The 64,312-nt window shown below is 34.2% G+C and overlaps 1 protein-coding gene across 5 annotated transcripts; it reads left to right on the forward strand.

Annotated features, from left to right (window-relative positions):
* Nucleotides 1-5,942: 5,942 nt before the first annotated feature.
* Nucleotides 5,943-37,789, forward strand: LOC132714717 (probable serine/threonine-protein kinase roco8). Of its 5 annotated transcripts, none has more exons than XM_060697628.1 (13): nt 5,943-6,359; nt 9,319-9,453; nt 16,296-16,354; nt 18,265-18,469; nt 20,179-20,294; nt 23,922-24,176; nt 27,192-27,313; nt 27,910-28,073; nt 29,233-29,345; nt 30,371-30,926; nt 34,414-34,554; nt 37,278-37,363; nt 37,667-37,789. In XM_060697628.1, exons 1-13 carry the CDS (start codon nt 6,095-6,097, stop codon nt 37,748-37,750), a joined length of 2,301 nt encoding a protein of 766 aa, XP_060553611.1. In that variant the 5' UTR covers nt 5,943-6,094; the 3' UTR covers nt 37,751-37,789. The 5 variants fall into 5 exon arrangements, with proteins under 5 accessions (XP_060553611.1, XP_060553612.1, XP_060553614.1 ...); XM_060697629.1 differs by having other exon boundaries at nt 23,925-24,176; XM_060697631.1 differs by having other exon boundaries at nt 20,179-20,285.
* Nucleotides 37,790-64,312: the final 26,523 nt, after the last annotated feature.

The following is a 64,312-nucleotide window of genomic DNA, read 5'->3' on the forward strand; positions in this document are numbered from 1 at the left end:
TTAGTAACTCTGTTATAAATTCTTGTTTTTTATTGGAGTTTAGCGTCTCTAGGGTCAAAGAGTTAGGGGTCTCTAGGCTCAACGCCAAGGTTACTGGTGTAAAAAAAATAAATATTGAAACATTTTAGCTCATACAAACTTATTTTAAGCTGATGTCTTTAATGTTTAATAAAAAAATGCCAAAGGAAGCCCTCCTTCTTTTGGTAAAGTAAGGGGTCTTTTGGGTCAAGGTCAAAGTCACAAAGTCACAAATGTCAAAAATAGATTTTTTCATTTTTACAGGTATTAACGTTATTCTATTGACAGATGTCATTTATATTTTATAGATCGCCTCCATGGTCCAGGGGTTAGAGTCAATAACTTCTAATCCAGTTACCTCTCTGGCGTGGGTTCGATGCCCGGGAGATGCTTTGGTAGTTTAGTACGGAGGAAGGTAGTTTAGTACTGGTGTAACTCTCCAGGAAAGATGGTTAGGAAACTACCCACCTATATGACTGAAATACTGTTGGGAAAAGGCGTAAAATGAAACAAACAAACAATATTTGATAGGAACATAAAATTGAGGTCCTCTTCTTTGGATAAAGTTTGGGGTCAGCAGGATCAAGGTCACCAGTGCTAAAAATAGAGTTTTTACATTTTTGATCATACAGCCTTGATTAATTGAAAGATGTATTTCATACTTGGTAGAAAAGTAACTTGCATGGTATTCTTACTTTTGATTGAGATAGCGATCAGTGGGTCAAGGTCACTTGTACTAAAATAAGATTTTTACACCTTTGCCCATACAGCCTTTATTTATCAACAGAATTATTTCATATTTGGTAGGAAGATAACTTGCATGGTATTCATCCTTTGGATTGAATAAGGGGTCAGTTGGGTCAAGGTTACCAGTGCTAAAAATAGATTTTTACACTTTTACCCATATGGGCATTATTATACCCCCAAAAAGGAGGGGGGTATATAGGAGTCACCTGGTGGTCGGTCGGTCGGTCGGTCCAGCTCTTGTTGCATTTTCCTTGTCCCTAGCATAACTTGAAGACTAATGGTTGGAATTCAATATAATTTCATACAATGGTCAAGCACATTGAGAGGAAGTACAGTGCACAAGAACCATAACTCCATCTTTACTAATTACAGAGTTATTGCCCTTTGTTAGCTCGACTTTTCTATGAAAAGGGGAGCTATCCTACTCGCCCCGGCGTCGGCGTCGGCGTTAGCGTTGGCGTCACACCTTGGTTAAGTTTTTCGTACCACCCCACTTTATTTCAGAAGTATTACAAGTATGGCTTTGAAACTTACCATACTTGTTCACCATCATAACCTCCATCTACAGACAAGAGTACATAACTCTGTCAAGGTTTTTGACAGAATTATGGCCCTTTTTTGACTTAGAACGTGTATTGAGCTTGGTTAAGTTTTTTGTACCACCTCACTTTATTTCAAAACCATTGGAGGTATTGCTTTGAAACTGACCATACTTGTTTACCATCACGACCTTCATCAACAGACAAGAGGACATAACTCTGTCAAGGTTTTTGACAGAATTATGCCCCTTTTTGACTTAGAAAATACATTGAATATGGGTAAAATCCACTTATTGCCTTAAACCCTTTGAGATATTGCTTTGAAACTTTTAATGCTATTTCACATCATTACCCCATCTGTACGCAAGAGAAGGTAACTCTGTCAAGGATTTGTTTTAAAAATTAAGGCCTTTTATCGACTTAGAATCTTGGTTAAGTTTTTAGTACCAGTCCACTTTTTGACTGAACTGTTTGAGATATTAATTTGAAAGTTGGAATACTTGTTTACAATCATGATTCCCAAACATGTCCAGGAGAAGGTAATTCTGTCAAAGATTTTATTTCAATTATGGCCCTTAACTGTCAATGTTTTGTATTATAGGCAAGCACTAAAAAACTTAAAAAATCTAAAAAAATTCATTCCTATCCACTTGTTCACTTTACCATAAATTATGTCATATAAACATTGCTGTAATATTCAAGGGTATCAAACAACTAGTTCACTTTAAAAATACAGAGATTCTTGTATTGCCTTTTACTGCAAAAACTTTTTTTATTGGCAAGCAATAAAAAAGTCGAGCGCGCTGTCTTACGGACAGCTCTTGTTACTTTTCCTTGTCTGGAGCATAACTTGAAAACTACTGGTTGAAACTCCAAACAACTTCATACAATTGTCAAGCATAATAAGGGGAAGTGCATTGCCCAATAACCAGAACTCTATCTAAAGTAATTACAGAGTTATTGCCCTTTGTTATTTTTCCATTGCTGTCTTTTGTCCGGACTATAACTTGAAGACTTATGGTTGGAATTAAATATAACTTCATACATTGGTGAAGCACATTGAGAGGAAGTGCAGTGTATGAGAAACATAACTCCATCTTGACTTACAATAGAGTTATTGCCCTTTGTTACTTTTCCTTGTCTGGAGCATAACTTGAAAACTACTGGTTGGAATTCTATACAACTCAATGCAGTTGTCAAGCACATTAAGAGGAAATGCAGTGCACAAGAATTATAATTCCATTTTGACAAATTACAGAGTTATTGCCCTTTGATATTTTTCCTTGTCCGGAGCATTACTTAAAACATACTGGTTGGAATTTAAAAGAACGTCATACAATGGTCAAACACAATAAGAGAAAGTGCAGTGCACAAGAACCATAACTCCATTTTGACTAATTACAGAGTTACTGCCCTTTGTTACTTTTCCTTGTCCAGAGCATAACTTGAAAACTACTGGTTGGAATTCAAAACAACTTCATACAATGGTCAAGCACAAGAACTATAACTCTGTCCAGAGTAATTATAGAGTTATTGCCCTTTGTTACTTTTCCATTGCTTTTTGTCTTGTCCAGAGCATAACTTGAAAACTACTGATTGGAATTCAAAACTATTTCATACAATGGTCAAGTATATTGAGAGGAAGTGCAGTGCACAGACACCATAACTCTTTTTTGACTAATTTAAAAGTTTTTGCCCTTTGTTACTTTTTATTGTCCAGTACATAACTTGAAAATTAATGGTTGGAATTCAATGAAACTTCATATAATGGTCAAGCGCAATGAGAGGAAGTGCAGTAACCATAACTCAATCTTCATTATTTATAGAGTAATTGCCCTTTGTTCCTTTTCTTTGTCTTTCTGGACTTATTACAGAGTAATCCAATAAAACTTCATCAATGGCCAACCACATTGAAAGGAAATGCAACATACAAGAACCACAACTATCTTTAATAGCCCACAACCATAACTCTATTTCAATTCTTTACAAGGTATTCTGTTACTAGTAACAGGGGGAGGTATTAATCACATTTACTGATTGTTCTAGTTTATTGATAGATGTATTTCATATTTGGTAGGAAGATAACTTGCATGATATCCTTCCTTTTGATTAAGGTTAGTGTCAACAGGACAAGGTCAAGTGTGCCAATGTTATATTTTTTGACTTCAGCCTTTTTTGACTGATGTTTTCATATTTGAAAGGATGATAACTTGAACCATATGGATTGAGTTAAATGTCCGTTACATCAAGGTCACAAGTGCTGAAAATAGATTTTACACTTTTTTGTGCCCCAACTTTAGTGGCGGGCATTTAGATTTACCCTTGTCTGTCCGTCCTTCCGTCTGTCCGTTCTCTTGTGTGTCGCACCTAACTCAAAAAATATTTGACCTAGAGTCATGAAACTTTACAGGAATGTTGATCAGCATGTGAAGTTGTGCACCTGGATATTTTCGTCTGGATATTTTTAGTATTTTCAGAGTTATTGCCCTTGACTTAGTAAAATTTTGCAATTTTTAACTTGTGGCACATGTAACTCAAAAAGTGTGTGACCTAGAGTCATGAAACTTTACAGGAATGTTTCTCAGCATGTGTAGTTGTGCACCTGGATATTTTTCTCTGGATTTATTTAGTATTTTTAGAGTTATTGGCCTTGACCTAGTAAAATTTTGCAATTTTAGTTAGTAAAAGATTTTTAGTTTTCAAAAAATATTTGACCTAGAGTCATAAGATTGTTAGAACAGTGGCGTGTTGGGGGCACCCGTGTCCTATGGACACATTTCTAGTTTCATTAAGCCTTTGTTTGTGTTACCAATGTCTTATATTTACAAGGAACATACCTAAGGTGGTCCTTTAGGTTTGGATGGAGTTTGGTGTCACTGGGTTCATGGTAAAGTCTTGTATCTATATCTATTTGATTAAGTTGATTATTATGCCACCGCAGCATCTGCGATGCGGTGGCATATAGCGATTCACCTGTGTGTGTGTGTGTGTTTTTCTGTTTGTGTGTGTGTTATTTAGATTATTTAGTGAATTTATAAAATCTTCTTGTGAAAAACCACTAGGGCTTCCAAAGTTATTCAAAGTCTTTCATTCCATGTAGAAATCTGGTTGCCATGGCAACCAAAAGGAATTATTAGAATAAAATAAAAAAATCTTCTTGTAAAGACCCAAAAGCCCCAGAGCTAAGATATTTTGCATAAGGCATTGTCTGGTAGACCTCTACTAAGATTGTTCAAATTATAGCCCTGGGGTCAAAATCTGCCCCGCCCCAGGGTCATTGATTTCCACTATAATTATGTACATTTAGTAAAAACTTAAAATACCTTCTTGTTAAGACCCAAAAGGCTTAGAGCTTAGATATTTTGCATAAGGCATTGTCTGGTAGACCTCTACCCAGATTGTTCAAATTATAGCCCTTGGGTCAAAATCGGCCCCACCCCGGGGGTCATTGGTTTTTCTATATGTATATAGTAAAAACTAATAGTAAAAACTTAAAAAAAAATTCTTCTAGCAATTGACAAATGCTAGAGGTAAGATATTTTGCATGAAACATTGTGTAGTGAACCTCTAGCAAGATTGTTCAAATTATAGCCCTGGGTTCAAAATCGCCCCCGCCCCGAGGGTCATTGATTTTCAATATATACATATAGTAAAAAATCAAAAAATCTTATTGTCTGAAGGTACAAGGCTTAGAGCTTTAATATTTGTTAAAGGGTATAATCTATAGGTACTCTACCAAAGTTTTTAAAATTTTGCCTCTAGTGTCAAAATTAGCCACGCCTCGGGGGGGGGGGGGCATAGGCTTTCCTTATATGTATATAGTAAAAACTTGAAAAATCATCTTCTCTAAATTGACAAAGGCTAGAGGTTTGATATTTTGCATGAAACATTGTGTAGTGAACCTCTAGCAAGATTGTACAAATTATAGCCCTGGGGTCAAAATTGGCCCCACCCCCAGGGGTCATTGATTTTCACTATGTACATATAGTAAAAAAATAAAAAATCCTCTTGTCTGAAGGTACAAGGCTTAGAGCTTTGATATTTGATATATAATATCATCTATGTAGGTCCTCTGCCAAAGTTGTTCAAATTTTTCCCCTGGTGTTAAAATTGGCCCTGTCCAGGGGCAGAAAGCTACAGCTTAGATATTTGACTTAAAATCTTGTTTGGTGGACCAGTATCGAGATTGTTTTGAATTAAACCCTTGGGTCAAAATTTTGCCTTGCCCAAGGGGACAGTGACCTACTTTCTTGTCCTTTGATGTACAGCAATGAAATTTTAACCATGTGCACAGTTTAGTTGTTTAGCATTTTTCTCAAATGCAATCTTGTTTTTCAATTTTGTCACAAGTCATAACAATGAATTGGCAACTTAAAGATTTCACAATTACAAAACGCCATGACTCTATCAAGTTATAGGCCAGTATTTACAATTTTTTGGCAAGAATCTGAGCCAGGGCGCACTTGTGTTAAAATTTCACATTTATCTATTTAGATCTTACTGTCATAAGAATTTCAGAGTTAATATTTCAAAATAAATGTACATGTATTATGTTTTTATTGCTTATTTATCAATGAAAAATACACCACAAGCTCTTTAGCCAATTACAAACAGGCAAACATTTCTGACCCAAACATTAAATACATGTTTCTCAAAAGGTGGATGAGAGAACACAAATGTAAACAGGGATACTCTGATTGGCTAATGATAATCTAATTATTAATTTTTGAATATCTTTATAAATTGCCTGTCTCTTAGATAGTGAAGATATTAATTCTTATTATTCAGACATGATACTCCCACCTGAAATCCAACAAATGGATCAGACTTCTATACAGTTATACAAGCAATTATTGGATGAGGGTTATGAAGTTGTTTACAACATTCGTGTAGTAGTTGTTGGACATAAAGGTGCTGGCAAGACAACGTTAACGAAGCGTCTGTTTAATAGAGATGTTGTTATCGGTAAGGAAGAAAGCACAAATGGTATTGAGGTACATGTGGACAGATGTAAAGTTTTGCTAGAGAAAGGACAATGGATAATATCTGAAAGTGGTAAGTTTAAGCTTTCTGTGTTGATGAAATACATTTGCTTATGAACTTTTATTAAGGTCATGTTTCATGGAGGATGTCTCATTTACAAAATTAATGTTTAATGAAATTTAAGGTAGAATTATTCTACTTATTTCTTAAGAATTTTTTTTTTATAATACTCAGTATTTTTGAACAGTTAAGATACATGCATTTTAATATAGGCCACTTATATATGTACTCATGACATGCTCAAAGATGTTTAATTTTGGATGATTCATTCCTAAAAATTGTGTTGACAAATGAATCATTCATATGTAAATAATTAGTGTTGACATATGAATATTTCATGTGCAAAGTAAAGTTGGTTGGGTAGATAGTGCATATGCTGGTGCCTCACAATCAGAATCAATCATGTCTGCAATGAGTACTTCCTTTGTTAGCATTTCTGAATAGGAATCTTTATTTTCATTTTTGGCTCAACTTTTTTGTGAGGAAAAAATAGAGGTATTGTCACGTCATGAAGGCGTTGCCTTTCTCGAAACTTTTACATTGATCATAGCTTTTTCAAGTTCTTAGCATATTGTCTTCATACTTGGCCAAAACAATCATTGGGACCTTCAAGTAGACCAAACCCAACTTGATCTACATTCATAAATAACTTTGAGTTTCAAGGTCAAATGTGTAAATTTTGCATAATTTTGCTGGTTTTTGTTTCAGTTCTACGGAATAGTGGCAACATATAGGGATCACTTCTCATTCGTCTGTCTGTCCATCACTAAACTTGTCCGGACTTCTCCTCATCCACTATAGGTGCAATTTCATCCAAACTTTACAGGAATGATCAGTATCAAGTCTAGTTGTGCATATCATTAGCATTTTCCAGTTTAATGATTATTATCAGACTTCTCCTATTTCACTATTCCACTGAAGCAATTTCAATGAAACCTTACAGAATTGAACTGTAGCTCAAGTACTTGTGCATATTACATAGGTTTTCTGGTTGAATTTTGGTTCAGTGATTTTTGTCAGAGTTATGGTCCTTTGATTATTTTTAGCTCACCTGTCAAAAAGTTACAAGGTGAGTTGTTGTGACACTGTGTTGTCTTTGGTCCGTCGTTGTCAGTCCGTCAGTCTGTGCGTTAACTTTTTGTGTCGCCTTGAAAAAGGCGACATATAGGGATTACTTTTGTCGGCGTTGGCGTTGTTGTCGGTGTTGGTGTCCCCTTAAGCTTGTCCGGAGCATAAGTCAGTCTTTATAAGTCGGATCGACTTCAAACTTGGTATGCATGCTTCTTATAATGACCCAGAGTGCAGTGCGCAAGAACCGGTACTCTGCACTTCTTAATTTTTGAGTTATTGCCCATTGCTAAATTTCATACATTATTTTTGTCCGGGCCATTTCTCCTAATGTATAAAAGCTATGGACTTGGAACTTCATAGGTTGATAGATCTCATTAAGAAGAAGTGCAGTGCACAAGAACCTGTACTCTGCATTTCTTATTTTTTGAGTTATTGCCCTTTGTTAATTTTCATACTTTATTTTTGTCCAGGCCATTTCTTGTAAAGTATAAATGCCATGGACATGAAACTTCATAGGATGATAGATCTCATTAAGAAGAAGTGCAGTGCACAAGAACCTGTACTTATCGGCACTCCTTATTTTTTGAGTTATTGTCCTTTGTTAATTTTCATACTTTATTTTTGTCCAGGCAATTTCTCCTAAAGTATAAAAGCTATGGACATGAAACTTTATAGGATGATAGATCTTATTAAGAAGAAGTGCAATGCACAAGAACTGGTTATGCATTTCTTATTTTTGAGTTATTGCCCTTTGTTAATTTTCATACTTTATTTTGTCCAGGCCAAATTTCCATACTTTATTTTTGTCCAGGCCATTTCTCATAAATTATAGAAGCTATAGACTTGAAACTTCATATGATGATAGATCTTATTGATAAGAAGTGCAGTGCACAGAAACTGCTGCTCTGCACTTATTATTTTGTTGAGTTATTGCCCTTTGTTAATTTTCATATTACATTTTTGTCCTGGCCATTTCTCCTAAACTATATTGTTCACAAGGCGTCACTTCCGACTCGCGGAGTTCTAGCAAATTTAAATGACTTCTCCTCCAATACCACTTGGCCAAATTTAATGAAACTTGGCAGGCATGTTTGTTGCATGAATCTACCAAAGATGTTAAAGAATTAAATACCTTGAAGAACTCTAGTTGCCATGGCAACCAAAAGAGTTTATTCTAACAAATCTTAAAAAAACTTCTTGTCAAAATCCACAAAACATGGAGCCTTGATATTTGATATGTAACATGATCTAGTGGTCCTCTACAAAGATTGTTCAAATTATGCCCCTATGGTCAAAAGGGGCCCGCAATGGGGGTTACTCGATTTGTAAAAAAAAAGGTTTTAAAAACTTTCTTGTTAAAAACCACATGGCCTACAACTTTGATATTTGGTATGTAACATCATCTGGTGGTCCTCTACAAAGATTGTTCAAATTATGCCTCTTGGATCAAAAGGGTCCTTCCCAGGGGACTTATCGATTTTATTTGCTTACCATGCACATAGTGCAGGTGAGCTATTAGGATTGCCCATCATTTTCGTCCGTCTTCTGTCGTCCGTTAACAATTTATTCAAACGACATCTTCCATGATACCACCAGACCAATTTTAATGAAACTTATCAGGAATACTCTTTATATGAAGCTTTATCAAGTTTGTTAAAAGAATGCCATTCCATGTAAAACCTGGGTTGCTATAGCAACTAATGGAAAGCACTTAAAAATTCTCATACTTCAAAACGGGAAAGGCTAGGGCTTAGATATTTCTCACATGACATTGGCTTGTTGGTTTCTATAAAGCCTATTCGAATTATGGTCTAGAGTTGAAAATTGGTCTCTGATTTGGGATAAAATATAATAATTAAAGTCAAAAATCCCACCAGCCCAGCTCTTTTTCTTCTTTCAGATAAGAAACCCACAAATGCAAGTAATCGTTTAGTAAAACTTTTAAAAAAACCTGAAACCTTTACTGGATCTGATTTGCGGAAAATGGAAGTAAACAATGATACCGTTGAAGAGGACTCATTTGAAAAAGGTGGAGGTATTAATTTTAGTATGATTTAGCATATCTTATAAAATAATTCATTACAGTACTTTTAAATAGAACATTAGGTTATCAACATATTAAAAGATATAAATATGGAGTAATAAACTGAATGATATATTTTGAATTTGCCGATCCCTGTTTGAATCCTGATAGTACTGGTAAACTGCTTGACAGCCTACCTAGGAGCAATGTGGTGGCTAAACTGTGCTTTGTCAGGTTATGATTTTTAGCTGGACTATACAAAGTATATGGAGAGCTGTCATACTCCTTCCCTGCGTTGGCGTCCATATTTCAGATTAAAGTTTTGGTGCAGTAAAATATTTTTTCACTATTACTTTTTCATTTCTTAAGGTATTAACTTCAAACATCAAATATATGTTCCTTATCATCAACCACATCTTATGTGACAAGGACGGTTCATAACTCTACTTTTAGATTTATCTCCCCTTGAACTTACAATTTTCATTAAAATATGTTATTTTTCACTGTTACTTATTAATTTCTAAAGGGATCAACTTCAAACTTCAAATATATGTTCTTTATAACAAGTACATCTTATGTGACAAAGTTAATAACTCTAGCACCAATTTATATTTATCTCCCCTTAAACTTAGAATTTGCCTTAAAAAAACTATTTTTACTATTACTTCTTTATGTTTTCTTAAAGGATCAACTTCATACTTCAAATATGTGTTCCCGATCATCAACCACATCTTATGTGAGAAGGTTCATAACTCTTGCACCAATATTTTAAGATTCATCTCCGCTTGAACTTAGAATTTTTCTTATAATATGTTATTTTTCACTGTTACTTATTTATTATGCCACCGCAGCATCTGCGATGCGGTGGCATATAGCAATTCACCTGTGTGTTTGTGTGTGTGTGTGTGTGTGTGTTCTATAGATTATATAGTGAACTTAAACAATCTTCTTGTCAAAAACCACCAGCCCAATTTCAACCAAACTTAGCAGGATTGATCCTTGGGTGAAGGGCTTCCAAACTTGTTCAAAGAATTTCATTCCATGCAGAAATCTGGTTTTCATGGCAACCAAAAAAGGAATTATAAGAATAAATTAAAAAAATCTTCTTGTAAAGACCCAAAAGGCCTAGAGCTTAAATATTTTGCATAATGCATTGTCTGGTAGACCTCTACCAAGATTGTTCAAATTATAGCCCTGGGGTCAGAATTAGCCCCGCCCGGGGGTCATTGATTTTTACTATATGTACATATAGTAAAAACTTAAAATACCTTCTTGTAAAGACCCAAAATGCCTAGAGCTTAGATATTTTGCATAAGGCTTTGTCTGGTAGACCTCTACCAAGATTGTTCAAATTATAGGCCTGTGGTCAAAATCAGGCCCGCCCCGGGGGTCATTGATTTTCACTATATGTACATATAGTAAAAACTTAAAATACCTTCTTGTAAAGACCCAAAAGGCCTAGAGCTTAGATATTTTGCATAAGGCATTGTCTGGCAGACCTCTACCAAGATGGTTCAAAATTATAGCCCGGCCCTGGGGTCAAAATCGGCCCCACCCCGGGTCATATTGATTTTCAACTATATGTACATATAGTAAAAACTTAAAATACCTTCATTGTCTAAAGATATACAATTAGAGGTTTGATAATTTGGTATGTGTTTATTATTCTATAGGTACCTCTACCAAAGTCCCATATCAAAATGCATAAGGCATAATTTTGCCTCTAGTGTCAAAAATCAGCTCTGCCCGGGGGTCATAGGTTTTCCTAAAATGTATATAGTAAAACCTTTCTAAAAAAATTTCTTCTAGCAATTGACAAATGCTAGAGGTTAGATATTTTGCATGAAACATTTTGTAGTGAACCTCTAGCAACTTTGTTCAAATATAGCCCTGGGTCAAAATTGGCCCCGCCCTGGGGGTAATTGATTTTCAATAATATACATATAGTAAAAAATCAAAAATATTATTGTCTGAGGTACAAGGCTTAAAGCTTTAATATTTGTTATATGATATCATCTATAGGTACTCCACCAAAATTGTTCAAATTTTGTCTCTAGTGTCAAAATTAGCCATGCCCTAGGGGCATGGTTTTCCTTATAATAATATAGTAAAAACTAAAAAGGTCATCTTCTCCAAATTTACAAAAGCTAGAGTTAAGATATTTTGCATGAAACATTGTGTAGTGAACCTCTCTAGCAAGATTGTACAAATTATAACCCTGGGGTCAAAATTGGCCCCACCCCCGGGGGTCATTGATTTTCATTAAATACATATAGTTAAAAATTAAAAAATCTTCTTGTGTGAAGGTACAAGGCTTAGAGCTTTGATATTTGGTATATAATATCATCTATGGGTCCTCTACTGAAGTTGTTTTAATTATGCCGCCTAGTGTTAAAATTGCCCTGCCCCAGAGACGATAGTTTTTCTTAATTGTATAAAGTAAAAACTTGAAAAATCTTCTTTTCTGAATTGACAAAGGCTAGAGGTTAAATATTTGGCATGAGACTTTGCGAAGTGAACCGCTACCAAGATTGTTCAAATTATAGCCCTGGGGTCAAAATTTGTTCCGCCCTGGGCGTTATTGATTTTCATTATGTACATATAGTAAAAAAATATTTTTGTCTGAAGGTACAAGGCAAAGAGCTTTTTTTGTTTGCTATATCATGTCATCTATAGGTCCTCTACCAAAGTTGTTCAAATTTTTGCCCTGGTGTCAAAATTGGCCCTGCCGGGGGGCAGTGATTCTCATTATGATGTACATATTAAAAACTGAAAATAAAACAAATGTTTTCTGAATTGGAGAAAGCTACAGCTTAGATATTTGACTTGAAATGTTGTTTGGTGGACCTGTATCAAGATTGTTTTGAATTAAACCCTTTGGTCAAAATTTTGCCTTGCCCAAGGGGACATTGACCTACTTTCTTGTCATTTGATGTACAGCAATGAAATTTTGACCATGTGCACAGTTTTAGTTGTAAAATTGAACTTTGATATCAGGTGACCTTGATTTTGATGATGTGACCTACTTTCTTGTACTTTTATGTACAGCTATGAAATTTGAACCATGTGAACAGATTGAGATGTAAAGTGAACTTTGATATCAGCTGACCTAAGTTTTGACAAAGTTTCTTTCTGTGTTGTCCTTTGATGTAGTCATGAAATTTATGCTGTGTGAAATATGACCTTCACCACCAAATTCACTTTCTTTTATTTGAATAACAATATATTTAACCACTTATCTGATAATAAGAATTAAATAGGTCAGGGCTCTATGCATTATGACAATCTTCAGTTGTATAGAAACAAAAAAAAATATGTTTCTACACTACTATTTAGTGTTGTATTAATGCGGTGGCATAGCATTTTTCACAAATACAATCTTGTTTCTTAAGGGATCAACTTCATACTTTAAATATATGTTCCTTATTATTAACCACATGTTATGGGACAAGGTTCAAAACTCTAGCACCAATATTTCAAGAATTATCTCCCCATAAACATAGATTTTCTTTACTTGAAAAGGTTATTTTTTAGTATAACTTCTTTTGTTTTAAAGGTACATGTATCTACCTCAATCTTCAAATACTTATTCCTTATCATCAATTACATCTTATTTGACAAGGTTCATAACTCTTGAAGCAATATTTTCAGATTTATTTCTCTTTGAACTTAGGATTTTCTTTAAGACTTCTTATAACATGTATAACTTCTTTACTTTTTAGCTCACTTTGTGACAGGGTGAGCTTTTGTGATCGCTTTTCGTCTGGCGTCCGGCGTCCGTAAACTTTTACTTTAAATGACATCTCCTCATAAACCACTAAGCCAGTTTCATCCAAACTTCACAGGACTGTTCCTTTGGTGGTCACTTTTGAAAATTGTTCAAAGAATTTAATTTCATGCAGAACTCTGGTTGCCATGGCAACCGAAAGAAAAAACTTTAAATATCTTCTTCTAAAAAACCTAAAGAGCTAGAGCTTAGATATTTGGCATGAAACATCTTCTAGTGAGTGTCTACCAAGTTTGTTCAAATAAAAGCCCTGGGGTCAAAATTGGCCCCGCCCCAGGGGGTCATTGATTTTTCCCTTTATGTATATAGTAAAAACTTAAAAAAATCTTCTTTTAAAGAACCCAAAGAGCTAGAGCTAAGATATTTAGCATGAAACATCTTCTAATGGGTGTCTACCAAGTTTGTTCAAATAAAAGCCCTGGGGTCAAAATTGGCCTCGCCCCAGTGGGTCATTGATTTTTCCTATATGCATATAGTAAAAACTTAAAAATCTTCTTTTAAAGAAACCAAAGAGCTAGAGCTAAGATATTTAGCATGAAACATGTTCTAATGGATGTCTACCAAGTTTGTTCAAATAAGAGCCCTTGGGTCAAAATTGGCCCTGCCCCGGGGGACATTGATTTTCCTTATATGTGTATAGCAAAAACTTAAGAATCTTCTTTGAAAAGACCCGAATAGCTAGAGTTTAGATATTTAGCATGAAACATCTTCTAGTAAGTGTCTACAAAGATTGTTCAAATAAAAGCCCTTGGGTCAAAACTGGCACTGTCCCAGGGGTGTCATTGTTATCAAACCGAGTCTGCAATTCTTATGTAATTTTGTTGGGATTAATGCTTCCGAGGGATCACTTTGTTTCCAGAATTTTTTAAATATATGTGTAAAGAAAAAACTTAAAAAATTTTCTTTTAAAAATCCAACAAGCTAGACCTTAGATGTTTAGCATGAAACATGTTCTAATGGGTGTCTACCAAGTTTGTTCAAATAAAAGCCCTGGGGTTAAAACTGGCCCCGCTCCGGGCGGCCTATATACAGGTTAGCGACTTCAGGGCCATCATGGCCCTCTTGTTTAGGTATCTTCTTCAAATTTCAAATTTATATTCCTGATCATTACAGTCATGTTGTTTGACAAGATTCATAACTCTAGCATAACTATTTCCAAAATTATATCCCCTTGAACTTGGAATTTATGTTAACAAATGTTTTTTTACTATAACTTAAACATAATTATACGTTTATTTATTTTTCATGTCCCACAAAGTGGGGAGCATATAGTGTTGCACTTGTCCGTCCGTCCGTACGTCTGTCTGCCCGTACGTCACGAAATCTTTGTGAACGCAAATCCTCTTAAACTGGATGGCAGATTTTGCTTAAACTTCCAGGGATGAACAACCTTAATGTGTAGATAGAAGTAAAGGAAGGAATTTTCACTGCGACCAAATTTAACAGAATTATGGCCCTTTGTTGATTTTTTATACTATATACTATGTAGAAATTTTGTGAACGCAACTCCTCTTAAACCGGATTGCAGATTTTGCTTTAACTTCCAGGGACGAACAACCTTAATGTGTAGATGGTAGTAAAGGAAGGAATGTTTGCTACGACTAAATTTAACAAAATTATGGCCCTTTGTTGATTTTTTCACTATATACCATATAGACATTTTGTGAACGCAACTCCTCTTAAACCGGATGGCAGATTTTGCTTAAACTTCCAGGGATGAACAACCTTAATGTGCAGATGGAAGTAAAGGAAGGAAGTTTTGCTGCGACCAAATTTAAAAGAATTATGGCACTTGGTTGATTTTTTCACTATATACCATATAAATGTTGTCAGTGGGGGCATCCATGTCCTTTGGACACAGTCCTAGTCTTTCATAGTTTTGTCTTCCTTACTGTGTCCAGTATTTTATTAGTCAAGCTTCGATGTCTCCTGAGACAGCTTTTTGTTGACCCTGCTTGTGGTGACCTTGACTTACTTGTCACTTTTGGCATATAATTTGGTGTATGTGCATGCGTCCGTTCGTTCGTCCGGATTTGTGTGGTCTATATCTTGCTCATTTTTTAGGGCTTTGCGCAAAACCTGTGTCCGTAGCGTTGCTTCTACATGTGTGACAGGAAATTGGAATATGATAGAACTTGAGAAAGATCTACTTTATAAATAGGCGGAGTGTCACACAAAAATTGCATGTGTTTTTAGCAAAGATCAAGGTCTAATCTCAGGGTCAAAGGTCAAATAACAAATAAAGACATTCATTTGTGAGTATTACTGCTAAATACATGAATTAATTTTGATATAACTTAGAACAAAATTTCTCCATTGTGAGTTGACATGTCTTGCGCAAAGTGAATGTCAAGGTCAAATGAAAGTATTAAAATTTGTTTGTCCCCATTGAATCTTGCTTATGCTTTGAAGTATTATGCTTAATATTCTGAGGATTTTTGTCAAGCCTGCTTGTGATGAACTTGACATAGTTGTCAAAATGGCTGTTCAGTTTTTGTGTGTGTGTGGGTGCGTCCAAGTTTGTCAATGCCATAACTTCTTAGTGCATGCAGAAATTTTCAAGTAACATGAATTGAGTTTTTTAGGCACAAATGTTCGTCATTAGACTTTTTGTCATGCACTGAACCACATCACCGGTCAGAGGTCATGGTCACCTAAGATGATGCAATGTCAAGATTTTTCCTTGGGTTAAAGAAAGTTGTGTTGTGCACATCTCACCTATGTATCATCATTCTTCTTGATCTGAAGATTATAGGTTCAGGTTTGAATTTAGAAGAGCAGGCTTGACGTTTTACCGTAGGCATGTCTTTTTACTCCATGTGAATTCAAGCATTAAAGGAATATAAAATTCATATGGAATTGAAATAGCTAGAATTAACTTAATTGTTCTCAATATTTTATAGCCTGAAATAATCATCAGTTTAGCAGGAAAGTCGCCAAATGACATTGACAGTGTTTGTTGGTTTGATCAAACAATTTTACGAATATTAAGTGTTTGACTGAGTGCCTGAATTCTGTTTTTTCTTGGGGTGCTTATCTTATGACACCATTTTCCTTTAACTTGCAGCTGACAAAAAAGATGTTAGTGATGAAACAAAAAAAAGAAAGCTTGCTAAAGATTGGCAGGTATATTTAACATACTGTTATAGTAAATAATAGGATTTTTTTTGGTATGATGATTCTTTAAGTTACCATTGTAAGTAATGCATTTGCTGTAAGCCTTTTTTCTCACATGTGTCAATTTACGATTTGTAATAGATTGTATCTGTACTTTGTGTCAGTTTTGATTTTATTGTAAGTTCATCTTTTGAAAGCGCACACAGTGATGATATGACTTGTTAATATTGTCGTCAGTTTCTCAATATATTCTCAAAAAGCAGCTTTGACTGCACAATAGCATCTTCATTTTCAATTTGATTTAAACAAGCATACACAAACTATAAGCATAACTCTATCTTGTCTATTTTTGAAGTTATTGCCCTTTGTTCATTTTTTATATGCCCAAAAGGGCATATTATGTTATACCCCATGGCGTCCTTCCGTCTGTTAGCAATTTGGTTTCCGGAGCATAACTTAAGTTCCATTTGGCCCACAATGTTCCAACTTCATAGGATGATTGTCCATATTGGGTAGACGACCCCTATTGATTTTGGGGTCAAAAGGTCAAAGGTCAAGGTCACTATTACCTTAAAACTTAAAACAGGTCCGTCCGTTAGCAATTTGGTTTCCGGAGCATAACTTAAGTTCCATTCGGCCCACAATGTTCAAACTTCAAAGGATGATTATCCATATTGGGTGGAAGACCCCTATTGATTTTGGGGTCAAAAGGTCAAAGGTAAAGGTCACTATTACCTTAAAACTGAAAACAGGTCCGTCCGTTAGCAATTTGGTTTCCGGAGCATAACTTAAGTTCCATTTGGCCAACAATGTTCAAACTTCATAGGATGATTGTCCATATTGGGTAGAAGACCCCTATTAATTTTAGGGTCAAAAGGCCAAAGGTCAAGGTCACTATTACCTTAAAACTGAAAACAGGTCCGTCCGTTAGCAATTTGGTTTCCGGAGCATAACTCAAGTTCCATTTGGCCCACAATGTTCAAACTTCATAGGATGATTGTCCATATTAGGTAGAAGACCCATATTGATTTTGGGGTCAAAAGGTCAAAAGCCAAGGTCACTATTACCTTAAAACTTAAAACAGTTTCCAGAGCATAACTTAAGTTCCATTTGACCCACAATGTTCAACTTCATAGGATGATTGTCCATATTGGGTAGAAGACCCCTAATTATTTTGGGGTCACAAGGTCAAAGGTCAAGGTCACTTGTACTTTGATACTGAAAACAGTTCTGGAGCATAACTTAAGTTCCATTTGGCCCACAATATTCAAACTTCATTGGATTATTGTCCATAATGGGTAGAAGACCCCTATTGATTCTGGGGTCAAAAGGTCAAAGGTCAATGTCTCTTTAACCTTAAAATTGAAAACAGTTTCCAGAGCATAACTTGTGTTCCATTTGACCCACAATATTCAAACAAGAGGTATACTTACTTGTGTCCAAAACCTATTTGGGGAGAATCACCTGGTTCAACGGTTCTTGTTTTTCTCTAACTAACACATTCCTGACCCCTTGTTGCATTACACAGTAAAAACCATTTAAATGCCCAATATTTGCACATAAACATTTATCTGTTTTATTTGCATTATCTTATTTATTACAGTTTTTATCAATCTTGCACATTGTTACCGTTTGGCCTTAAATTTTCATTTTAAAGGGCTAAAATGTATTGTAAATTGTTTGCCTCTTAAATACCTGTAACTGATGACAGATAGGCATATTGTTAAATCTTTTGAAGTTTTCTTCTACAAAATGTTCAATGTCTAAAATTTTGATAATTGACATGTATAAAGATTGTTCAAAACATTGGAATGAAAGTCCCACCTTAAAAAATATAAAGCACTACTACACTTTTCAGAAATGGACGTGTTTACTATAACAATTTAAAGTTTCATTACAAATTTTACAAACATTTTTAGGATACTCTAGATGAAAGTATGCAGATGCCGACTGTAGATTCAAAAACAGCAGATGTCTCAATTTGGGACTTTGCAGGACAGACAGAATTTTATGATACCCACCAGGTTTTCTTATCCAAAAGAGCGATATATCTGCTAGTCACTGACATGTCGAAACAAGTGAATGATATAGTTGAAGATGGTAACAAAAATTGGAAAATATCAGGTATTCATTTGTCAGATATCAAAAGGTATTGAATTCTCGAATGTATGGTGCTGTTTATTCATTGCAATAAATACTAAACATTCTCCGGAATATTTAAGATACATTTTAAACTTTAAATAGTTTGAGAAGGCATGCTTTTTTCATGGATATCTAAATTGTAAAATATTTTAGCTATGCTTGAAATTACTATACCCTCACAAACATATTTTAGGGGGGTATATAGGAGTCAGCTTGTCAGTTGGTCCGTCCATCTGTCGATCATTGTTTCCGGGTGATAACTAGAGTCTGGAATAAGGTATCATAATCAAACTTGATATAAAGCAACCTTATGTGGAAAGCCCGGTTGGTATCACATTTGGACCCCCTGGGCTGGGGTGAAGGTCGCCAATACAAAAATAGAAAAATGGTTTCAAGACAATAACTAGAGTGAAAAAGAACCATAACTCTGTTAAGCCTCATTTTTTAATTATCTCCCCTTATAGAAAAATCTTGTCCGGGACATAACTCTAAAACTATAAAAGATATCAACATGAAACTTTTTAGGTGAACAGATCTCAATAGGTAGATGTGCAGTGCATAAGACCAATAACTCTTTTTGTCCTAATTTTGGAGTTCTTGCCCTTTGTAAATTTTAACACTTTGAACTTTGTCCGGAACATAACTCTTAAACTATAAGAGATATCAAAATAAAACATTGTAGGTAGATAGATCTCATTCAGAAGAAGTGGAGTGCAAAAGAACCATAACTCTTTTAAGCCTCATTTTTGAATTATTTCCCCTTTTAGATGTCCAGGACATAGCTGTAAAACTATAAAAGATATCAACATGAAACTGTAGGTAGATATATCTCAATGGGTTTGATGTGTGTGCACAAGAATCATAACTCTGCATTGCCTAATTCTGGAGTTATTGTCCTTTGTTTATTTTTACTTTTTGAAGTTGTCCGGGACATAACTCAGAAACCATAAGAGATATCAACAAGAAACTAATTGTAGGTTGATAGATCACATTGATTAGAAGTGCAGTGCAAAGAACAGTAACTCTTCCTTGCCTAATTTCAGAATTATTGCACTTTGATCTTTTTCCACGGACATAACTCTGAAACTACAAGAGGTGTACTTTCCTGTGTCCAAAACCTATTCGGGGAGCATCACCCGGCTCAAACCGGGCTCTTGTTTCAAGGAGTTTCTGTTTTTTTTATAAATCACATATTTATCTTCTTATCTGTCTTATCTAACACTATGTTATTACATGTTCTCATTATAGTGTAAGATAAGACATATAAGAAGATAAATATATGATTAGAAACTCCTTGAAAAAGAGGGGTTTAACCTCTCAAAACATTGGAGATAAAAAAGTTTGTGCAGTAGATAGTTATTCATTTTCTATAGGTTGAGTTCAAATTTTTCTTCAGTCCACTTATTTTTCAAAAAGTCAATGTTGCCTGCTGGGATATTAATCACCTTCTAGTTGTTTTAGTTTTAAAGAACTTTAATGCAACACCCAAATGAGCAACAGTAAGACATATTCATTAAGTCAATTAACTAGGAATTACTTATATTTTTTTTAAATAATTCATTAGTTCTCTTGTGTAATATTCTAATTTTTTTCATTATGAATTTATGATTTTGTTCATATTGTAGCAAGATAAGTTTTTATTTGTTTATATCTTGTACAAAAATATGTACTGTATATGTTTGTATAACCAGAATTTGTTGACTTTTGGCTGACTTCAATTTATGAGTTTTGTGGTACAAAAGACAGTGATGGTCCACCAGTTATACTTGTTGGAACTTTTGCAGACAAATTGAAACAGGTGACAAATGTAAATTACATTATTATACCCTCCAGTTTGAATTTTGGCATTGTAGTTTCACAAAATAAGACTGAAATAATGTGTTGTCTCAAACATGGTTATATCATCTGAGTGACCTCAAGAGCGAAGCCAATATTGACCCAAGGGGCATGATTGAAAACAGTTTTATACAGGTCAACAAGGCTCTGCTTTAGGTTAAATTTCTAAACTCTAAACACTAGTTTCATCTAAATAAGAATTAAATGTGTTTTTCTATACAAAGCTATGACCCCCCCCCCATCTCCCCCAGACAAGGCAAATATTGACAGGTGCATGACTCACTGTATATTTTGTAGTCCACAAAGTTATGTTCTAAGCTTAGGGCATTGTAGTTTCACACAATAATTCTCAGATGTGTTTTGTCAATATAAGTCTTTATAACTTAAGTGGGGCTGGGGCAATATATAACCAAGGGACATGATTCATGTCAGTTTTTTTTAAAAGTCAATGAGGTGATGCCAGGTGTTAAATAATCTAAGCTCTAGTCATCATAGTTTCACTTAGAATTATTTTCCTATGTAATTCTATATAAATCAAGTAATCATCTGTGTTCTACACATCGTCTCATTATAAGTTATATTTCTGCCATTTTTTTAAAATTTCTTTCTATTGGTTAAAAAATTCAAATCGGACACTAAATATTGAAATTGATACAAAATAATTAAGTCTTACTTTGACCTGAGGAAGGTCATACCTGTGTTCTGCACATCCTTGTTACAAGGTACAAAAAGTATATCCCTTCTGGAAAAATTGTTCCGCCATTGGTCACGAACGTACATTGATTTATATGGAACAATTTTATTTTTGTTGTGAGAAACTATGTGTGCAAGATGAAAAATATTTAGCAGGAAACTTTGCTTAGTAGACATTTATAAGATTAAATAAATTTTACAGGCTTCTTTTTATTGATTTCTAAGTATAACCTAAGCTATATAGGAAACATGCTTAATTTTACAAAACTTTTCTACTTAGTAGATGCAGTGCCTCGATATTAGATGTATGATTACCTTGTAATGATTAATATATTCTACATAAATTATGCCCTGTGATCAAAATTTGACTTGCCTTCTAGGCCACTTATTGTTTAGTTCAATATATTTGAAATATATATAATGGCCGGGAGTGAAATTGGGCTCTGCACTTGGGTCACTTTCATGAGATAATTTTGTATGGAACACACAAAGCTTAGATATTTAGCATGTTGCAAATTGGATCTTTGCAAAAGTTTTATGTATCATGTAATAAGGGTTAAAGAAAGTTTCGGTCAAGGGACATAATAAATTCAAGTAGGAGGTTAATCTAACATTTGTAGGAAAATACATCACTTGGTTATAGCTTCCAAAGGATCTCTCTTTTCCATAACTTTAAAATTGATTTCATTAATACATTATCTGATCCCTGTGGTTTTTAACAAACTGAAGAAAATATAGTAAAAGAAAACAAAAAGTAATAATTATACCATATTTAGCTTTATAGCATAAAATCGGCTATTTTTCCCTCTTTTGTCCATGTTATAACGGGACCAAAACCATGTGTTAACATAGTCACGCGCTCTTGTTATAGCCCGGTTTCACCTATGCGCAATACATACAGGGCCCAGTAAACAAACAAACAAAAAATGACGATTTGGCCTGTTTGCCAAAGAGTCATCCGCTCTTGTTATATTGAAATTTATTGATTCGAGGGCCTCAGTCGCATATTCAAGTAACTATGCCGGAAAAACGGCGTATAGACATAGGTGCTAATCTTGGTTGTCGCCCTTTCTAAGAAACGGACAGTTGTCAATGTAAACAAATACAGTAGAATCTACCTGTCATTCAGTTTAACACTCCGATTAACTTACAAAACTAGATAACACAAAATTAATATGAGAAAATGTTTTTTTATTTATGTTAATGTTGATAAATGCTCATTATATTTCTTTGTGAGAATACTGCTTAGTGCCTGATTTTTTTATAAACTTGTCTGCTTGAAAATTAAACCGATTCTGATGTCACTGATCTTTTTTCTACCGTCAATCTGAAATCATTCTAAGAATTTCTGAGGGTCATGTTTTGTCTTGGGTAGAGGATAGAGTAATGTAACGTTTTATTTTTTTCTTGAGATAATAAATCTCCAAAGGCCAAGCTTTGTTGAATCAATTAAAATTCAAAATTTCGTTTGATTCCGAGAATTTTTCAAGTTGTTGGCCCCGGAAAAATGAAACGGATACGTAAAACATAGAATTGGATAAATACCGTCCAAGCACAAGAATTTAATGTAATTGTGTTTTGTATAAACTAAACATTACAAATTTGTTTGAAAATTTTATGCTATAAAAGCGTCAACGCACGTTTATTTCGTGTTATAAAGTCTGCAGAGTCCCTCGGAACTGTTGGAGCCCTCGCCCTACCGGGCTCGGGCACCAACCGTTCCTCGGGACTCTGCAGACGTTATAACACGGAAAAACGTGCGTTAACCCTATACAATTGAGTACAATGATGTGAATAGATATTTGATTAGGATCTGTTGTGATTGGAGTTCATTTTTTTATTTACAACACATCCTTAACCACATTCACTGGAATGATGCCTATGTAATTCTCTACAAAAGTTATTTTATGGTTCTTGTTTAATGCATAATGCTAGATCACAGGAACCTAAAGTCAAAAGTCAGAAGTGTTATATCTAATATTCTTACCTGGGATAACACTATGCCTGAAATGGGTAAGAGTCACGTAGTTTACACAGATTTATGTAGGAAAACATTTAACATATTTATTTCACCATGTGTGCAGACATCGATTATTGGTAAAATGGGTAACGTAGTGTACTTCTGTAAAGGTTATATCAATTAAGTGCCCTTGCAGTCAAAATGTGGCCTACCAATCAGGGGTCACTCAGTTAACATATTTATATTTATATCATGCAAACGCAATAAAAAACCCTGATGTGAAGTTACATGACATAGTACTCAGAAATTTGTCATGTCATATTGCCTGCTGCAAAAAATATTGTCAATAATAATTACCCAGCCATATATAACAAAGACTTTTGCATTTAAAAGATAAGATATCTTTTGGTAATTGGTCACAGATGACTGATTGATGGCCAACATGGCACTTGTGTTATACATTACATTCTTGCATATAAGACAGGATTATCTACGGTTTACACCAGTGCTAGAAAACCCTGTCTTACACCCCAATTTAAGACAAGTCACATGCTTTAAATGACGTCATTGCCATGCGCATTTTATGAATGAATTGCGTGAACAGTTATGAATGAAGTTGTCAGTTCATGCACTACTATAAGAAAAAAGTGCATAATCAGTTTTCGTAGTTTCTGTTCTAAAAATAATTGATATATAATATGCAAGAAAAAGAATCAAACACTGGCTGTTGGTGCAGACTGGAATATCTCAGGTAACTGTTTAGCGGAAACTTGGCAAAGCCTCGTTACTGCCGTAAACAGTCACCCTCGAGTCTGTACCAGCAGCCGGTGTAAGATTCATATAACATTCTACTGAATTAAAATTTAAGTAGAAATTTTTAAGTGTTTCAAGAGTTAAGATATATTGATATTTTAGGGAAAATCATGAAAGCATTATCTTTATAAGCAGGAGTCAAAAGAAGAAACCATCGGTACTTTTTTCTGCGATTTGAGGAAATGTCTTATCGATTATAAGGCAACATTCAATCTTCTGAAAAAGTGCATTCCAATCGACAACTCTATAAAGGATGATAAAATAGAGGAACTGAAACAACATATTGTAGAACAGGCTTCCAAACAAGCGTATTGGGGTGAACATTACCCAGCCAAATGGATTACATTAGAAAGAAGTATTGGCAAATGGAAGGATAAAGGAGAAAAGGTACTACTTTGGCATTAATATAAATTCAGTTTTTTATGTTAGACCTCACCAAATTTATTTCTTGTCCGTCAGATTTTTTTTACAGAAAAGAAATTGGCAGGCGAGTGAAAATTTTGTTTTTAATTCATAGTTTTGATGAGGTAGTAAGCAAAAATATATTCTTCAGTTATAAGGAGCAAGTGAAGAAGAAAGACATTAATCTATTAATACAAGGGACAACCATAGACTGACGTGACTTTTACCTTCAGGAAAAAAAAATAGGTAGAAATTATGAGATAAAGGAAGAAGTGTTGCTTATTATATGTCACAGTTATAGTGGCTTTTTCAGTTTTCAGCTCACCAAAACCGAAGATTCAGGGTGAGATATTAGTATCAAAGGGGGATACTCCGTTGTCATGCGTCAATAATCGTCTCCTTTTCTGAAAATGCTGGGCAGATTTACCTAAAATTTGGTCGGTAGCATCCTTGTGACAATCACACTTAAATTTGCTCATATCATTTCATTTGTTCCCTTTAAAGGGTCAGCAGAGCTAAAAATAGAAACACTTTTAAACATCTTCTACTACAGAACTAATTGATGGATGATCACCAAACTTTGTCTGTAGGTTTCTCATATTAATTTGATGGCCCCTTTTAGGTGTTTCTAGCGCAAAAAATAAAAAAAACCTTCAGACATCTTTTTCTACAGAACTTATTGGTGGATGATCACCAAACTTTGTCTGTAGCATTCTAATGTAGTCTTTTATCAAGTTTGCTCATATTAATTTGATTGCCCCTATTAGGGGCCGCTAAAGCTAAAAATAGAAATACCTTTAAACATCTGCTTCTACAGAACTAATTGATGGTTGATCACCAAACTTTGTCTATAGCATTCTATGGTAGTTTTTTTATCAAGTTTGTTTATATTAATTTGATTAGCCCCTTTTAGGCGCAGCTTAAGCTAAAAATAGAAAACCTTTGAACATCATCTCCTACTGAAATAATTGATGGATGATCACCAATTTTTGTCTTTAGCATTCTTATGTAGTCTTTTATCAAGTTTGTTCATATTAACTTTGATCGGCCCGTTTAAGCTAAAGCTTAAAGATCCTGTAACACAATTTTTTCATGGTTTTATTTCATAAATATGATGCTCAAATTAAGATTTGTCAATATTGTAAGTTCCAATAAGCATTATTTATAAAGATATTACCCAATTTAACATTTCATGTAAATAAAGGGAGGTAATTAGAACTTTATTTTCTATAAATTCTAAGTCAAATTTTCCAAAAAGAAATACATGCATGTAATTTATTGATCAAATATAATGTGCACAAATATTTGCAGTACACATTTTACATATTCTTCGATGTTTGAAAATTGTTTTATTTGCATAATTATATACATATATAATTTTTTGCAAGTGTGGTATACACACAGTAACAATATCAATCACAAAACATACAGGATCTTTAAATGCCCAAGATCATGGCATTTCTTCAAATGATAGTTTAAAGATTTTTAATGCTCATATGTAATATTAAAAAATATTGACAATGCATAATTTCCAACACTGAAAAGCAACATAGATTCCGACACTGAAAAGCAGTTGTTTCTGGTGAGCTACTCAGGGCCATAATGGCCCTCTTGTTCTTTTCCTAGCCTTTATTATTCCCCTACTTGTTTACCGGAGGGGACTTTAGGTTTACCCACCATCCGTCTGTCCGTCCGTCCGTCCGTCCGTCCACAAAACTGGATCCCGTGATAACGCAAAAAGTACTGAAAATATTTTTATGAAACTTGATTTATGGATAGATGGCAGTACGGAGATTATGCACATCTTTTTCTTTTCTTCCTATGTTGAAAATTCTGGTTGCTATGGCAACAAATAGACTGAAAATATGGCAAATTTTACACATAAACTGAATCTAGTGATAACTCAAAAATTACTGGAAATATTTTTATGAAACTTGACATATGGGTACATGGCAGTCTCGAGATTATGCATGTCTGATCTTTTCTTCCTATTTTGAAAAAAATTTGGTTGCCTTGGCAACAAATAGGCTTAAAACATGGCAAATATAACAATATTTGTGATTAGTCAAAAAGAGCTGAACATTTTTATGAAATTGCATCTTTAATTCAAGAGATATCTCCTCTTTAAGAAATGTTATATTTTGGTAACAGGGATGTTTCAAATATTAACTTTAGAGTGTCCTTCAGTCCCTCTGTCTGTCTGTTCATAAAAACTGTTTCCTGTGATCACTTTTAAAGAACTTTTCCAACAAATTTACTTAAAATAGAGAAAAATTGAAACATTAGTGAATGGCCAATGGCCTTACGGAATGTTGATGGGGTTCTAACAGGTAGGGGACTTATGGATTGCTTGCAATACTATGATAATTGCTTGTTATATTTTTGCATGCAATTATGTATCTGAAACAGTATGAAACTTACACATTAGACTTATTAGTTATAAAGATTTCTGACAGGATATATGGCCCTATATAAACGGTTGTTTGGAAATATCACCTGAGCCACTAGGCTTGGGTTATATTGCAAACAACCGTTTATATACGGCCATATAACCTGTCAGAAATATTTATAAAGAATTTATGATACAGCAAGCATCATTGATATTCAGAAAAGTGAGGTTTCTACATAAATCGACAGCAGTCGTGTATATAAAGCTATATTAACGTCATGATTATCCAATGAAAAGCTACGTGAACAACATGCAGTATTATAAAGGATTATAGAAGCAGGTCACTGACCAATGCCCATAACTTTAACATTGATTTTGACAGAATTATGACTTTTTTAAATTTTGAAAATTGTACATTATCCAAGCTATTGTTTTATTATAAAGCATGATGAGAATTGTCAGGTGTACTGTCCCACCAAAAACTCTTGTATACATTAAAAAAAATTCTTGTATTATACATATGTTAAAGTATATGACACGCAAGTAGAACATTGTCAATAATTAAATGAAGTTGCAGAAACCTTTATATCAACACTGCATGCAAATTACAGATACTAAAAAAGGACCAACTATTTGATCTGAACAGCAAATTACCTGTTCCAATTAAACAGAAGGATGGACTGGATTTGTTCTTACGTTTTCATCACGACTCCGGAAATATTTTGTACTTCAGGTATGAATCCTTGTTATAGAATAATTATATATCTTGATCTGTAACAGGTATTTTACTTGACAGACTCTTTTAGGCTACGAGTGAGGTCCAGTTTTTATCAATTTCCAAATTTTTTGTCCTCTGTATCTTTTGAACCGATAAAAAGAAATTATTTTTTTTCGAAAGAAATACTACTTATAATGAGACTATGAACAGAGCGCTGGTTTGGACTTCTTGTGATCAAATTGGCCCCAACCTGAGGATTACTTTGTTCAAATAGACTTGTAAAGGAATGCACATCTAGGTTTCATTGTATGGAACTAATTTAATTGTACAGAAACATAAATATCTATCTCTGTTCCTACTATTAAGTGTTGTATGAATGTGGTGGCATTAGCATTTTGCACAAATTCAATCTTGTTTTATATATATTCAATATGTATTTTTCACTGAATCAAGTAATAGAATATATATAATATTTATGAATGGTATTGAATTCTTATACATGGACATGGATTGTATAATATGATAAAGGGTATAATACAAGATAATTACCAAACAAGGAAAAAGGACGTTATGACATTTTAATTGTTTGATAAATTATGAATTTTCTTCAGTGAAGAGGAATTAAGCAACACTATTGTCCTTGATCCACAGTGGTTGATAGACGCTTTCAAAAGTCTCATTACTGCTCGATATTTCTGCATCAGCCAAGATCCAGCAATATTTCAAGAATGGATCAAGTTTGAAGAGAGTGCAATTTTGAAAGTAACACTTGTTGGTAAGTTAAGTGTTAAAAAGAATTGCAGTATCTTTAAATTAATATGTACTAAAATAGATTGATTTCTGATTAGTCAAAACATTGTTTTAGGGTGACCTTTGTGATTACTCTGCCTCAGCGCATCATGCATTCAGCCTATTATTTGTGTCATTTTCTTGAAACAATATCTTCTATAAAGAGAGTCCAATATTGTTAAAAGTAAACATGAATGTTTCAGCATGAAGGTGGTTAAAAATTAAAGCCAAAGAGCTGGAGCTTAGCTATTTAGCATAAGGTGTCTACAAAATTTGTTCAAATAAAACGTTAGCCCTGCCCTAAGAGGTAATTGATTTTTATGCTCCCCAAAGGGTGAGCATATAGTCGCTGCTTTGTCCGTCAGTCTGTCCTTTATCCCTATTCAGTCGGATGCCGTTCGCTATTCTTGTCCGGAACGTAACTTTGAAACAACAAAAGGTAGCATTATGAAATTTTGTATATAGATAGATCTAATTGAAAGAAGTGCATTGCAAAAGAATCATAACTCTGTCTTGCCTCATTTTGAAGTTATTGCCCTTTGTTCATTTTAACACCTTGAACATTGTCCGGGACATAACTCTAAAACTATAAAACTATAAGAGATACCAACATGATTGCCTAATTTTTGAGTTATTGCTCTTTATTAGTATCAAAGGGGGATACTCTGGCGTCCGTCTTCCGCCGTCATGCGTCAACAATCGTCTTCTTCTCTGAAACTGCTGGGCAGATTTACCTAAAATTTGGTCTGCAGCATCCTTGTGACAGTCACACTTAAGTTTGCTCATGTCATTTCAATTGGCCCCTTTTAGTGGTCAACAGAGCTAAAAAAAGAAAAATCTTTAAACATCTTCTTCTACAGAAGTAAAAGATGGATGATCACCAAACTTTGTCTGTAGCATTCTTGGGTAGTCTTTTATCAAGTTTGCTCATATTAATTTGATTGCCCCCTTTTAGGGGTCTCTAGGGCTAAAAATATAAAAACCTTTAGACATCTTCTTCTACAGAACTAATAGATGGCTGATCACCAAACTTTGTCTGTAGCATTCTTGGGTAGTCTTTTATCAAGTTTGCTCATATTCTTATTTATATACCATATTTTGTTTTGATGTGATGAATTTGAATTTCATTTATTGTGTATTTATAGAAAAGATCTGGGAGCTGAAAGAGAGTACTAAGTTTCACAAACACCTCCTGTTAAAGTATCTGGAGAAACTAGGTATCATTGCCAAACCTCATCATCTTCCTGGTACAACTGATGTGAGTATAAAACGTATAAAGATGATTATATAAATGACATAGATTAACAGTGCAAGCAATTATTTCATGCAACATTCAGTATCTGATTTAGTTATATAAAATATTAAGATCATCTGGTCTTGAAAAGTAATTAGATATAAATGACTGAAGTCAAAAGGTCTAAAGACATAAACTTTCAAATCCTTACACTGTCTTCATAATTGGCATTGAGGTTGGTTATGACAAGTAAATGACTCCTATTGATTTCGAGGTCAAATGTCAAGGTCAGAAGGACTTTGACTATAAAAAGCTTGTCTGCCCAATAACTAGTATCCTTTGACCCTCAGTCTTCATATTTGGCATGGGGGTTAGTCATGACCGTCAGCAGACCCATAATGTTTTTCAGGTCACTGGGCCAAAGGTGAAAGTCACAGGGCCTTTGACTTCAAAAAGCTTGTCCGCCATATAAGAATCCTTTGACCCACAGTCTTCATATTTGGCATGGAGGTTGGTCAAGACCATTTTGTGACACCTATTGATATTGAGGTCACTGGGTCAAAGGTTAAAGTCAAGGGCATTAAGTCCAAAAGGCCTATCCGCTCAATTGCTTAAGAATGCTTTGGTCAACAGTCCTTTTATTAAGTATTGAGGTTGATTATGACTAGTACATGATTCTTACAAAGCAGTATGCGGATGACAGAGGCAGTACTATTTTCTGAACAGTATTTGATTAGGTTAACAAAACTCTTATAAAAAAAGGTTAATAAAAGCATAGACTGTAAGGTTTTATCTTCGTATTTATAAATTTGCAGCTTTAATGTTCTTGAACAAAACTCGTAGTAAGGATTTTAAGGAACAATAATATTTGGTCATTTTGCAAAATAATGATGGTTCTGGTTAAATGGGGTGAGCGAATGATTTGACAATTTGCACACAGATTATTTGCCCTGACCATCAAATATTTGTTTATTTCGGTCATGTCAAAAAAAACTCAGTGGAGTCCTTTTAAGAAGTATTTTCTGTAACTTCATGTTTGATCATTACAGGTAACTGATTACTACTTTGCTCCATGTTTCCTTAAACAAACACCACCAGATGATTTGTTATCTCCAGAACGGTTACCTGAAAATAGGAGGTCGACCAGTAAACTGTGCTTGACAACAGAATTACATTTTCTACATGCAGCTGTTTTCAACAAACTCCTTGCAGCTTGTATCAATAAATGGCAGCTATCAAAAAGAGATGGAAAATACTTGGTTTACCGTGGATGTGCTATATTTGATCTTGAACAAAATCATACACTTTATGTGTATTTTTTCAATCATGTTATTCAAATATGGCTCACAAAATGCAGCACTAAAAAGGAAAAGCCTAGCCAATCTGTATGTCTTGATGTTTACACATTCCTCTTAGACCGGCTCACCAACTGTTTGAACCGTTCTGGTAACGTGAAGGTGTTATTCAAATGTTCGTCTTCAAAGCACAATTCAATTGAAAACATGTTCCCAATTGATGAACTGTCAGAAAAGTCAGAAGTTGTATGCAAATGCACGACAGAAGAGCATGTGTTTGAAACAAAGGAGCTTACAGAGTATTGGCTCAGTAAGTGTCAGTTGAATAACCATTTGGTATTATTAAGATATAAAAATGAATCAACTTTAAATCCAGGGTATTTTCATTGTTCTTTCATTTTACCGGTATATCATATGACTTATTGTGTGATCACCAAAAGTACAAAATAAAAAGTATAAAAATAAAGTTTGTTTCATGTAGAAGAGGTACATGATAATACTTTTAGTGTATGATATTTAGTGTATGAATCACCTTTCTCATGCTATAGTCTGTCAGAATGTTCAACAATGGCAAAATGCTTTTTAGCTTTTGAAAAAAAGAGGTATTGATATAGTCCTGGCGGCGTTGCCGTCCGCAAACTTTTACCTGGTGCATAACTTTTTATGCCCCCACAATGTGGAAGCATATAGCGTTGCACTTGTCCGTCCGTCCGTCCGCAATCACAGGAGAGTAATTATGTGGCTATAGGGACAATGGGCAACTGTTCTTTCTCTTTGATGTCATTCATTCTTTAATGCTTTTATGTGGCTATTTTCTTTTGTGTGGCTAAAAAGAACAATAGAGAGAACAATGGAGTAGCCACATAATTACTGTCCTGTGAGAACGTCAGTCCGTCCGTCCGTACGTCCCGAAATCTTGTGAACGCAACTCTTAAACCGGATGGCAGATTTTGCTTAAACTTACAGGGATGAACAACCTTAATGTGTAGATGGAAGTAAAGGAAGGAATTTTTGCTGCGACCAAATTTAACAGCATTATGGCCCTTTGTTGATTTTTTCACTATATACTATGTAGAAATTTTGTGAATGCAACTCCTCTTAAACCGGATGGCAGATTTTGCTTAAACTAACAGGGATGAACAACCTTAATGTGTAGATGGCAGTAAAGGAAGGAATTTTTGCTGCAATCAAATTTAACAGAATTGTGGCCCTTTGTTAATTTTTTCATTATATACTATGTAGAAATTTTGTGAATGTAACTCCTCTGAAACCGGATGGCAGATTTTGCTTAAACTTCCAGGGATTAGCAACCTTAATGTGTAGATGGGAGTAAAGGAAGGAATTTTTGCTGCGAGCAATTTAACAGAATTATGGCCCTTTGTTGATTTTTAGTTTTCAACTTGTGGCACATGTAGTCCAAAAAATATTTGACCTAGAGTCATAAGATTGACAGAACAGTGGCGTGTGGGGGCATCCGTGTCCTATGGACACATTTCTAGTTTAATTCTTGGTGTATTGTCTTTATACTTGGCCACAACAACCCTTGGGACAAGACCTTACAGGAAAGTACACTAACCTTGACCCTTATCCATAAATGACATTGACCTTCAAGGTCATGTATTGTTTAATAAGACCATATGTCCATTTCCCGCTCATGACTTTCTTTCTTTCATATATATTCATTCTTTGGCGGGAATGGTCTTATAAAACAATAAATGTGTTTGCCATAAGATATTTGTAATAAGAAAATTAATAGTGACTGAGTCAACCAACTGTGGTAAAAGAAGCTATAAATAGCTCGCCGCTATGGTAATAAAAGTGATGACGTCACAATATAGATAAAAATAACTTAAATATATAAGGCCAATTAGCACGAAGAAAAAGCAACGGCCGCTGTGCATACTGGACTGGCAATCCAGAGACCCGTGGTTCGAGTCCCTGCTGCGGTGTTTTATACTATGGTGACTCTTTTGTGTCCCTTCTTGTTGCTTTCTGGTATATGGTTAAGCATTTTCCCTTTGCCCCTAGTTTTGGTTAATTTATTTATTTTGCCCAACCCCCTTTCCCTGATTCTCAAGTCCCCTTCCACTAAACCCCTTTACTTTTGAAGGCCTCTAATAAATTTTCTTCTTTATTTTCCTTGTCGATTTCTTTTAATTCACATTATGTATTATTGATGTAATCACTTGTGTGTGCTTTGCTTTGTCCTCTTTTTGTTTGGTGTCATGCTGGGCTCCTTTCCTGTGGTCCTGTGTTGATGAGTCATGTGGGTTGTGTTTGTCAAAACGCCACCCTTATTTTTTATATGCCCATTTGAAAAATGGGTCGTTTTATAGTCTTCCTCCTGGCTGGGTCAAAGTTCAGATAAAAATATGAAAATGTGTATTGGGACTATTAGTCCTATTTTATTGAGGGATTGAAACACAAATGGTCATTATTATGACTAACAGTGTGAAATATGTAATTTAGGTTAATATATGCAAGGTCAAGGTCACTTAAGATTATGAAATACATGTATAGAGATTTTCAAACATGGATGGAGGGATTCTAATAAAACTTAATAGAAATGATCACCACCTTGAGAAGCAGTGCCACGTGCATGAACCAGGTCTCTAGGTCAAAGGTCACCCTTAAAGATAATTGAAAAACTCTTGTCTGGATCAAAACTTCTACATGCATAAAGGAATTTCAATTAAAGTCAGCTTAAATGTTCATCCTTGTGAGGTGGAGTGCCGCATGCAAAGTTCTGGACCCTGTTGCCAAGGCCAAGGTCACACATAAGAGTCAAATTTCAGATATTAATATGAAAATGTGTATTTGGACCATTTAGTTATCTTTTTTTGAAGGATTGAAACACAAATGGTCATTATCATGACTACAGGTGTTAATTTAGGCAAGGTCAAGATCACTAAAGATGATAAAATATAGAGATTTTGTCCAGAGCATATCTCCTACATGCATGATGAGATTCTTATTTAAACTTCATAGAAAAATTCAACACTATGAGAAGCACATGCATGAACCACACTTAGAGGTTATTGAAAAATGCTTGAGAAAAACTTCTACATTCATAGTGGACTTTTAAAGTTACTTTGCACAAATGTTCCCCATATTTAGGCTTAGTATTAGGCGCATAATCCAGGTCCCTGCTACCAAATTCACGGTCACATAGCTCAAAGTTAAGATAAAAGAGAAGATGTGTACAGGGACCATTAAGTCAACATTTATTGATGGATTGTACAACAAATGAATATATTATGACTACAAGTGTGACGTATGTTATTTAGGTTAATGTTTGAAAGGTCAATGTCTCTAGAGATAATAAAATATCAAATTGCCCAAAGCATATTCTATCTATAATGCCGACATCTCTGTCAAAGCCTTTGTGACTGGCATATTTTGCGACAATATTGCCCTTGTTTATCTTGTTTTGCATATTTTGATACCTTCATGCTATGGTTAGAGAACAATAATTCATTGAAAGAATTTTGAGAGAATATGAAAATTCAAGGAAAATACATTTGATTATGAAAAGCAACTGATAGAACATATAGCAAGGCTGAAAAAATATTGAAACACGAGACACTTTTCGGAAAAATGTGTCCGACTGATTACTATTCTTTTGTTATGATTGAACAGATACCTTTTCAATAGCCTTATAACAGAAACATCTCCTTGTAGTATTACTAGTCTATTCCACTACCTGTCTTGGCTGTTAAATGTATATTACATATTTTTTCACTGATTTGCTCATAATGTATTACTTTTAAACAGATTTTCATCTACTTCATTTGTAGATTCAAAAAAGTTTCCAAAAGATTCCTGTATATTTGATGGTCGATTGATAGTACTTGATAGCAACCAGATAAATGTTTTGGAAGCTTCATTAAATGAAAAGCCGATAGGACAAGGTGGAATTGGTACAGTGTATCGTTGCAGTAAGTATATGTTTCTTTTAATCGAGAGCTTTTGGTACCTTCATATTTATATTTTGATGATCTTTACTTTATATTAATCTACATACAAGATTGCTGAGTAAATTTTACTTGTTTTAAGCTCGACTTTTTTTTTTGAAATAAGAAAATAATTTTGTTACAGTCATGACAGCGAAAACGTTGATGTTGCCGTCCCGAACTATTTAAGTTTTTGTTGTTGTGTCTTATTACTTGGTGACAAGACCTCCAAGTAGACAAGACTAACCTCGACCTTCAGCATAAATGACCTTGACCTTTAACCCTTCCCCTCTGATTTTGTCCATCAAAATTTATTTCAAAGTGCTGCCACTTCTCAATGGACTAAGGTAGAGTTAAAGGCTATTCAGCGTTGGTTACACATTACATTTTGATCGACCTGGGGTCATTTTTTAGCCCTTTCACAATTCCAAAATTTTCTTGGCGATGAAGGGGACTACCGCCTCTCTTCGAACCCCCAAAACAGAAGGCGGCACATCCCCCTCCTGGCAACCCCCTGATGTACCTTTTTGATTAGGGGCGGCGATGAAAAAGTGGTCACTTTTTTAGCAACATTTCCCCAACGAAAAAGCATTGCTAAATAAGATCATTTTTTCACCTTTTGAGGCCTCAAAAAGGGGGATGTGGGTCAAAATGCCGTCAAAACACATCTATATGAAGTAAAAGGTTAACAAAAAATGATGAAAAACCTTTGAATCACCCAAATTCTATTTTTTTCATTTTAAAATGTGGCCTTTTACATAATTTTAGTGAAAAACTTATGTAGCATTTTTAATTTTTTTTATTAACAAAAAATGATGAAAAACCTTGGAATCACCCAAAATCTAGTTTTTCCAAGTTAATACGTGGCCTTTCACCTAATTTTAGTGAAAAATTGTTTTTTGTAGCATTTTTAATTTTTTAAATTAAACCTTCCCCTTATGAGCATATTGTGAAAAATGGCCGTTTGCATTGAAAAGCCTCTTGTTACAAATTAAAACTGCTATGAAACTATGAAAAATGCTTCAATACTAATCAAACTTTGCACACATGTTGACTGGACCATGGCCTTTGTAACGACATGCCCAGTCTTAAATTTCCTGTTACCATGGCAATGAGGGGACATCTGAAAATTGCCAAAAATCGCAATTTGACGTTGATTTTTTACATCAAAATTGGTTTTAAAGTGCTGCAACTTCTAAATGGATTCAGATAGAGAAAGAGGCTTTTTCAGCGTTGGTTATACATTACCTTATGATCGACCTGGGGTCATTATTAGCCTCTCACAAGTCAAAATTGTCTTGGCGATAAGGAGGACAACCGCTTCCCACTTCAAACCGCCCAAACATAAGGGGGCACATCCCCCTTCTAGCAACCCCCTGATGAACCTTTTTGATAGGGGGCTGCACTGCAAAAGTGATCATTTTTTAGCAACATTTCCCAAATGAAAAAACAGTGGTTGATGCTATATGTTTGTGATATGCATGGCACAACATTAAGGTCATGGTTTGTTAAAGTCAAGAAGTACACATTTATTTCTGATTCGTTAAGGATTAAGCTGTCAATCAAACAGCTTGCATTCAGTTTGTTTGTTTGTTTGAAGCAGAAAAACATATTATTGCTGTATTGATTTTAGCATGATTTATTAAAAAATTGAGTCTTGTTTCAATCATTGTTGTGTTTCTGTTGCTGTCCGAAAACGCTAACCTTGCTCATAGCTATTTAAGTTCTTAGTGTTTGGCGACAACAACTCTTGGGATAAGACCTTTAAGCACACCAGACTAAACTTGCCCTTCATTCAAAAATGATCTTGACTTTCAAGGTGCTGGTTTTTGCTATTACATGCTTTAACCTTGTTTTTAGCTCGACTATTCGATAAGAATAAGTAGAGCTATTGTAGACACCCGAGCGTCGGCGTCGGCGTAACCACTTTTGTTAAAGTTTTTGTAATTGTTCAAATATTTTCAAAGTCCATTGACATATGGCTTTGAAACTTTGCACACTTGTTCACCATCATGACCCCAAACCTGTAGACAGGAGGAGGTAACTCTATCAAGCATTTTGACAGGATTATGCCCCTTTTTCGACTTAGAATTTACGTTAAAGTTTTTGTAATAGTTCAAATATTTTCAAGTCCATTGACATATGGCTTTGAAACTTTGCACACTTGTTCACCATCATGACCCCAACCTGTAAACAGGAGGAGGTAACTGTATCAAGCATTTTTTTTTTACTATCAAGCACTAAGAATAGTCGAGCGTTGCTGTCCTACCGACAGCTCTTGTTTTTATTGGTTTATTTGCAAACTTTAACAAAAGAATATTTTAGGTAAACCAGACAAACATTATTGAATTTCTGTTAAGTTTTCATAATTTTGTTACTTATTAAAGGATCAGATTTAAACGTTGACAAAACAACACTTGTGACATAATGAACATGTTGAATAATTAAGATATGACCTTGACCTTTATATGGCTTTGTCAAATGATTGAATTCTGCTTATTTTTTCAGAACATTGTCATTAATTATTCATACTAAGACAAAACAAGAAGCGTGACTAGACAGAAATATTGCAATAAAAAACAAAAAAACCCATAAAAACTTTGCCTAAACTGTTTATATGTTGGCTTTTAGAAAAATAAGAAATAGTAAAGCATGGCCATATGCCTGGTGGTGGCTCTTGTTGATGCGTTCTTTCTGTATTTTTACAGACAATCCGGACATATTTGGCATCCCTGTGGCTGTGAAGAAGATAAATACAAAGGGTGATTCGAAAATTGAAAGTCAAGTCAGAAGGGTAATTTCATTATTATTTTTTAGCATAACTAATAATTTACATGTACAGTTTATGTAATTAACTTTAAGAAAATATTTAACCGATATCAGATTCAATACTGTACTGTTAGTTGCAGTCTGTTGAGTAATGCAACAATTTTCATGCATTACAGTTTCAGCTGTTTAAGGCCATATGAAAGTTTTCACAACTTACTTTTCGTTTCGATAACAAGTGGCTAAAATAATTAAACTTGTTGAAAAAATTGTTGACATAACATGTTTACTAAAGAAGGTTGAAACTGATTATCGGAATTTTTCATTTTAGGAGAAAATTGCGTGCAGACTGATGAACCCATTTATACTCCCTCTCTTAGCTGTTTTTGAGAAGTCAAATGAGTCAAATAAGTAAGCTATAATTTGTTAAATGTTTGTTGATGTTTTGCTCTGACATCGCCTTCGAGTATGCAATAGCGGTATCATAATAATATATGTCATTACATCTAATTATACTGTTTGTCCAGACTTGTGTCAAGATTTTTGTGCCCCCACTTTAGGGGAGGGCATTTAGATTTACATCACTATATACAGGGGTCACTAAGACAGTCTTTACTTAAGAAATAAGAATGTTGATCAGTGTGTGCAGTTGAGCACTTTTGGATTTATTATGTTTTGATAGAGTTGTTGCCCTTGACTTAGTAAAAATTTGCAATTTTCAAATTTTGTTGCACGTAGCTCAAAAAATATTTGACCTAGGGTCATGAAACTTTACAGAAATGATGCTGAGCATGTGAAATTGTGCACCTGGGGTCTAACTTGTGTTTTTTTCTGTTTTGTCAAAGTCATTGCCCTTGCTTTAGTAAAAACTTGCAATTTTCAACTTTTGTCTCACGAAGCTCAAATTTTTTTTTACCCAGGGTCATGCAACTTTACAGGATTGTTAATCTGCATGTGTAGTTGTGCACCTGGGTATTTTCGTGTGGATTTATTCAGTATTCGTAGAGTAAATGTCCTTGATTTAGTAAAAAATTGCAATTTTCAACTTGTGTTGCACATAACTCAAAAATTGCTTGACTAACAGTCATGAAACTTCATAAGAATGTTGTTCAGTATGTGTAGTTGTGCACCTTGGGTCTTGCTTGTGGATTTATTTTGTTTTGTGAGAGCCGTTGCCCTTGACTTAGTAAAAATTTGCTATTTTCAACTTGTGTTGCATGTAGCTCAAAAATTATTTGACACTTTACAGGAATGTTGATGAGCATGTATAGTTGTGCAATTGAGTATTTTTGTGTGGTTGTAGAGTTATTGTCCGACTTTGTAAAAATTTGCGTTTTTTAAATTTTGTTGCATGTAGCTCCAAAAGTATATGACCTCGATTCATGAAAATTTGCATAATTGTTGATCAGCATGTTAAGTTGTGCACCTGGGTGTTTCCCTTTTGGATTATTTCTGTTTTGCTTTTTCAGAATTATTGTTATTGACTTGATTAATTTTTTCAATTTTCTATTCTGTTCTATTGGTGTTGTGTGCACCTCAAAACCTAAAGTCATGAAATTTTACAGGAGTGTTGGTCAGCATGTGTAGTTGTTTACCTGTTGGTTCGCTTGTGAATTAATCCAGTATTTCTAGGGTTATTGCCCTAGATTTAGTAAAGTCCTTTCCATTATGTTGTGTTATTTGTTCTTTGAGTGCTTGAGTATTAACCAACTTTACAGACATAATCATCAACATCGCTTTGAAAATCTGCACCTGGGGTTTTGCATGTGGATTATTTTTAGTTTTGCTAGAATTATTGCTCTGGATTTGTATATATTTGCAAGTTTCAACTTGTTCATGCATAGCTAATACATTTGACCTGTAGGCCTTAAAGTTTACAAGATTGTTGGTCAGTACGTGTGCTTATGTACCTTGGTGTTTGCTTGTGGTTTAATTCAGTGTTTGTTATGCTCTTGCCTTTTACTAAGTAAAATATTTTAAGTTTTCAACTCTTGGCACATGTAGCCCAAACAATATTTGACTTAGAGTCATAAGATTGACAAAACAGTGATGAATAGGTGCACCTGTGTCCTAGGGACACATTGCTATTTACATTTTTAATTGTCTTACTTTGGAGATAAAAAGATAAAACACTTTTTATGCTCCCCCATAGTCGCCGCTTAGCCCAAATGTATTTAACCTACAGTCAGGAAATTTTACAGAAATGTTTGTCAGCATTGGTGGTTGCTTATCTGGAGATTTGCTTGTGTATTTATTCAGTATTTCTAGAGTTATTGCCCTTGACTAAATTATAGTCTGCACTTTTCCACTTTTGTTGCAAGTAGCCCAGAAACTATTTTACCTAGAGTACTGAACTTTACATAATTGTTAATTGTCATGTCAGTTGTATCTCAGGGAGTTTTCTTGTGGATTTATTCTGTATTTATAGAGTAATTGCCCATTCAAAGTTAAAATTAGTATATTTGAACTTGGATCGCTCATAGTTTTAACTCCTTTTGACCGAAGGTCATGAAACTTTACAGCAATGTTGGTGAGCCTGTGTTCGTAGTTGTTCTCCTGGGGTATTTGCTTGAGTATTTACTCAGATTTGTAGAATAATTGACTGTAACTTGATAACAACTGTTCAAAAATGTCGTGTCATGATTGTGTAGATCTAAAATTGCTTTAGCTATAATCAACAACCTTTACATGAATACTGATTAGCTTTTAAAGCTGTCTACCTAGAGCAGAATATTGATAGTTGTAAGTTGAATATCAGCCTCATACATTAATTTCTATTTTAAGATAAGATCTGGTCACGAATTTCATGAAACATTTACAGCCTGAATTTCTCTTCACATGGTATTCGTGATCAGGGGAAAAGCCTGAAACTTGGTCGATATCCAAAAACGGAGCAAACAAGTCCATTCCAAAACAATAGCATTTAAGGACATTGGCTTCTATTTAACAAAATGAAATAACAAAAGAAATTGCCCCTTTCAGTGGCAAGTCTGTCCACCAGTATGAGGTTGGATATATCTTAAGTTCTTTTTGTGGTTTTATATTTTACACACTTGCATCTCAATTCAAACTACATGATATTGGCAAGTACTGTTACATGAACACTGGCTGTCGTTTTTAGCTAGACTATTCGATAAGAATAAGTAGAGCTATTGTAGTCACCCGAGCGTCGGTGTCCGTGTCCGCGTCGGCGTAACCACTTATGTTAAAGTTTTTGTAATACCTCAAATATTTTCAAAGTCCATTGACATATGGCTTTGAAATTTGCACACTTGTTCATCATCATGACCCCAATCTGTAGACAGGAGGAGATAACTGTATCAAGCATTTTGACAGAATTATGTCCATTTTTCGACTTAGAATTTACGTTAAAGTTTTTGTAATACCTCAAATATTTTCAAAGTCTATTGACAAATGGCTTTGCACACTTTTTCACCATCATTACCCCAACCTGTAAACAGGAGGAGGTAACTGTATCAAGCATTTTTTTTCTATCAAGCACTAAGAATAGTCGAGCGTTGCTGTCCTACCGACAGCTCTTGTTCAAGTTATTGCCCTTTTCAGCACATTAACATGAACAGGGTTACCCTTTACCAGCAAATTGGATATATCTTAAGCTTTATCTTAGAATCTATACTTAAGGCTTCATAATTTTTACACTTACTTTTCGGTACAAAGTACATGATATTGCAAAGTTAACCATCCATATTTCCCAGTTGTTTCCTTTTAATCACTTTCAAAATAGTCCTTCGAACGGCAAGTTGGATTTATCCTTAAATTTTTCCAATAACTTATATCTTCCATATCTTTAAGGTGATTACCTTTAAAGCTGCAAGCCACCAGATGAGTCAAAATATTTCAAGAATATAAAACTTGAGATATAATTATGTTCTAAGATATTTAGAAATGTAAAAAGTTTTAAGATTCAAGTAAAATTTATTTGTTATGAATAATTAAGGACTGTTTTTGCAGTATTAATCACCTTATTTCTACTGCGTTACTAATAGAGTAAGAGCTTTGCTCATTTTGCCGTTGCTATGAATATTGGATGTTCTACTCTTGTGATATTTGACACATTAGACAACGTTTTCAAGCAACAAGACGTACAGAAGATCGGCCTCATGGTTGACTTCAGCGTATCAAGACGCGTCCTTAAAAATTCTGGAAACAAAGTGATCCCTCGGAAGCATTAATCACAACAAAATTACAAGAGAATTGCAGACTCGGTTTGATTGAGTCTGTACATGAGGGATAATGGAAATGTGCAACATCCCTCATGCCCCCTAGCACCGGCTTGAGCGGTACTCAATTCTCAACACTTAATAGTGCTGGCATCAATGATCCCGAAGGACCAGAAAATATAACAACACTGAAGTGAAGTACGGGGCAACTTTTTACAGCTGCCACACAGCACTTGACACCTGCTGTTGTGAAGTATAAAAATTCTGGAAACAAAGTGATCCCTCGGAAGCATTAATCACAACAAAATTACAAGAGAATTGCAGACTCGGTTTGATTGAGTCTGTACATGAGGGATAATGGAAATGTGCAACATCCCTCACGCCCCCTAGCACCGGCTTGAGCGGTACTCAATTCCCAACACTTAATAGTGCTGGCATCAATGAACCCGAAGAAACATTGAAAAACCGTATATTCAGAAATTGCATCCAACTACAACAGCTACTGCTGCTAACACCCCTTGTACACATATTAACCGTATATCTGCCCAAACTGTGCGCAATCACTTGCGCAAGATTGGGCTACAAGGACGTTCAACATATACATTGGTTGTGTTTTGAGGTGGTGTAATCGCTTAAATAGTGTTAATTGGACACATATACACCAACGCTGACTTACAACGATGGAATAATGTTCTTTTCTCTGACAAGTTGAGGTTTTCCATTCAATGAGCTGATGACAGGGTTCGTGTATACCTTTGGAGAAATAAACTGTATGCCGACTGCTGCCGACTTGATCGAAAACGTTTTGGGGTAGGAATTCTGTCTTGGTCTGGCAGGTATTGCACATAGCTTTCGCACTAATCTCGCCGTTATCGAAGGGAATTTGAATGCCAACCGCTACTGAGATGAAATTCTTGCAAGGCATGTTATCCCACTGTTTCAAATATTTTCAATATCACTCTTTTAAACATGATTATGTCACAAGCCATACAGCTAGGGACACTGTGAATTTCCTCAGGGGGCAAAAAGCATTGCATTTAGTAATGACTGGCCTTCCAAAAACCCTGATCAACACCTTTGGGATAATTTTGACCAGCATTTTAAACGTTGTCCTTTTCCACCGTCAAATGACATTCAGCTTGAATAGAGAGTAATAAAGAATCCTTCAATAACGCACAAAACAACAAAATTGAAAATATTGCAGGCTCGGGTTGATTGAGCCTATTCATGAACGTTAATAGAAAGTGCAAGCTACCGTCAATGCGCCCTTGCACTGGCTCAAAAATTATTAATATGAAATGGTAGAATTTGGAATTTTGAAACATCCTCAGACGTGTTCTTTAAGCCTTAATTCAAGACTGGGACAACATTCCACAGCAGGAATTGATACGCTCCAGGCGCCCAGGATGCCAGGAAGATTTTCATGCTGAAGATGGCCATACCCGATTTTAATTTGTGGTTTTGTTGGGTGACCTCTTCTGCATTTTAAGTACATTTCACTACTTCTAAATTTAAAACTCTTAGCAATATTTTTTCCACAAATAATCACAATAAAATACTTAAAATATTTCAATACAATTATAATTACAATTATATTTATAGATATACTTTTATTCCGAATTTCATTTCTGCACTTAAATACAGGTGAAGTTTCTTTTTTATGCCCCCGAAGGGAGGCATATAAAAAATTGCACAATCTGTCTGTCTGTCTGTGCATCCCCACTTTATTCGTGTCTGATTTGTAACTTTGTGATACAGTGTGGGATTTTGAAATAGCTTGGCACAAATGTTTACCATATCAAGACGATGTGTTGTGTCCAAGAACCACGCCCCTATCTCAAAGGTCACTTAGATTTTGAAGTTTCATATTATCACAAATAGAGTTTATAGGTACACACGTTCATTTCAGGACTGTAACTTTGTCATGCATTGAAGGATTTCACAATTACCTGGCATAAATGTCTACCACATCAAGGCGACGTGTTGCGTCCAAGAATTACGTCCCTACCACAAAGGTCAAGGTCACACTACCATTTTGAAGTTCACCTTATTACAATTAAGAGTTAATAGATAGACACGATCGTGTCCGAGCTGTAACTTTGTCATGCATTAAAGGATTGTACTATAACTTGGCATGAATGCCTACCATATCAAGACAAGACAATGTTTCGCGTCCAAGAATCACATACCTACCTCAAAGGTCAGGGTCACAATAACATTTTATAGGTACACACATTTGTATCCGGACTGTAACTTTGTCATGCATCAAAGGATTTTCGAATAACTTTGCATAAATGTCAACCGCATCAAGACGATGTGTTGCGTCCAGGAATCATATACCTACCTCAAAGGTCAAGGACACACTACCATTTTGAAGTTCACTTTATCACAATTAGAGTTTATAGATACACACATTGGTGTCCGGACTGTAACTTTGTCATGCATTGAAAACTACAATAACTATGCATAAATGTCAACCACATTAAGACGACATGTCGATACCCTTCCTGTCTTCAAGGCCAAGGTCACATTTATAGTTTGAAGGTACTCATTTTCTTAAGTAGAGGTTAAAGTCCCGACTGTAACTTTGTCATGCATGGATTTTTAAATAACTTGGCACAAATGTCTACTACATCAAGACGGTGTGTTGTGGCTAAGGCTTATGTCCGTCTGTCCGTTCTCACTTACACAACAATTATGTCCAGACTATAACTTTGTCCTGCACTGAGGGATTTTGAAATAACTCTGCACAAATGTCATTCACATGACAATATTGTGTCGCGTCCAAGAACCACGTCCCTTTTCAAAGGTCAACATCACACTTTTATTCTGAAGATTCAAGCTTTCACATTTAGAAATTATAGGACATTTGTGTCCGGACTATATTTTTGTCATGCATGGAAGGATTTTAAAATATCTTGGCACAAATGTCTACCACATCAGGATGACGTGTTGTGTGAAAGACTCATGTTCCTACCTCCAAGGTCAAGGTCGCTCTAATAGTTTGAAGGTATTTATGATTATAAGATAAGTTTGAAGGTACATGTTAGTTTCCGTCTGTAACATTGTCATGCATTGAAGGATTATAAAATAATTTTGCATAAGTGTCTACCACATCAAGATGTTGTGTCGCAGCGTGTTAAGTTTGCTATAAATAGCACTTCATTTCACAAGAACAATATTAAGCAATTAGTTATTTTCATTCTCTATTCTTTTCGTAATACCTGCATGCTTAAGAAACCTTTTTGGGGACATTTGTCACTTGTGTGACAGCTGCAATTAGTTATTTTCATTCTCTATTCTTTTCGTAATACCTGCATGCTTAAGAACCCTTTTTGGGACATTTGTCACTTGTGTGACAGCTTTTCTTGTTTGTTCGTATATAACAGACAATTAATCAAAATAAATACAAATACCAGGACAAAAACACATTATATATGGGATATTTGTAGTAAAATGAATATCGAGCACATGACAATTGCCATCCCAAATATCTTGGAAATTTAGCAAAAGGGAAGGTACAATCATTTCTAATTTAAGATATTGGTCACCTTATTTCATTTGGGCTAACCCCCTAAGATCAAGGTCAAGGTAACTGTGACTTAAAATAGAAAAACTGTTTCCGGTAGAAATAAGATAGTTCAATAAAAATAGGTATTGAGCAAGCCTATATGAAGACCTGGTTATCCCCTGCCGATGAAAACGGGAGGGGGACAATTATTTTGGCGTTGTATGTCCATCCGTCCGAATTTCGTTTCCGCACTAGTTCTCTGCAACTACTTGCTGGAATTCAACAAAACAATATGGGAATCATCAATGTCATCGGATTGTTCCGGTCAGACCTTTAACTCAGAGTCATGCCCCTTGATTAGTCATGCAGTATTCATATAGAGCAAATATCGTTTCCGCGCTATTTCTCTGCAAGTACTGGCTGGAATTCAACAAAACTTTATGGGAATGCACATAGCGTTGCCTTGTTCCAGTCAGACACTTTAACTCAGCGTTATGGCCCTTGATAAGTTATGCAGTATGCTTAAGAACAATATTTTGTCTGTGCTACTTCTCTGCAACTACTGGCTTGAATTCAAGGCAACTTTATGGGAACTTTCAATACAAAGAGGACATGGGCATATCGTTTTATTCCAGTCAGAGACTTTAATTCAGAGTTATGGCCCTTGATTAGTTATGCAGTTTGCTTATAGAGCAATATTCGTTTCGACTTTACTGCTCTTCAAATATGAGCTGGAATTCAACAAAACTTTATGGGAATCATCAATATCAAAAGGACATGCGCATATTGTCAGGTTGTTCCAGCCAGACCCTTAAACTTAGAGTTATGGCCCTTGATTAGTCATGCAGTATGCATATAGAGCAAAAATCGTTTCCGCGCTACTTCTCTGCAACTACTAGCTGGAATTCAACAAAACTGTATGGAAACCTTGAATACTAAGAGGAGATGCATATCATGGCCTTGTTGCAGTCAGACACTTTAACTCACAGGTATGGCCCTTGATTAGTTATGCAGTATGCATACAGAACAATATTCGTGTCCGCGCTACTCCTCTGCAACTACTGGCTGGAATTCAATGAAACTTTATGGGAACCTGTAATACCAAGAGGAGATGCGCATATCGTGGCCTTGTCCCGGTCAGACATTTTAACTCAGAGTTATGACCCTTGATTAGTTATGCAGTATGTATAGAGAACATTATTCGTTTCCGCGTTACTTCTAGGCAACTACTGGCTGAATTTCAATGAATACTTTATGGAACCATTCAATACCAAGAGGAGATGCACATATCGTTGCCTTGTTCTGGTCAGACACTGAAACTCAGAGTTATGGCCCTTTATTAGTTATGAAGTATGCATATAGAGCAAAAATTGTTTTCGTACTACTTCTCGGCAACTATTCGCTGGAATATAATGAAACTTTATGGGAATCATCAATATCAGGAGGACATGTGCATATCGTCGGCTTGTTACGGTCAGACCCTTTAACTCAGAGTTATGGCCCTTGTTTAGTTATGCAGTATACATAAGAGCAACAATCGTTTCCACACTTCTTCTCTGCAACTACTGGCTGGAATTCAACGAAACTTTATGGGAACCTTCTATATTAAGAGGAAATGGGCGAATCGTCACCTTGTTCCGGTCAGACACTTTAACTTAGAGTTATGGCCCTTGCTTAGTTATGCAGTATGCATATAGCGCAAACTTTATGGGAACCTTCAATACCAAGAAGATATCCGCATATCATCGCCTTGTTCCGGTTAGACACTTTAACTAAAAGTTATGGCCCTTGATTTGTTATGCAGTATGCATATATAGCAATAATTGCTTTGGCGCTACTTCTCTGCAACTACAGGCTGGGATTCAACTAAAATTTATTCGAACCATTAATACCAAGAGGAGATGTGCATATTGTTGCCTTGTTCTTTTTTGGGAATTAAAACATGGTCGGCTACTGACGGAAAGGGCTGGCTTTATAATAAAGTAAGCAGTGATAAAAAGCCGATAATTTAATTAACATTTGTAATGAAAGGTATCAGTCATAAATGAGAGTCAATATCCTCCTTTATATCTTTATTTAAGGATGACTGATGCCTGGAACATACATAATAATATATACATAAACAACATGATTAGTAAGTTCTGACTAGACCCTTCATTACAGAGTTTTTACCATTACTTAGTTATGTAGTATGCATATAGAGCAATGTTGGTATTTCTTTGCAACTAGTGTACTGATTTTAACAAAACCTTTTTTGCAAACATGGAAACAAAATAGCAATTAACATCTCATTTGCATGTCCAGATGTAACTATTTAACGCATAGCTATGGCTCTGTTATTGCCCTGAATATTTATCATGTAAAAGAATATTACTGTTTATGCCATGATAAATATATAAATAAATCCTTATGTCTTCAGTTGTTGTGTTAGTAATAACCAGTACTTGGCGGGGGATATAAATTCAACGATTTTGCTTGTTGGTATTGCATTTGGACTCCCTTGGATCAAGGTCTAGGTCACCGAAAATCAAAATGGTTTTCAGATAATAACTAGAGTTAGGAATGAGCTATTGTAACCAAACTTGGTATATAGTAAGCTTATATGAAGACCCAGGTTGTTATTGCCTTTGGACACTCTAAGGTCAACGTCACAGTTACTAAAATAGAAAAATGGTTTCCAGACAATAACTAGAGTTAGGAATGAGACATTGTTATCAAACTTGGTATGTAGTAAGCTGATATGAGAACCCAGATTGTTATCGCCCTCAGGTCAAGGTCACTGTTACTAAAAGCTTATATGAAGACCTTGGCTTTAATTTTGCTTTTAGACCCCCCCCCATTATTTAAAAATCATTTGAACACAGTTGATACTTCATGAAATATAGGTCTAGTTCAAATTTTGCTTCTGACCATTTTGTTTTCCAAAAGTCAAGATTGCTGGTTGGGGTATCAATCACCTTTATTTATAGTTTTAGTTGATAAACTGGAGGGTACACTTTCAGCCCATGTTTCCTTAAAATTTGACAGTAGAGGTTGTGTAGAGGTTTTCTTTCTCAATTTCTACAATGTGTCATCTGGGATCAAGAACTAGGTTTAAAGCATGTTTACATTCTAGAGGTTAGAACGATTGCTTCTATGCTTCGTAATTCAGTTTCAGACAATTGGTTCATCAAGGGTAAAAGCATGATTAAACGGCCCTATATGGAAAAACCTAGATTACACTTAGATAGGCAATATTTTCAGCCCAAATATCCTAGAAATATGTCAGAAAGGTTGTTATGTTTATTTCTATCTCAACTTTAATTACGGGTAATTTGGGGTTAAAATCTAAATTCAGAGTCCAAGTATGCCAAAACATACATGTAACAACAAAAATGTTTTGATACTATAAATCGAATTATACTGGCAGCTCAAGTTTGAATATTGGTTATCTGGGGTCAAAAGCTAAGTCACACAGCCCTACTAGACCTTTCTATTTGAAACAGACTTCGTAAACGGACTTCGTAATACGGAATAATTTCGGGGATTTACTCAAAACATAAATGCGCGGAAAATAAAATAATCAGTACGTTAAAACTGTATTACAGTAGTCATTGTACATGTATATTCTTTAAATAGTATTTCTATCAACATATTAAAGAAGAAGAGAATATAACCATAACTTGTTATAAAGACAAAAAAACAAAACAAAAAAAAAACAATACAAGTTTCCCAATTTATGTATTTATGTATTCTTTGTTGTAATGCTAATTAATTTTTCAACCAATGACCAACATGCCATTAAGTTTTGAGTGTTGTGAAAGCAAGACTAAAGGTAAATGTCATTACTGCTGTCCCTGCTGACGCCGAGTTCACAGAGTAGTTTTTGATTTCTTTTAGGGGGGGGGGGTGGGGGGAATCTCCTGTAGAGAGCCTGGTTTTCTCTTATTTGATTTACAAGGGAATGCTTATTCCTCCTGCGATGCGCCGGTCGATTACGTTGACCTGCTGCAACATTTGATACACCCGGCACTCGTCGTATGTATATTTGTATAAATATCACTGTTACTAAGTATTTATTAAATGTAGTAAAGCTTTAGCGTTAGAATTATACAATAATAGTACATATGTTATACCGACATACATTTAACCCTAGGTACTCAAAAATTGCCGATTTTCTTACAGTTATACCTTTGAGTGGGAAAACCTGACTATTACTATTATACAGTGTCGTCACTTTTCGCTGCAACACTATTTGCATTGTATTAAGATTTTTAGAATGAACGGTGGTAGGCGAAGGCTAACTTTTAGCATCACTTCCTGATTTAGTTCAATCCCCGCCAGATGCTTCAGAATATATCAACCGTACATGGTTATGTTTAGTTGCCGTAATGATGCCACCTCTAGACTCTGTACTAGATATTCGCAACCGTTTATTTTCAAATGATTCGAATATATATTCCGTAGGAAACTTTTTTTTCAAATTTTCTCAGAAAATGTGTACAATTTCTATAAAATAACTGGTAAAACATCAGAAACATTAATATAAACATTACATTACTTAGAATAACAGTGGTCAGTAAATATAATTTTATTATTTGTGATATGGATACGATGTTACCCATCCCTACTTCCCACCATGTTCAGTGTGTGCACCAGGTATGTACATATTGAAATTCACACATTTATACTACATTTTACACAACATTTGCGAATTACATCACTTGACCAACCATATATCAGTGTCTTAGTAAACGTGTTACCAGGGAAATACTGTATCCTGCCGTTGGTGCAATAAATGAAACATCACAAAAATTAGTGCGACCAATTGATAAGCCACAAGAACATGTATTGTCTCTATTGTGTTGATGGTTTAAAGAAATACTATAAGTAGCATATGCATGTAAAAAAACCGCTGTATTACAGTTTAAGCATAATATTTTTATCATTTATATTTTGAGAAAATCTCCAAATTTATTCCGTATTAAAAAATCCGTTTACGAAGTTTATTTAAGATAGAAAGGTCTACTATGGCAAAGCTTGTTTACATTTGCACTGTTTTAGATGCAGATATGAATGTTATGTTATAAGTGTAGGGTTAAGATTATATCTGTTTTTCAATTATAGTTAACAATATTTATTGATTCTTGTCATTTATAGATATCAGGTGAGTGATAACTTTGTTGAAGAAGATTCTGGGCTGGGAGAATTTGTATTTACCAAAGACATTCTTGATTTTTAGCTCAAATGAGCACAACATGCTCATGGGGAGCTATTGTGATCCCCCACCTTCTGTCAGCCGTCGTCGTGTGTCGTCAACAATTTCTTTAAACAACATCTCTTCAAAAACCAATGACTGCAGAGTAACCTAAACTTTACTGGAATGATTCTTGGGTGGTCCCCTGCCAAAGTTGTTATAATGGTTCCGGTCTGTTGCATAAGTAGGTCACGGGGCCTTTGGTAGTTTAGCGCGGAGGAAGGTAGTCAAGTACTGGTGTAACTCTCCAGGAACGATGGTTAGGAAACTACCCGCATGTATGACTGAAATAATGTTGGGAAAAGGCGTAAAATGACACAAACAAACACAAAAAGGTCACGGGGCTAGAAAAGGAGATTAAAAAATGCAAACTTTAATAATCTTCTTGCCTGAATATTCAAGGCCTAGAGCTTAGATATTTGGTATATAATATCACCTATAGGTCTTCTACCAAAGTTGTTCAAATTATAACCCTGGGATCAAAACTGGCGCCGTCCCGGGGGTCATAGGTTTTCCTTATATGTATATAGTAAAAACTTAAAAAATATTCTTGTTTGAAGGTACAATGCTAAGAGCTTAGACATTTGGTATATAATATCATCTATAGATTTGGTATATAATATCAACTATAGGTCTTCTGCCAAAGTTGTTCAAATTATAGCCCTGTGGGCAAAATTGGCCCCCCCAGCGGGTCATAGGTTTTCCTTATATGTATATAGTAAAAAATTTAAAAAAAATCTCCTCTGAATTGACAAAGGTTAGAGGTAAGATATTTTGTATGAAGCATTGTGTAGTAGAACTCTACCATGATAGTTCAAATTATAGCCCTAGGGTCAAAATTGGCCCCGCCCCGGGGTCATAGGTTTTCCTTATATGTATATAGTAAACACTTAAAAAATCTTCTTGTCTGAAGGTACAAAGCTTAGAGCTTAGATATTTGGTATGTAATATCACCTATAGGTACTCTACCAATGTTGTTCAAATTATAGCCCTGAGGTCAAAATTTGCCCCACCCCAGGGGGTCATAGGTTTTATATATATATATATATATATATATATATATATATATTATATATATATATACGGACATTGAGCATAATCCGTACAATCTGGCAGTGAATAAATGACATTTATTAAAGGGAGGTAATAAAATTCACAAGTTAATGATTTTATGGCCACAAATTGTATGGTAATTAACAATTTTTACTTAATAAATATTGCTAAATAAACGAACAATTGGAATGAATAAAATCGCAATCATTTCTTTCATAATTAAAAATGAAGAGATTGTAATAAATATGAAGTACTTGTATATATATACCTTGTTAAATGATTTTTAACAATGAGCATTTAGCTGTGGTTTTAATAACTTGATTAAAAGTTTTTCTTTTTCTTCTCTAAAATTATCACTTTCGATTAATATCTTATATAGAGGGAAAATGCTAAATTTACCTCCTGAACAATTATGTAAATGTTTATTTACTTGTAACATTCTGAGTTCTTCAGTGTTTGTTTGTTGCCTATGTAAAGTCATACGTTTACATAATTCATTTTTTGTTTGGCCAATATAAAAACTGTTTACAGTTGTCACAAATTATTGAATATATCACATTTTTTGAAACACAGTTCATACTTTGTTTTATCTTAAATGTCTTACTGTTACAAATTGTATTTCATTTCCTTCTATTAGAGAAGGACATGTCTTACACCTACTCCTGTTGCATTTAGAAACTGTTGTTACAGTATTATTTGTCATGTCGAACTTTGAAGAGGTTAAGATGTTTTGAAGATTTTTTGCTTGTCTTTTACTGTTTATAATGCGCTTCGTTTCTAAAACACTGTTCATCTTTTCACTTTTTCGTAACACATTCTCACAAGATCGAATTGCTTGGGAAATATTGGTATTTTTGGGATTAAATGTTGTTACACATGGGATAACGTTGTACTTGTTGTTAGCTGTTATGTTTTCTTCAGTTTTGATGGGACCTTTCAATTTGGCTTTAGATATTCCGTATGTAATAATTTCATCTGGGTAATTCTGATTTTTTAAGTCTTGTAGTTAGTTCTGAGAGGCGCTTTTCTTGCAGTGTTTCTCCTCTTACTATAGTTATGATTCTTGACGCAAGGTTGAAAGGAATGTTTAACTTTGTATGTTTCGGATGACACGATTTTAAAGTTGAGGTAGTTGTATGTGTCCGTCGGTTTACTGTAGATATCTGTTGTTATATGTGTTCCAGATTTCATAACTAATACATCTAAAAATGGCATGCTCGTTTCACTTTTATTCATCGTAAATTGAATACAGGGGTGTAAATTGTTTTATTTCTCTTAATAAATCATCTGTGTTGATATTTTTCCCGACTATTAAAAAACAATCATCCAAAAATCTCTTCCAGTTCATTTTAATGTAGTTTTGAAAAGTCGTTTCCATGTATTGTTGATATTCTTTCGTAGAATGTTTTCTCTAGATATCAAGTACCAAAGTAGCATACGTTGGGGCGACTTTAGTACCATAGCTGTTCCCCTTTATTCTGGATATAATATTTGCCGTCAAAATAAAATACGTTATTCTTTAGGATAAGTTTGCAGTGATTTCAATATAAATTGGTGTTGGAATCTTGTATCTATTTTATCGGGAAAATTTTCTATCCAGTGTTGAATTGCCTGTAAGCCCAGATCATGTGGAATGTTTGTATACAAATTTACGACATCAAAGGTAACTAAAATGGAATCTTCTTCTACATTTTCCGGCAAGTAATTCAGGAAATCTAAGTCATCTCTAATGAAACTTGGAACTTGTCTGCATAATGGTTTTAATATGAGGTCTAAAAAGTGGCTAAGTCTCTGTGTAACACTGTTAGGTCCCCTACAATAGGCCTAAACTTTAAATCATCTGGTGCAGAAACTTTAATGTATTCAGATTTATTATTATTTAATTGCCTCTTCAATTTTCCTACTTTTGTGAATTTTAGGTAATCCATAAAAAAAGCTGGTTTGAACTTTCAAAATTAGTCAAATATGTAGATTCCTCCTTTACCAAATCCTTTACCGTGTTTATTTACAATATCATTTAATTCTTTCCGTGTCCTTAAATCTGCGTTTATATCTGTCTCTGAATAGTAACTTTTCATCACTCAACATTTTTCAAAATGTGATCTCTATAGTAGTTATTGTCCATACAAACTACAGCACCGCCCTTTATCTGCTTTCTTTTATGATTAATGATTTTTTTGATAATATACTTTTCAATGCTGATCTGTCTTTCTTCATTAAATTAGAATGAACATCAGATTTATTTTCAAGTGGGATTTCCTTTAATGATTCAATGGCCCTCTTCTAAAAAAGATATCTTTACTTTTAGGAGGTTTCCATCCAGTTTTATTTCGTACTAAGGGTATATCGTTTCTACCATTATCTTTATCATCTTCATGGAAAAACTCACTAAGCCTTAATCTTCGACAAAATTCTTTTATATCAGTTTGTAATTCTGTTTTATTTTCCATTGGAGTAGGAGTAAACTTAAGCCCCTTGCTAAGTAATTTTACTTCACTTTCTGATAATTCTATAGTGGAAGAAAGATTTATTACCTTTGGGTGTATTTCTGAGCTTTTAGTAGTATCTATGTTATTTAAAAATAGATCCATGGTTTACATCACTTCCTTCCGAAACGTTTCTTCGCTGTTCACAAGTTTGTTTACATTTGCATTCCCTCCTCCATCTTTGACGAATGGAGTTAGTCCTAAAAAAGACTTCCTTGCATTTTTTCCAATATACGTTGTTCCATTTTCTGTATAAGGTCTTGATGGTAGATTTTGACGGTTATTGTATCGATATTGATATCCATTTGTTTCATTTCCTCTATTATAATGACCATATCCCCTCTGAGTGTTGTTTCTTCTGCCATCATTGTAGCTATTAAATTGTTTATATCTTCTTTCGTGGGCCTTCACTGCTGAACTAGTATTTATTGATCTATTTGTATTTTCAGGTCGGATGATTGTTGAAAATCTAGTTTGTTGAATTCTTTCATTTCTATTATTTCTTTCTTGCTTTTTTTTTTTTTTGTTTCTTTGCCTATCTTCTGTTAGAAATATATCGTTACCATACTTGATTTCATAATCATTTAACCAACCTTTTTTCTTTTCCCAATATTCAATGACTTTTCTTCTTCATTCTTACATTCATTGGTCCACATTTGTTGAAGTTTTTCACATATTTCTCCATTTGACTTCTTTTTTGAAGATAACGATCATCTCCTTGTCTATTTCATCAAATGTATCTTTGTATCTTTTTTGCTTTATTTTTCATTATTTTTGATTTCAGATTCGAACAATCGTACAGCTGTATCTCTTCTTATTTCTTTGTCATCTGCATGTTCATTTGCGATAAGCTTTGGTCGATATTTTCTTGGTAGAATAGGTATTGTCTTGCACTTCCAACTATCGTAGATATCTGCCGTGTTTTGAAATTTTATATTGTTCCAATATGCTTGTTAGTCCCCTACCGGTTTACCGGAGGGGACTTTAGGTTTACCCTCCGTCCGTCTGTCCGTCTGTCCGTCCGTCCGTCCGTCAGTCCGTCTGTCCGTCCGTCAGTCCGTCCGTCCACAAAACTGGATCCCGCGATAACACAAAAACTACTGAAAATATTTTAATGAAACTTGATATATGGATAGATGGCAGTATGGAGATTATGCACGTCTTTTTCTTTTCTTCCTATGTTGAAAATTCTGGTTGCTATGGCAACAAATAGACTGAAAATATGGCAAATTTTACACATAACCTGGATCCCACAATAACGCAAAAAGTACTGAAAATATTTTTATGAAACTTGATATATGGATAGATGGCAGTATGGAGATTATGCACGTCTTTTTCTTTTCTTCCTATGTTGAAAATTCTGGTTGCCTATGGCAACAAATAGATTGAAAATATGGCAAATTTTACACATAACCTGGATCCAGTGATAACACAAAAAGTACTGAAAATATGTTTATGAAACTTGACATATGGGTATATGGCAGTATGGAAATTATGCACATCCTTTTCTTATCTTCCTATGTTGAAAATTCTGGTTGCTATGGCAACAAATAGACTGAATTTCAAGATTTCTGATTCTAGTTTTTAAGTTTTTTCACTATAAGTTTCTTTATTTCTTAAGGTATTTTCTTCAAACTTTAAACATAAGTTGCTTTGTAATCAACCACATCATATGTGACAAGGTTTACAACTCTAGCACAAAATTTATCAGAATTACCTCCCTTTTGAACTTAAAATTTTCATGAAAAAACATTGTTTTGTTTTTTTTAAAACTTCTTTTTCTGAATGTATCTACTTCAAACTTCATATAAATGTTTCTTATTATCACTCAACATTTGTGATGGTCCCAATACTCTAGCAAGACTATTTCCAGAATTATGCCCCTTTGACTAGATTTTTTTTTGAGAAAATTGGTAATTTTTACTCCACTTCTTCAATCATGATAGGATTTTAAAAATGATATATTTTGATAACAGGGATGTTTAAAAAATAACATAAAAACTGTTTCCTGTGATCACTTTTAAAGAACTTTTTCAACAAATTTACTTAAAATAGGAACATAAGTGAATGGCAAATGGCCCTTCAGAATGTTGCTTGGGCTCTTACCGGTAGGGGACTTATGGATTGCTTGCAATACTATGATAATTGCTTGTTTTCTTTCATTAAGTGAGGTTTTCCATAGTTTTATCATAGATTTTCTTATTTTCCAGGATTGACTACTAATACTTGTGTCATCTGGTATGAATTCATCATTTATTTGAGTTACTGTGAGATGTGACATATCTTCATCTAAATCTCCTGACAATTCTGATAACCGTTTTTCTATAGCCATGGACAGCTTTTTCAGCACTTCTTTTGTTTCCACCTTTTTGTAACATCAATGAGTTCACATAGTGTAATATTTATTTAATCTCTAGCTTACTTTGATAACTCTTCTAGGATGTGCGTTTCCATAATTTGTTCTTAGTGTTTGCCGTGTGCTCTTTTTCTGGAGTTTGATTACGAAATTCAAATCAAAGATCTCCTTCGTTGTTATTTCTTCCTTACACAAGTGTAAAATATTAAAACTTTGATGAATGTTCCTTTGTGCAGTGTTGAAATATATAAAATTATAATGTTTAAGAAAATAAAAAACTCTATTATGTAAAATCGGTAGCGCTTTCAATGCTTTCTTTGCATATCTGTCAGCCGAAACTTTAATAAACATATAAACAAATGACGTAACGTCATGAAAAAAGCGGGAACGTTAAATGATAACGTATTTCCCGGCAAACACAATATGGTTATTTATACTGAAAATAGAGAATACGGACATTGAGGCATAATCCGTACAAATCTGGCAGTGAATAAATGACATTTATTAAAGGGAGGTAATAAAATTCACAAGTTAATGATTTTATGGCCACAAATTGTATGGTAATTAACAATTTTTACTTAATAAATATTGCTAAATAAACGAACAATTGGACTGAATAAAATCGCAATCATTTCTTTCATAATTAAAAATGAAGAGATTGTAATAAATATGAAAGTACTTGTATATTATATACCTTGTTAAATGATTTTTAACAATGAGCATTTAAGCTGTGGTTTTAAATAACTTGATTTAAAAGTTTTTTCTTTTTCTTCTCTAAAATTATCACTTTCGATTAATATCTTATATAGAGGGAAAATGCTAAATTTACCTCCTGAACAATTATGTAAATGTTTATTTACTTGTAACAATTCTGAGTTCTTCAGTGTTTGTTTGTTGCCTATGTAAAGTCATACGCTTACATAATTCATTTTTTGTTTGGCCAATATAAAACTGTTTACAGTTGTCACAAATTATTGAATATATCACATTTTTTGAAACACAGTTCATACTTTGTTTTATCTTAAATGTCTTACTGTTACAAAATTGTATTTCATTTCCTTCTATTGTACGGATTATGCTCAATGTCCGTATTCTCTATTTTTCAGTATAAATAACCATATTGTGTTTGCCGGGAAATACGTTATCATTTAACGTTCCCGCTTTTTTTCATGACGTTACGTCATTTGTTTATATGTTTATTAAAGTTTCGGCTGAAGATATGCAAAGAAAGCATTGAAAGCGCTACCGATTTTACATATAGAGTTTGTTATTTCTTAAACATTATAATTTTATATATTTCAACACTGCACAAGGAACATTCATCACGTTTTAATATTTTACACTTGTGTAAGGAAGAAATAACAACGAAGGAGATCTTTGATTTGATTTCGTATCAACTCCAGAAAAAGAGCACACGGCAAACACTAGAACAATTATGGAAACGCACATCCTAGAAGAGTTATCAAGTAAGCTAGAGATTATAAATATTACACTATGTGAACTCATTGATGTTACAAAAGGTGGAAACAAAGAAGTGCTGAAAGCTGTCCATGGTATAGAAAAACGGTTATCAGAATTGTCAGGAGATTTAGATGAAGATATGTCACATCTCACAGTAACTCAAATAAATGATGAATTCATACCAGATGACACAAGTATTAGTAGTCAATCCTGGAAAATAAGAAAATCTATGATAAAACTATGGAAAACCTCACTTAATGAAAGAAAACAAGCATATTGGAACAATATAAAATTTCAAAACACGGCAGATATCTACGATAGTTGGAAGTGCAAGACAATACCTATTCTACCAAGAAAATATCGACCAAAGCTTATCGCAAATGAACATGCAGATGACAAAGAAATAAGAAGAGATACAGCTGTACGATTGTTCGAATCTGAAATCAAAATAATGAAAAATAAAGCAAAAAGATACAAAGATACATTTGATGAAATAGACAAGGAGATGATCGTTATCTTCAAAAAGAAGTCAAATGGAGAAATATGTGAAAAACTTCAACAAATGTGGACCAATGAATGTAAGAATGAAGAAGAAAAGTCATTGAATATTTGGGAAAAGAAAAAAGGTTGGTTAAATGATTATGAAATCAAGTATGGTAACGATATATTTCTAACAGAAGATAGGCAAAGAAACAAAAAAGAAAAAAAGCAAGAAAGAAATAATAGAAATGAAAGAATTCAACAAACTAGATTTTCAACAATCATCCGACCTGAAAATACAAATAGATCAATAAATACTAGTTCAGCAGTGAAGGCCCACGAAAGAAAGATATGAACAATTTAATAGCTACAATGATGGCAGAAGAAACAGCACTCAGAGGGGATATGGTCATTATAATAGAGGAAATGAAACAAATGGATATCAATATCGATACAATAACCGTCAAAATCTACCATCAAGACCTTATACAGAAAATGGAACAACGTATATTGGAAAAAATGCAAGAAAGTCTTTTTTAGGACTAACTCCATTCGTCAAAGATGGAGGAGGGAATGCAAATGTAAACAAACTTGTGAACAGCGAAGAAAACGTTTCGGAAGGAAGTGATGTAAACCAAGGATCTATTTTAAATAACATAGATACTACTAAAAGCTCAGAAATACACCCAAAGGTAATAAATCTTTCTTCCACTATAGAATTATCAGAAAGTGAAGTAAAAATTACTTAGCAAGGGGCTTAAGTTTACTCCTACTCCAATGGAAAATAAAACAGAATTACAAACTGATATAAAAGAATTTTGTCGAAGATTAAGGCTTAGTGAGTTTTTCCATGAAGATGATAAAGATAATGGTAGAAACGATTTACCCTTAGTACGAAATAAAACTAGATGGAAACCTCCTAAAAGTAAAGATATCTTTTTAGAAGAGGCCATTGAATCATTAAAGGAAATCCCACTTGAAAATAAATCTGATGTTCATTCTAATTTAATGAAGAAAGATAGATCAGCATTGAAAAGTATATTATTCAAAAAAATCATTAATCATAAAAGAAGCAGATAAAGGCGGTGCTGTAGTTTGTATGGACAATAACTACTATAGAGATCACATTTTGAAAATGTTGAGTGATGAAAGTTTACTATTCAGAGACAGATATAAACGCAGATTTAAGGACACGGAAAGAATTAAATGATATTGTAAATAAACACGGTAAAGGATTGGTAAAGGAGGAATCTACATATTTGACTAATTTTGAAAGTTCAACCAGCTTTTTTTATGGATTACCTAAAATTCACAAAAGTAGGAAAATTGAAGAGGCAATTAATAATAATAAATCTGAATACATTAAAGTTTCTGCACCAGATGATTTAAAGTTTAGGCCTATTGTAGGGGACCTAACAGTGTTACACAGAGACTTAGCCACTTTTTAGACCTCATATTAAAACCATTATGCAGACAAGTTCCAAGTTTCATTAGAGATGACTTAGATTTCCTGAATTACTTGCCGGAAAATGTAGAAGAAGATTCCATTTTAGTTACCTTTGATGTCGTAAATTTGTATACAAACATTCCACATGATCTGGGCTTACAGGCAATTCAACACTGGATAGAAAAATTTTCCCGATAAAATAGATACAAGATTCCAACACCAATTTATATTGAAATCACTGCAACTTATCCTAAAGAATAACGTATTTTATTTTTTGACGGCAAATATTATATCCAGAATAAAGGAACAGCTATGGGTACTAAAGTCGCCCCAACGTATGCTACTTTGGTACTTGGATATCTAGAGAAAACATTCTACGAAAGAATATCAACAATACATGGAAACGACTTTTCAAACTACATTAAAATGAACTGGAAGAGATTTTTGGATGATTGTTTTTTTTAATAGTCGGGAAAAAAATATCAACACAGATGATTTATTAAGAAAATAAACAATTTACACCCCTGTATTCAATTTACGATGAATAAAAGTGAAACGAGCATGCCATTTTTAGATGTATTAGTTATGAAATCTGGAACACATATAACAACAGATATCTACAGTAAACCGACGGACACATACAACTACCTCAACTTTAAATCGTGTCATCCGAAACATACAAAGTTAAACATTCCTTTCAACCTTGCGTCAAGAATCATAACTATAGTAAGAGGAGAAACACTGCAAGAAAAGCGCCTCTCAGAACTAACTACAAGACTTAAAAATCAGAATTACCCAGATGAAATTATTACATACGGAATATCTAAAGCCAAATTGAAAGGTCCCATCAAAACTGAAGAAAACATAACAGCTAACAACAAGTACAACGTATCCCATGTGTAAACAACATTTAATCCCAAAAATACCAATATTTCCCAAGCAATTCGATCTTGTGAGAATGTGTTACGAAAAAGTGAAAAGCATGAACAGTGTTTTTAGAAACGAAGCGCATTATAAACAGTAAAAGACAAGCAAAAAATCTTCAAAACATCTTAACCTCTTCAAAGTTCGACATGACAAATAATACTGTAACAACAGTTTCTAAATGCAACAGGAGTAGGTGTAAGACATGTCCTTCTCTAATAGAAGGAAATGAAATACAATTTTGTAACAGTAAGACATTTAAGATAAAACAAAGTATGAACTGTGTTTCAAAAAATGTGATATATTCAATAATTTGTGACAACTGTAAACAGTTTTATATTGGCCAAACAAAAAATGAATTATGTAAACGTATGACTTTACATAGGCAACAAACAAACACTGAAGAACTCAGAATTTACAAGTAAATAAACATTTACATAATTGTTCAGGAGGTAAATTTAGCATTTTCCCTCTATATAAGATATTAATCGAAAGTGATAATTTTAGAGAAGAAAAAGAAAAACTTTTAATCAAGTTATTAAAACCACAGCTAAATGCTCATGGTTAAAAATCATTTAACAAGGTATATATATACAAGTACTTCATATTTATTACAATCTCTTCATTTTTAATAATGAAAGAAATGATTGCGATTTTATTCAGTCCAATTGTTCGTTTATTTAGCAATATTTATTGAGTAAAAATTGTTAATTACCATACAATTTGTGGCCATAAAATCATTAACTTGTGAATTTTATTACCTCCCTTTAATAAATGTCATTTATTCACTGCCAGATTGTACGGATTATGCTCAATGTCCGTATTCTCTATTTTTCAGTATAAATAACCATATTGTGTTTGCCGGGAAATACGTTATCATTTAACGTTCCCGCTTTTTTCATGACGTTACGTCATTTGTTTATATGTTTATTAAAGTTTCGGCTGAAGATATGCAAAGAAAGCATTGAAAGCGCTACCGATTTTACATATAGAGTTTGTTATTTCTTAAACATTATAATTTATATATATATATATATATATATAGTAAAAAAAATTAAAAAACCTTCTCCTCTGAATTGACATAGGCACACACTTAGATATTTGGCATGAAGCGATGTGAAGTGAAACTCTACCAAGATTGTTCAAATTATAGCCCTAGGGTCAAAATTGGCCCAGCCCAGGGGTCATAGGTTTTCCTTCTATGTATAGAGTAAAAACTTAAAAAAACCTTCTCCTCTGAATTGACAAAGGCAAGAGGTTAGATATTTAGCATGAAGCATTGTGTAGTAGAACTCCACCAAGATTGATCAAATTATAGCTCTAGGGTCAAAATTGGCCCCGCCCCGGGGTCATAGCTTTTTAAATGTATATAGTAGAAACTGTTTCCATACACAAACTTTAACCTTGATCATAACTTTAAAGTTCTTAGTTTATTGTCTTAAAACATCAACTTCTTACCTACACAAAAAATTAACCTTGTTCGGATTTTTTTTAGACCTGGTAACTTCACTTTTGCATATCAACTGCATTTTAGTACTCAGGTGAGTGCATTGGGGCCAATGGCCCCCTTGTTTTTAAACTGGTCAACTGTCAAGTTGTCCAGCTACAAAGCTGTAAATGGGGACATTTTCACCTATGGACAGATTTCAAGTTTAAAACTTTAAATCATTAAAATTACAAAGTAAATATACACTTTAATACTTAAAAAAAACCTTTAAATGACACTTTGATATTTCAGAAAAAGAGAGGTTTGGTTCGTCTCTCCACTTTGTGAAAATGGTGATCTTTATGAAGTCCTCAAACATGACAGGGAAAAGTCAATCCTGAAACTGAATGCGCAGAAAAGAGTGAAAATTCTCCTCCAAGTTGCATTAGCTATTGAGTACATCCACACTGCAGTGCCTGGTGTCAGGTAACAAGTTAGCCTGTCCTTGAAGTATTTGGTTCTTCAACAATAAAAGTGTAAAACCAGTGAGCTTAACATCAGGGTATTGACCAGGGTATTGGCTAAAAGCTGAAGTTATTCTAGCTTGGCATTTTAGCTCACCTGAGATGGCTCAGGGTGAGCTTTTGGAATCATTGAACGACCCTTGTCCGTTCGTCCACATTTAGTTCATTGACATTATTGTGGTCACATTTTTGCCTCAATTGCCATCTGTGTGTTTGGCCAAGTCAAATTTCTTAGAAAAATTCAAACATGGTTTTTTTCGGATGAAAACTATGTCACAGAAGTTAAAAATAGAAAAGAATATTGTTAACATTCAAGTGACAATTGCTTTTGTCAAAAAAACCTGAAATTGATCAGGAAGGTTGTTTTAATTATTTTTAGCTAAACTTAGATTATGAGTAACCTTGTGTTAAAACTAGGTCACACAGCGAAAATAATGAAAAACTGGTTAAACTCTAGGAGAAAATATTTTATTTCAAATATCTTGGAAATTGGAATGTGTGTTTTCTTTGGTCAAAAACTAGGCCACAAAGTCCAAATATGGAAAAGCTTGTTTACACACAAGTGGATTCTGTTTCGATTCAAATATCCAGCAAAATTGGTCTGAAATGTTGTTTACTAATGAATGATTTCTAGCTCAAGTTTGAATATGTGTCATCTTAAGGGTGAACAACTAGGTCAGGCAGCGCAAATATTGAAAAAACATCTTTTAGCTCGACTCTTTTTTGCAAAAAATAGAGGTATTGTGACAGTCATGTTGGCGTTGCTGTTGCAGTCTTTTACCTTGATAATTCAGACATTAATGACCTTGACCTTCAAACTCAAATGTCTAAATTTTGCTTTAATATTTTAAATCCCTTTCTATGTAGCGTCTGTCAGTCCGTCCGTAATTCTTTTGTGTCCGCTCCATAACTTTTGAACCGCTGAAATTTTTAAAAAAACTTTGCACAAGTGACCACCATGATGAGACAATATGCAGAGCACAATAATTGGGTTGCTACCCCCTAGGTTAAGGTCACACTTAAAGGTCAAATGTTAAAAAGTCTTCATTTCATAATAAAAAGTCTACATTTCCGATTTCGTGTCCGCTCCATAAATTTTAAAATTCTGGAAACAAAGTGATCCCTCGGAAGCATCAATTACAACAAAATTACATAAGAATTGAAGACTCGGTTTGATTGAGTCTGTACATGAACCGGTGAAATTTTTTTTAATAACTTGCATAAGTGATCACAATAATGAGACAATGTGCAGAAGGCAATAATTGGGTTACTTCTTAAAAGGTCAAGGTCACATTTTAAGGTCAAATGTTAAAAAGTCTTCATTTCTTAATAAAAAGTCTACATTTCGTGTCCACTCCATAAATTTTTAACTGCTGAAAATTTTTTGAAATAACATGGCACAACTGATCACCATTATGAGACAACGAGCAGAGCGCAATAATTGGGTTGCTTCCTAAAAGGTCAATGTCACACTTTAAGGTCAAATGTTAAAAAGTCTACATTTCGTGTCTGCTCTATAACTTTTTAACCGCTGAATTTTTAAGAAATTACTTGGCACAATTATTCATCATTATAAGAACATGTGCAGAATGAAATAATTGAGTGGCTACCCCTAGGTCAAAGTCACCTTTAAAGGTGTAAAATGTATAAAAGTCTACATTTTGTGTGTTCTCGATAACTTTTAAACCTCTGAAATATTTCTAAATAGTTTGGCACAAGTGATCACCATTATGAGACGATGTGCTACCCCCAAGGTCAAGGTCACACAGGTCAAATGTTAAAAAAGTTACATTTCATGTCTGTCCATAACCTTTAAACCGCTGCAATGTTTTTTTAAAGAAAACTTGGCAGAAATTTATCACCAATATGACACCATTTTGGCAGAGCACAAT

This window comes from Ruditapes philippinarum, unplaced genomic scaffold, assembly GCF_026571515.1.
Source record: "Ruditapes philippinarum isolate M1 unplaced genomic scaffold, ASM2657151v2 ctg3580_1_1_1_1, whole genome shotgun sequence".
In the NCBI taxonomy this organism is placed as follows: domain Eukaryota; kingdom Metazoa; phylum Mollusca; class Bivalvia; order Venerida; family Veneridae; genus Ruditapes; species Ruditapes philippinarum.

What these genes read in the sequence shown, in the direction of transcription:
- LOC132714717 (XM_060697628.1), top strand. Translation starts at nt 6,095, where the DNA reads ATGATACTCCCACCTGAAATCCAACAAATGGATCAGACTTCTATACAG. An exon ending in AATTGAAACAGGTGACAAAT is followed by an intron (nt 20,295 to 23,921) that starts GTAAATTACATT and finishes TATCTTTATAAG; the next exon opens with CAGGAGTCAAAAGAAGAAAC. An exon ending in TGGTACAGTGTATCGTTGCA is followed by an intron (nt 34,555 to 37,277) that starts GTAAGTATATGT and finishes GTATTTTTACAG; the next exon opens with ACAATCCGGACATATTTGGC.